General features: G+C 37.5%; 1 protein-coding gene and 1 long non-coding RNA gene across 15 annotated transcripts; one reads left to right on the top strand and one right to left on the bottom strand.

Annotated features, from left to right (window-relative positions):
• The first annotated feature begins 23185 nt into the window (after nucleotides 1–23185).
• LOC113334769 lies at nucleotides 23186–27404 on the top strand. The gene is made up of 7 exons (XM_026580972.1): nucleotides 23186–23393; nucleotides 23869–25261; nucleotides 25377–26060; nucleotides 26145–26237; nucleotides 26336–26411; nucleotides 26523–26839; nucleotides 26958–27404. Exons 2-7 carry the CDS (start codon nucleotides 23918–23920, stop codon nucleotides 27123–27125), a joined length of 2682 nt encoding a protein of 893 aa, XP_026436757.1. The 5' UTR covers nucleotides 23186–23393; nucleotides 23869–23917; the 3' UTR covers nucleotides 27126–27404.
• Nucleotides 27405–44585: 17181 nt separating this feature from the next.
• LOC113334844 lies at nucleotides 44586–49905 on the bottom strand. 14 transcript variants are annotated; one of them, XR_003353000.1, is made up of 11 exons: nucleotides 49743–49905; nucleotides 48982–49123; nucleotides 48483–48681; nucleotides 48195–48283; nucleotides 47292–47357; nucleotides 46936–47048; nucleotides 46780–46844; nucleotides 46555–46650; nucleotides 45765–45946; nucleotides 45164–45335; nucleotides 44586–45084 (listed from the first exon to the last, which is right to left on the bottom strand). It is a non-coding gene; the product is annotated as an uncharacterized LOC113334844 (long non-coding RNA). The 14 variants fall into 14 exon arrangements; XR_003352998.1 differs by having other exon boundaries at nucleotides 45765–45993; XR_003352996.1 differs by having other exon boundaries at nucleotides 45765–46045.
• Between the last annotated feature and the right edge of the window lie 22184 nt (nucleotides 49906–72089).

Below are 72089 nucleotides of genomic sequence, written 5' to 3' on the forward strand. Positions count from 1 at the left end.
CCAACAACACACAACATCACCATCTTTACTTCACTGATCTTCTTAAACCGAACCCTCAATGGTTGAGACAGTTTAACTAACTCTTCATACTTCGAACTACTTAGGTCGTTGCTGCTTGGGAAAAGACTGGATTTAGACATCGTCGTCTCCTTTTCGTCGTCTCATTGTCCATCATCCACCAGGGCAGTAAACCCGGCTCCACCCACAACGCCAGTCGCAACAATCTCATCCACCAACTTCATTGACTGTAATTCCATTCTCCATCTTCGCTGTTGCTGCTAACAATTTGTTCTCATGCCTTCTACTCCGGCTACAGCACCTTCCTGCACCATCGCTCTCTGTCAACTTCCAGTCGATAACCACCAAAATCATTTCAGTTACGAGAGCAAAAATCTTCTGACCATACAGATCTCGACCACCAACTCCCTCGAACTCAACCACGGCAACCATGGTAGCAGCCATATCGTCACAGCATCCAACAAACACCACAATTACCATTGAATTCTTCCAAACTCTGTTGGAAAAAATTGGGTTTCACAAAGGATGAATGAATCAGAGAAGAAAGTGTTGCACTCCAAAACTTTCAAGGCTTGTATAAATTTCTTTTAGACAAATATTTCTACCCTCCCAATAACAATTGGCGATTACAACAGGTATGCGAAATATTGCCTTCAGGATACAATGAAAGCCCTGCAACGAAAACTGAATTCAAGGTTTGTACCCCTTGATTCAATCAAGAACACACAAAGAGATTTCTGATTTCTGATGATGCTTTTTGAAACAGAGAAAATAGATTGATTTTTCTTATATGTTTAAACGAAACTGGGAGAAGCTATTTATAAAGGGTTTTGCACCTGTTGGGAATAGGTTTTTATTCGCCAACAGGTTTCTATTCACGAAACGTCGGGTTCCTTCATCAACAGACATCAATGGTGTCTTTTGGATTCGAAATTTTCGAACAGGCTTTTATCGGCCAAATAAAACCGTCAGTTCAAAAAATTCTTCCGGGGGCGTTGCCCCCTTGAAACCCCCACCAGGGGCGGTCTCCCCTGGACCCCCACGACCTGACCTGTCAGGTCGACCACAGCCTGGGGGACGATGCCCCCCAGGACCCCCCTTTGGTAAGCGGTGTTGAAAATATTCCAACAAACTCATGTCACAGTTTCGTCAACCACAAGATAATTCCACCACACCAAGAACTCAAGTGACTGCCATAGCTTGCGTCCATCTTCACAAAGAAAATGCTCCACCCAATAGAAGATGACGTTCTTTAATAATATACCACTAACGAATATGTGGTATTTGACTAGCCACGTCTGTTGTTGTTCACTTGGCCAACCAGTGGGATTGACGTGCTTGAAATATGCACAAGCAACTCCCTTGCTTCTCTGTCTCTAGCCTTATGATGCATTTAGTGGTGCTGATATATAGTAAATACCAAGCCAGCCACATTTTCTCATTTTTATCGCAAATGTTTTTGATTAACCTGTTTATTCACCAATGATCGAATTCACTCGTACTTTCCATAAAAGCATTAAAATAGTATTATTAGTCTGAATATCGAGTCCTAACTAATATAAATATGAGTATATAATATGGCACCTACGTGCTTATCATGACGTATTGGAGAATTACGCCCGGCGCGCCTGGGCATGCAGGCCATAACTCCCACAATGCGCCATGGTAAAGCTACTTACCAGGACTTCAAGCTAGGCAAATGGACGTTCATTTTCCTTTGCAAGCATGCTCTGTAAGCATGACGCAGCTAACTTATCTTCCACACCATTCCAAACTTACCCTTTTCCACAAAAGGGTCTAAGGCTATAAGGTCAAGGCCAATGCATATTGCATGCATCGCTGGCTTTGGCTCAACATGGGAAATTCATCTCTGAATCTCCTATCTACTTAAGTAATCATCATAACGCCGAGTCTTATCCAGGCACAAAGCATACGCATTGGACTTAGGCATATGCCGTTTAAAGACTTTTTCCATTCCTTACCTTATCTCGCCTACCAACTATTTATAACTTGATAGGAAGTATGAGCATCCACTTGCTGGCATGCAACTAATCCCCATCAAGATTGGCCACAATCATCTCTTCCATCGAGCTACCAAGCTTAGATGATATGAGGGGCCAACGTGCTGGACCGGTAATGCTGCAACTCATTGGGGATGCCTACATACCCTTCATACTCCAAAGAGATCAAGCACATACCGTACTTCATCGCTGAAGGGACAAGTAATTTAAGCCAACTCGTTTCCAAGTTTGTGGCCTAGAAATAATGGTAATGGCCTAGTCCATATAGACCGTTCGTCAAAATGCATAAAGGATATGCATCATCGAGACCGTGGCATGGCATAATAATGTCCATGCTTAACATGCTCCACAGGAAAGGCCAGACAGTTATAAATGAGGCCTGAGCATCATTTACACCGTTCCGGCTAAGCTATGAACCTTACTTGGTGCATGGTCATCATATGCACCTTCAATCAACTATACCTCCCTATATACGTTAACTTGTAATTGCTACAGCTTTGGAAAGGGGAACAAAATGACCTCATCAAGTCCCAAGGCCGTGATGGCTACATATGACTCCTCTGGTCAAATGCAATGTACGGTCGTGAAGGCTGTACATTCTGTTCTGGCTCACAGGACAGTTCCAATGTCCGTCCATGATGGCCGAACATTTCTTGAGCCATGTCCAGTAAAGGGCCAAAATGGTTGTATTTCCGTCTTCGGTCCATAGGCCACTCCAATATACAGCCGTGATGGTTGTACATTGCCAAGGCCAGTCTGGTCTGTCCTGTTGCGATATTGTCCATAAGCAAATGACTTGCGTAATGCGCCATTGTGGTACTACTTTTCCTAGGCCAGCCACCCAACTGGCTTGAAGCACCTTTGGTGCGATATTGGCTTTAGGCCAATGTTAATCTTAACACAAAATGGAGCTTGAGATGAAGCTTCATCTCAGTCCATGGCGCATCTTTTAGCATGCATCATGCTAAAAACACAAGATATTACAATATTCACCCCTTTAAAGAATATCGTCCCCAAAATTCAAAACAAAAACTATTGTAGACAATCCTTGCGGTTTGTATTCCAGAGTCCAAGGTTTCTTCAGTTTGTCGTGGAACAACAATCAAGACCTTCTGAGCAAACGTCCCATACCTCATACTTAGGAATCCAAAAAGATTCAACAACATTAACAAGAATCTCATTTGGCCAGTTTCCAAAAGGATATCTCAACAAGGTATCCTGAATGCGCATCCTATACTATACACTCAGGAGTTCCTAAGGTTCAAAATGTCATCGAAATAACAAGATTTTAGCGTAGTACTGTGTGAAACAGAATCCAGTTGCCCACCGACCCAGACGATCATCCAGGTTGCCACTCGTAAGTGGGATGCTAGCCGGACCTGACAATGCACAACATTGGCCAGTTTCCTACATGTGGGGATGATCAGTCCCATTGTTAACCCACCGTCTCAGACGGTCTTCCGGATTTCCACTCGTAAGGTCAGGAAAACTCACATTAATTGAACAAGCTCAACTCGATTAGCAAAATAACTGGCCTAGGAGTTACTAACTATTTTCGCGCAAAAGTTGTCCTACTCTCCAATTTTAAGTTTCCATTAAGGAAAGTACTCACTTGACGAGTACATTACTCACAGTTCCTAGAGTTTTCTCGGAACTTGCTCAGATACCAACTTTGATGGACCGGAGAATTACACCCGGCGCGCCTGGGCGCGCATGCCATAAATCCCCCGATGCGCCATGGTGAAGCTACTTACCGGGCCTTCAAGTTAGGCAAATGTAAGTTCATTTTCCCTTGAAAGCATGCTCCGTAAGCATGTCGCAGCTAACTTAGCTTTCACACCGTTTCAAACTTACCCTTGTTCATAAAAGGGTGTAAGGCTATAAGGAAAGACCAATGCATATTGCATGCATCACTGACTTTGCCTCAAAGTAGGAAATTCATCTCTGAATTTCCTATCTCATTGAGTAACCGTCGTAACACCGGGTCTTGTCCAGGCATAAGGCATATTCCTTGGACTTAGGCATAGGCTGTTCTAATCTTTTTGCCATTCCCTACCATACCTCGCTTACCAACTCTTTATAACTTGAAGGAAGTATGAACATCCATTTGCTGGCATGCAACTAAGCCCCATCAAGCTTGGACACAATCATCTCTTGCGTCGAGCTACCGAGCTTAGATGATATGAGGGGCCAACGTGTTGTACCGGCAATGCTGCAACTCATTGAGGCTGCCTACGTACCCTTCCCTACTCCAAAGGGATCAAGCACAGACCGTATTTCATCGTTGAAAGGACAAGTAACTTAAGCCAACTCGTTTTCAAGGACGTGGCCTAGCAATAATGGTAATGGCCTAGTCCATATAGGTCATTCCGTCAAAATGCATAAAGGATATGCATCATCGATCCCGTGGCATGGTATAACAATGTCCATGCTTAACATGCTCCATTGGCAAGGCCACACAACTATAAATGAGGCCTAAGCATCATTCACACCGTTCCGGCTAAGCTATGAATCTTACTTGGTACATGTTCCGCATATGCACCTTCAACCAACTATCCCTCCCTACCAAATACAGTGTACGGTCGTGATGTATGTTAATTCAATTCTGGCTCACGGGACAGATCCAATGTCCGACCATGATGGTCGAGCATTTCTCGAGCCAGGTCCAGGAAAGGGTCGTGATGGTTGTATTTCCGGCCTTGGCCCATAGGCCACTCCAATTTACAGCCGTGATGGTTGTACATTTCCAAGGCCATCCTGCTCTGACCTATTACGATATTGGCCATATGCCAATGACTTGCGTAATGCGCCATTGTGGCGTTAGTTTTCCTAGGCCATCTACCCAACTGGATGAAGCACCTTTGGTGCGATATTGGCTTTAGGCCAATGTTCATATTAACACGCAATCGAGCTTGAGATGAAGCTTCATCTAAGTCCATGGCGCATCTTTTAGCATGCATCATGCTAAAAAGCACATGGTGTTACAATATTCACCCCTTTAAAGAATTTTGTCCCCAAAATTCAAAAAAAAAACTATTGTGGATAATCCTTGCGGTTTGGATTCCTGAGTCTCATACTAGATGCTCAGAAATCACGAGGTTTCTTCTGTTTGTCGTGGAACAATAATCAGGACCTTCCGAGAAAACGTCCCGTACCTCATACTTAGGAATCCAAAAAGAGTCCAAAATATTAACAAGAATCTCATTTGACCAGTTTCCAAAAGGATATCTCAACAAGGTATTCTGAATGCACATCTTATACCATACACCCAGGAGTCCCTAAGGTTCACAATGTCATCAAAATAACAAGATTTTAGCGCAGTTGTGTGTGAAACAGAATCCAGTTTCCCACCGTCTCAGACGATCATCCAGGTTGCTACTCATAAGTGGGATGCTAGCCGGGCCTGACAATGCACACCATTGGCCAGTTGCCAACGTGTGGGGATGATCAGTTCCATTGTCTACCCGGATTTCCACTCGTAAGTGGGGTGCCACTTAGGTTAGGAAAATTCATAGTACTTGAACAAGCTCAACTCGATTAGCAAAGTAACTGGCCTAGCAATTACTAACTCTTTCCGCGCAAAATTTGGCCTACTCTCCAATTTTAAGTTTCCATTAAGGAAAGTACTCACTTGACGAGTCCATTACTCACGATGCCTAGAGTTTTCTCGGAACTTGCTCAGATACCAACTGTGACGGACCGGGAAATTACATCTGGAGCGCCTGGGCGCGCATGACATAACTCCCCCGATACGCCATGGTGAAGATACTTACCGGGCATTCAAGCTAGGAAAATGCACGTTCATTTTTCCTTGCAAGCATGCTCCATAAGCATGTCGCAGCTAACTTAGCTTCCACACAGTTCCAAACTTACCCTTGTCCACAAAAAGGTGTAAGGATATAAGGCCAAGTCCAATGCATATTGCATGCATCATAGGATTTGCCTCAAAGTAGGAAATTCATCTTTGAATTTCCAATCTCATTAAGTAACCGTTATAATGTCGGGTCTTTTCAAGGCATAAGGGATATGCCTTGGACTTAGGCATAGGCTATTCTAAGCCTTTTTCAATTCCCTACCTTACCTCGCCTACCAACTCTTTATAAATTGACAGGAAGTATGAGCATCCACTTGCTGACATGCAACTAAGCCCCATCAAGCTTGGACACAATCATCTCTTGCATCGAGCTACCGAGCTTAGATGATATGAAGGGCCAACGTGCTGGACCGGCACTGCTGCAACTCATTGTAACTGCCTACGTACCCTTCCCTACTCCAAAGGGATCAAGAACAGACGTAGTTTATCGTTGAAGGAACAAGTAACTTAAGCCAACTCGTTTCCAAGGCCGTTTCATAACAATAATGGTAATGGCCTAGTCCATATAGGTCATTCCATCCAAATGCATAAAGGATATGCATCATCGAGCTCGTGGCATGGTACAGTATAACTTCTTTAAAGTAATACTCAATAATATAATATTCTCGTTAAAATAATAAAATTTCCTGGTCCCAATTCGGGCCCTTAGTGCTAAAATAATAAATTCGATAAAATCATAATCTATAATACAAAATAGAAAGAGTTTTTATCCTTTGACGGCTAGATAACATTTGAGAGACAAACAAATGATCCAACCATCCCAATCTCGTCCTAGCAATAGACATCTGACGGTCGTCGTATTTGTAACCTCTTGCATTATGAACTTAATAATTTGTGGGTTTATAACCTCTTTCATTATAACTTTAATTTAATAATTATAATTAGTGGATCATCTCAATAACTGAAGATATTAAAAGGGATATTGAATGCTAAACCAAATAAAAAATATGTGTGTTGTATCTATTACGGTTACAAACACGATAATAAGATCTTTTAGGATCATAATAAACCCGGTAATAAAATATGCGTACTCCAGTTTTGAGGAAGTGCACAGATTTGCATTCTCAATACATGGTATATGTAGCGACACTACAATTTTGTTAATTATAAAAATCATAATCTACGGATGCAACTCAAATTATAAAAATTCCAAATATATTATATTTGTGTACAAGTGAATATGATGGGAAGCGAATCAGATTAGCTAAGGAATTTGGTTGTTAATTTATTATTGATATATATGGGTTGATTTTATGTGTATAAGGATAAGCTTCTCTTATATATAGCACACGCTTTTATTAACTATAACCCATATAAAATAAGTCATTAATCAAACCAAACGGATTCTTATCATTATTCAACATTACCCATAAAATTCCATACAATTTTTATATATAGCCTAATATAATTGATTAGATTATCGAATCCCTAAATCAATAAAATAAAATAAAGTTAGTAATATAATTTTCATAATTAATTTTACGTAATATCTATGACATAATTGATGATTTTTAAGAATACTAAATTTAATGTAATCATGATTGAGAAAAAAGGAGATCATCTTAGAATTTTTTTTTTGTAGAATAATAGTGCTTATGGAGTTTTAAAAATTGATTTTAGGAAAAGAATCAAAACCTTATTTAAAATTTTCGATTGATGTTGTTGTGGAGAATTTTTAAGGGAATAATGAGAATATATAACCCCAATCGACATTACTTTAATCATGATTTAGGAAAAATAACATCATTTAGAGAAAAGGTGATCTGGGTTTAGTGTTTTGGGGAAAAGGTAGAAATTAAGGTTTATGATAGGGCAAGTTATAAAAGTTGTGAGAGAACTATTAGAAATAAACTGAAGTATACCTTAGTTTAGACAAAAATAAAGAAGAAGTTAGGATTTATAATTTGATTTTGAGGAAGAAATATGATTGTTAGTAAAAATAAAATATGTTTGGTAACTTTGATTTTTCGTTTTAACTTAAAACTTTTGGAGCTATAATTAATAAAAACATGGGCCATATTTAAGAGAAAATATATTTGCTCGATACAAATTTATAAATTTTTTATGAATTTGAGTGATTGGAAAGAAAAAGAAATCGACAATTACAATATCAAATCGTGTCAGTGCCGTTACGGCACGGGTTATTTCTAATATAATACATTTCAAAAGTTTCCCTTAATGTTTATTAGGTCCCAAATAATATATAAAATAATAATGCTACTAGAAAAATAAAAAATTAATTTCATACATATTAAACTTTCCAAAAATATGATTTAATATTGGTTTCTTTTTCTTTAAAACTCAAATCAAGTTGTAGTTTATCCCTAATAATTCAGAATGCAATTAAAGTATCCGGGGCAACGTTGTTATACTGCAACAAGAAGTAATTTTGAAGTGTCACTTACTTGGAGTGCACGTATTTGTATTGCAATTAGTCAATAATATAATGCTTTTACAAAATTAGTCGATATTTTACTTAGCATAATATTATTCAACCTCCAAGCAAAGAATTACTTTTCTAAATAATTACGTATTATTTAATTATAAAATAATAATTTATTATATTATCGATAATAAAAATTTCTTTAAAATAATAAATTTTCTTGGTCCCAAGCCTATTATTTTATAGAAGTTATACTGTATAACAATATCCATGCTTAACATGCTCCATTGGCAAGGCCACACAGCTATAATGAGGCCTAAGCATCATTTACACCGTTCCAGCTAAGCTATGAAGCTTACTTGGTACATGGTCCACATATGCACAACCAACTATCCCTCCCTATATATATTAACTTTCAATTTCTAAAACTTTGGTGGGGTGGGGTGGGGGGGGAATGATCTCACCAAGTCCCAAGGCTGTGATGGCTATATATGACTCCCCTGGACAAATGCAGTGTACGGTCGTGATGGATGTACATTCCGTTCTGTCTCACAGACCAGTTCCAATGTCCGACCATGATGGCCGAACATTTATTGATCCAGGTCCAGTAAAGGGTCGTGATGGCTGTATTTCCGGCTTTGTCCCATAGGCCACTCCAATGTCCAGCCGTGATGGTTGTACGTTGCCAAGGCCAGCCTGCTTTGGCCTGTTGCGATATTGGTAATGTGATTGTAGATAGTGGTAAGAAGTTTGTCGTTCACTCGAACTTGTGTAGACTCGATTCCAGACTTAAATTCTAATTCTAATAAATATATACAACAGGATGGTAATAAGATTAAGAGTGACTAGGACTTCAGATTCCACCATTAATCACATTTAATTGGTTCATATAATGACTCACGACAATTCTAGCTTTTTTTATGGACTCTATTTCTTTGCCAAGGTAGAAATATAAAATATTAGATGTAAATCACAAGCATGGTATATCTAAAGCTCTTACGTCTAAGCATACACCATCAAACGAAATCACAACTAATCAATGAAAATCATAAATCAATTGAATCAAGTGCAAAAATTCATAAAGAATCAAATATAGTTACCAAACATTTGTGAAATAAGGCTTCCTCCATTGTCCCAGTGTTGGGGTTTAGCTCCTCATAGTAAAAACATGATCAAAATAATAAATCATGGCTCAAAAGATGTTTTTATTGAAGAAATTATATAACTCAGCGAATCTGCAACGTTGTATTGGCGTTACAGAGTTCACTGTTACAAAGAAATAGTTGCTGAAAGAATGAACTTTAGTCACTGGCTGTCTTTTGCAAATAATAATGAAGAGCGACAACTAACTTCTGCAGTTGAATATACGCCTGCTTCTGCGACACCCTTCTTCTGTCCTATGTTCTTCAGCTGGCCTTCTTTGCAACAGCAAAGAAACTTCTTCTTCTTGGCTCTGCAACCTCTACTACTTCCCCCAACTCTCGACAATCGCCTGTTAGACTCCAACCAACCTATATATACACTCAACAGGTCAATAAAACCCGGTGAAATCTTCCAAAAACCCTCCTTGCCTTTCACCGGAAGTCACGGAATAATTTCTTTTCTTTTTGCTTCACACGGCTTTATGTTATTATCCGATACTTTACTAATTGGAAGAAATCTACTCCTCATTTTGTGTAACTTCCAAACAAGCCAAAGATCCCGAGAATATTTATTTCTATCGCACGTACTTTCCAAAAACAAATCACCCGAGTGATAAGCGTCTAAATAATAACATAATTCTAGTATCGATTTCGTACACTTTTACTAGCTTTTCCTCTTGTTTTTGTATATTACGCTGGGTTTTTGTATTTTTAGGTGCAATGGCTTGGATTTACACAAAGAGAAAGAAAAGCGTCGAAATGGGTATTTTCGGCGAATAAGCTTAAAGCTCATGACAACTGGTTGGTTAATCTTGGCACTAGCTCTCAGTAACTAGTCAGGATAGTTCCTCTCAATAAATCCTGAAGCTGAAGACAAGAAAATGAGAGTGGCTCGATTTCAACTATGGACTGTGGGAATAATGAAACCTTTTTTGAGGCATACTGAATTTTTTTGAGGCATACTTAATTATTATCTCATCTAGGGTGGTTTTATAAGGGGTGTCTAAAGATAGTGCAATTACCTATATATCATTAAACAATCTAATTACTATAGTGCCCTTATCCTCAAAAACCTAAAATCAAAAATCAAAATAACCTTTAAACTTAAACATCGTGGACTCCATTCAATCAAGCAATCAATCAATAAAAGGAAACACGAATCGAAGTAAGCGATGTTGGAGTGCGAAATCCAAATCTCAATTTCTCTTAGATGTATTTTAGAATGCATTTGTAACAAACCCATTTTGTTTTTGATTGATTTTATTTTGTTTGATCTATAAAATATGGTTTGAAAGATGAAATTAGGGTTTTCAGAAGATCAGTTCGGCTGATCTTGGAATATCAATTTTGAGCCGAACCTAGTATATGATTTAGAGAAACACTATGTTTGGCTAATGCGATTTTGCTAGATTTTCTTCGAATCAACCTAAATTCGTCAGTTATAGAGTGAAGTTCGGCTGATAACTTGTCAGCCGAACCTCTGTTTTATGAAAATACACCTAGGTTCGGCTAACAACGATTTTGTTCGAATCAGCCGAACCTAAATTTGTGAGTTACATAGGGAAGTTCGGCTGATAACTTGTCATCCGAACCTCTGTGTTTCGAAAATATACCTAGGTTCGGCTGACAACTTGTCAGCCGAACTGTTCATTTGGTCAGTAGATCTGGGTTTTAAAAATTCAACTTTTTGATAGATTCAACTTATAAGAAGGACATTAAACCTCTTATAGAAGTCTACCTCTGATTTGAGTCACACATTTTGGTCACTTCTAATCACTAAAATCTCGCAACCCAAGTTTATTTTCACTTCTTCTTCTTCCTCTCAAAAATTCCAACTCTCTCACATAAATTTGATTTCTCTACTAATTTAACACTAACAATTTAATTTTTAATCAATCCTTAAAATTCCTAATTAATCAAATATAATCATAATCATTAACACTAGTTATGTAAGGGTAGTTATGCCATTATCAAAAAGGATGGATAGGGGGTGATGTTGTTTTTTATTTAGTGACCCTATTTTAGCATTATTTAGTATGCCTCAAAACAGGTTTCGGAATAATCAGGCACTGACTATCAGAGGTTGATGTTAATGGGCCTAGTTAGCTATGTAGCTCGTTGGAGACAAGAACAACTTGTTGATGGGTTTCACGTCAAGATACTGCACATGTGCGGGTGTAGAAGGGGAAGGACAAAGAAATGAAATTTAGGTTTCTTTTGAAACTAACAATTCCCAAGAAGAAAACAAGACCCAAAGATGCAGTTGGTTCCAGTAGCCGTCGACCAAGTTTACTGGATGGTTCGCCGGTGTTTAAGCCATGGTTTATGTGGCTGTGCAACCGAGAAGAACAAGGAGAGAGTCTGTGGTCGAAGTGTGAGAATTTGGTGGAATTTCGTGACCGGGAATCAGTTGAAGGGAAAGGGGATCTGAGGCTGTAAAACGAATGGGTTTAGGTGGTTGTGTTCGAAGAATCAGGAGCTCGAGATGGAGAATGAAGTTGAGTTAGCACCATTGAAGAACTTTGAGTTGTAGTTGATTCAAGAGAGCCCAGCGAGAACAACTTTGGTTCTTCTCTGTCCGTACAGTAAAGGGATGATGTTGCTGCTGTGGGTTAGAGTGAAGATTGACTGAATTGTGTTGAATATGAATGACTAAGTGGTTTATTGATCCTGGTTTTGTGTCAAATGTGTGAATGCTTGCAGGAATGAAGATTAAATGGTCGTAGGAATCACCAATAATCTCATGTCTGAATCACCAGCAGAAACGCACACGATGTGCTTGCAGAATTGCCTGAATCGAGAAGATGAAGAATATCATGGGTTTTGATCAAATGAAGACTGAAGAGGTATCGACACAGAGCTTGGCAGATATGGTAATGGTTGCTGCCATTCAGTGATGACGATGAACTGCAGTCGAAAGAAGTGTTGCTGCTGTCTATTGTGTGAAGAGATGTGACTTGTGATTGTTTACAATGGGGTTTGGTGATGATTCAATTGAGAAGTAAATGGTTGGAAGTGCTGGCTGTACAGGCAGATAAGAGGGTTATTGTGAGACAGGGAAGATGGTGATGTTTCAGCTGTAAAGCTCAGTAGCCATGAGTCCTGGCGTTTGTTACTGAGAGATCGGCAGAGTTTTGCAAGCCAAGAAAAGTGAAAGAAGGTCAATCTGTAGCAGGTTTGCCATGAGTCTTGAGGGCTTTGTTCAAATGGGATTGTGTCGCTAAGACAAGGCAAACAAGGTGATGGATCTGTGGGTCGTTATAGAGATTTGTATAATGTGTTTGAGTAGCCATAAAGGGTGACCAGGCAACTGCAATTTTCCATGGTTCTGTCCAGTTCTTAGCCGTAGTTGGAGGTTGAGTACAAAGGGTGTCTGGCAGCAGTTTGCACCTGATTAGAAGTCTACAGGAACGGAAGACCTGAGTACCAAGTTGTCTCAGTTTGGGAAAGAATATCTTGCCGAGAAAGCAGCTAAGAAAAGTGTTGTTTTTGCCGTTAATTCTATGATGAAGGGCTGAGATTTAGAAGCTGCAGTATTTGTGAATGACTAGGATTGTTGGAGTCTGTTTTAGGTCAAGACTTTCGGGAGACAGAAAAGCTATAAAAGGAGGCGCAACAAAACATAAAAAGACGACCTCTTTTATCACCAGTTTCGTGCTTGCAGCTGCTTGAAGAAATTCCTGAGAGAAGAAGCTACACAACAACAATCCCTGAACCTGTTTTCGCAAGCTGCTGAGTACCTCCGCAGTGGTTTGCTTTCGAGTTTTCCGCAGTGGTCCGCAATGAAACTTATTTACTTTGAATATATCTTTGTGCTAAAACCAAAACCATGAGTAGCTAATCTCAATATTGATTGGGGAGGATTTCAAAACTCCGAACATGTTTTATTGATCAATCTTATGCAAGTTATTCTTCCGATAAATATCTTTTGTTGATTGTCTTTTACCGTTGATATGACCATGGGAAGTATGCTTGGTATTTAAGTGCGCAATTAGGTAACTCGTTTGCAACTCCAATGCTAGTATAGAGAACTTTAATCCGTAATTGCTGGAGTAATCTTTACAAAAATAGCGGTGCACTATATGTCGCAAAGGGATTTTGTATGCAATAGTGTGTAAAAGATAACCCTAGGTTAACGTGTCGGACTTACGAGCATGTGACTAGGAACAACTTGATCCATAAATCTTAATGCAATTGTTTGAATTACACCTAGAGAGCATATTTTGGGTGGTTCACTTGATTATAATCCGCTAGAGAACTTATTCTATGTGGTGATTTTTGGAGTCTAAAGATTAGTTGAACTTATAACTTGTCTAAAAGTTGTGAACAATCAAAATTAATTGGAAGTAGACTTGTATGATTAGTAATATCTTGTTTGGTAGTGGCGAATGAATCTCTAGTCAATTCCATCTCATAATTTGAATTACAATCTTTGCAATCTTAGAATTTGTCAACAACATCAATTTGTCTTACATAATAACTTAAAACTCAACCCTCCCTGCGGATACGAACTCGACTTGCCTCACTACTTCTTTGTAGAATTGTGTTAGCATATAAGAATTATTATTGATAGGTTGACAACCTCATCACCGAGTATCTTTCCCTATTTTATTTCTTCTTTACGCGGTGCTGGATTACACCAAACTTCTCCCAAACTTGATATCCTTAATCCTAGCCGTCAATATACTCTTAATACTTCACGTAACTCCCCCCACGTCAATTAACAAAACTCGAGAATATTTCCCATTCTCTGTTTTACATAACAGGGGGTTAGTCAATTGAGATTCGTGGAGATATTGAAAGAAATTCTGAGACTTTTAAAATCTTCAAATCTCAAACAATCTCTGTTATTGGATCGTGACTTTCTAAAAGTCTTCAAAATTCTCTGTTATTGGATTTGGAATTTGAAATCAATGACTTATGGTTTTGAGAGACTGGTACAAACTTTTATTACAAAACATACCGTAAATGGCTAAAAAAAAAGTCTCTCCTAAGTAGGTGATATTTTAAGAGACGTTGTTCTTTCTCTTTTCTTTAAGGATTAAATATCAAAATATTAAAAACAATAACCAAAGAAGCTACAATCAATAAATTCATAAAAAATGAAAAAGAAATTGTTTTTTTTCCAAAACCCAATAAGTTTACTAGAGATTCAAATCCCTTCTGTTCGTCTCGTTTTAATTTTATTGGAAAAATGGTTACAATTTCTGTTAGCCATGCATGGACTAATACATTTTCATTGAAATATTCATATATTGATTTTATAAAATAAATAAATATATTGTTAGTCTCATGTGTGTAAGCTGAAATTCATATATGTTTTATTGTCTTAATGAATCACCATAATTCCTTGAAAATCATTCAGAGAGTCTCTAAAAATCTCTAAACTCACAAAGAGTCATCCTAAATCTCTTACATAAAAAGTTTCTGAATGTATCTACTAATCCCAATTGACTAACCCCATGTAAATCTTCTCTTTTTCCTAATATGAGACATGTACCTTCCTTGTTTCGATACACTGGATCATTCCCAGTCCATATCCAATAGAAAGTCCACCAAATTCTCGTCCAAATCTTTCCCAGAAGCTCACGTATTTTCAACAACATTCCTCTCCCCTGTTTTTCTCAAAACACGGTGATCCAACCAAATTTATTTTGATCCAACGAATATACATGCCTTGTCTGGTCAGTTGAAGTCCATCCCAATCGAATCTGGCAGTTGAATCTCCATAAAACTTGTCTAACTTTGATCCTGAAAAGTTCACAGTTTTAGACAAATAGTTCATTGCAGGTTTGAACATGAAGAAGAAAGGTGCCCTTATCAGCATGCCAGGTGCCTTTATCAGCTGGGTACCCTGGGGTGCCTTTAGTAAATCATGGGGTGGCAATAGTAATTTTTGAATGCCCTTTAACAATGCTTCTTAGGTGCCAATAACACTTCTCCTGGGTGCCTCCAGTACTTTATCCCGAGGATGCAAACATCACTTTTCGAGCCAATTTTTCCGCAAACGTTCATGTCTCCAAAAACACCTACAAAGACATAAAATACCAAAATAAGTATAAAAATGGGTACTAACAATATATAAAATCGAGATCAAAATAGACACATAAATGCGTCTATCAATTGTCCATGGGCCAATGACTTGCGTAATGTGCCATTGTGGCGCTACTTTTCCTAGGCCAGCCACCCAACTCGCTTGAAGCACCTTTGGTGCTATATTGGCTCTAGGCCAATGTTCCACTTAACACGCATTAGAGCTTGATATGAAGCTTCATCTTAGGCCATGCTCCATGCTAAAAAACACGGGGTGTTACAATATTCATCCCTTAAAACAATAACTATTGTGGACAAGCCTTACAGTTTGGATTCCTGAGAAAAAGTCTCATACCAGATGCTCAGAAATCACAAGGTTTCTTCAGTTTGTCGTGGAAAAACAATCAGGACCTTCTGAGCAAACGTCCCATACCGCATACTCAGGAATCCAAAAAAAATCCACAACATTAAAAAGAATCTCATTTGGCCAGTTGCCAAAAGGATATCTCAACAAGGTATCCTGAATGCGCATCCCATAATACACACTCAAGAGTCCCTAAGGTTCACAAGGTTGGGCGTGTTATCGAAATGACTAGATTTTAGCGCAGTACTGTATGGAACAGAATCCAGTTGCCCATCGTCCCAGACGGCCATACAGGTTGCCGCTCGTAAGTGGGATGCTAGCCGGGCCTGAAATGAACACCATTGGCCAGTTTCCAACGTGTGGGGATGATCGGTCCCATTATCTACCCACCATCCCAGACGGTCTTCCTGATTTACACTCGTAAGTGGGGTGCCATATTATAAGATATGTTGTGTTTACGTCCTTGAAATATGATTATCTCATATGATCAAAAGTTAAGTCTATTATATCATTATGCAAATATTGATAAAAGATAGAATGAACTTTTGAAAATCCCATATTATTGATCTTTCCCTGATCCCCTTTTATATGAAAGTATTGTATGGCTCCGTAAGATTTCTTATGTTGAGCATTTCCGATTAAATTAATCAATAAGGTCTTCTTGTGGTTAAATTAATCGAGTTTACTGGATATAAATTCTTGTGATTTGTTAATGTCCAAAGAAATTCTTCTTTTCTTGTAAAAGTAAGGTCGCTCCTGTTGTTCTTTCAGGAATGACATTTTATAGGGGAGAGTTCTTATTTGAACTTGTGCTTAATTGCCAAATCTTTGTGGGCAGTGCGGCTGTGGAATGTTGTAGGGGTTATCTTGTATGTTTATTAACTCCTTGATGAATGCAAATAGTTTCGATTATGTGATTTCATTTTAAGAAAGTTAATATGTTCTTTTTTAGTCATGAATTGTCTCTTTGAAAATTTCATTATGATCCAGTAGTTTTCGTGCCTTTACCAATTTATATTAACAAAAAGGGGGAGAATTATTTGGTAGTTCACACTACATACATATGGTTTACGGATCATTATGTAAGGGGGAGTGGTTTTTATTGTGCGATGAAGTATTCACTAAGGGGAAGTGATAAATACCACCGTAGTATTATTGTCAAAGTTGTGATGCAATTGGACTTTGATGTTGTGTAATAATACTATGGCATTATATAACAACGATTGAGAACATCTGTTTTCTTATTGTTATAGCTACGGATCTTCAACAACAATGATGCTGAGTTGAACACGTTCAGAATCGCTGGAATACTTGGAGTAGCGAAGAACTCAAGGAATGTTGAAGAGCCAAGGAAATCAAGCATGATGGATGAGAAGCTACAAAGTTTATTTATTTTGTAATCCATATATATTGATAGTTTTGTTACTAAAATTAACAAAGGGGGAGATTGTTAGAGCACTGCTTGGTCGAACTCGCAAGCGTTGCTATCTCAAGCTTGTTTGCCAATTTTATTTGATCAAAAATATAGTCTTGATTTCTAGTTTACTTATAGCAATTTCTCGTATTATGATAGAATGTCTAGTTGAGCTTTAGACTTCCCGACTTTCATAGATTGAAGACAAAGGTCTACTGATGAGAGCTTGAAGGAACTTCATCAACAAAAGGTATGTGGAGACTAAAACTTATCTATCACTTAAAAGTCTATTCTGTTCTATCTTCTAATGAGACTAAGTCGTATAGCTATATAGACTTTTACATTATACACATTTGATATTTCGAGCTGAGCTTATCTCGTTTATCTATTTCTAGAAATAGTTTTTTTGCTTTAACTATGTTCATCATTATTCTTGACGAGTTTAGTTGGAAACAATTTATTTGTTGGAAATGAAATATTAAGTCAAAAGATGATCATGTGAAAATTATCTTGATTTGTGTGAGACAATCACTGGATGTCGACTTGGAAAGTTTCGTATTGATCATTCGATCACTTTAAAATTACTTGAAGCTAATAGTTTGTGTGAGACAACTATTGTCTTCTTTTAAGGATGTTTCAATGATTGAAATGGGAGTTTAGAACAATTAACCTTGTCTGGATACAACACTAGATGCATACTTAGTATGCGAACTGTATTGTTATGATTCAGTTCCGGGAACCTTGTTTGCGTACATAGTATGCGAACCGTTTTACCTGTAAAGGTCCGAGAACCTTGTTTGTGTACCTAGTATGCGAAGGGTTCTACCTGATTTGGTCTGGAATGTTGTTCGCGTACCTAGTTTGCGATCGGCTGGACAAGAACAAAGTTCGGAACTGTTGTTCGCGTACCTAGTTTCCGAACTCAGTGGTTATGTTCTATAATCGGTCATGTATGTTCTTCATACTCGTGAAATAAACATTTATGAATTAAGGAATGCAATCTTTGCAAACCGTGGCTTAATGTTCATGAATTGATTCTTGTATAAGTACTTTGTACGATTACGAATCAAACCGATTTCGATTCAATTGGTTCATATATATTTCTATGAAATGGTGAATAATTGAACAACTCCATTTGAGACACAATAAGATTCCTTTGATTATCTTTCATGATTGATTGATCATCATATTTGATTTAGAAGTGTTAGATGAATATGGTTAAGATAAAAGTGATCATGTGGCTAACTTCGGTTAATTGTTATTGAGCCAACTCAATATACTCGTTTAGGTACAGTTACCCACATCTAAATGAAAGTATATTTCATTTTTGTGTAACAAGCTAAGACCATCTAACGATGGAGATTTATTGCTTTATTTTAAAGCAGACTTAGCTTGAATTTTAAACCAGGTTTTCATCTAACACTGAATAATGAATGCTTTGTTACTAAGCTATCTTAGCTTTGACTATAAGCAAAACCTGATTTGAAAAACTATATAAGGGAGAACTATAGCAACTGGAAACCTAATCCAGGCACTTTCCTGTGTCCTAGTTGCAAACTAGAGTCGATTCTCCTTTAACCTAGATTTTTTCAAAACCCTATTAGGTTATCGACTTGAAGACTTCGTTTGGGATTCGTGAAGCCAGACCCAACTATTTTCTCCATAGTTGCGTGTTCTGATCTTATTTGTTGTATCGTGTTGAGTACTATCTTCTCTAATATTTTATCGAGATTTATCTCCGATAGGTAAGATATAAAAAGTAGTCACAAAGTTCTTCGTCTCAGACTTTGTGATTCCGTAGTAACTTCTTCTACCGCCATATAGTTAAGTTATTATGAGGTGATTGATATTTCTAGACTGCTCTTCGGGAGTATAATACCGGATTATCAATTGGTTCAAGTTCACCTTGATTTATCATAAGACGGAATAAAACTTTATAGGTACTTCTGTGACAGACAAATTTATCTATCAGAATAGACATATTTGTGTGAGACAGGTTTGTTTATAAGTCTTCTACTTTGGATCGTAACAACTCTTAGTTGTGGGTGAGATCAGCTAAGGGAATCAAGTGCGCATAATCCGACGTGGTTCTAGAGGATTAAGGAATGCGACTGTACCTTAATCAGTGTGAGACTTGGTTAGGTCTCAACTTTCCAGTCCGAAGTTAACTTGTAGTATGCTAGTGTCTGTAGTGGGTTAATATAGTATGGTGTTCAAAGCTGGACTAGGTCCCGGGGTTTTTCTGCATTTGCGGTTTCCTCGTTAACAAAATTTCTGGTATCGGTGTAATTTCTTATCCATATTATATTTGTTTATATAATTGAAATATCACAGGTTGTGCGTAGTTCAATCAATTGGTAAATCCGACCTTGGTTGTTGGATAGGAATTGATTGGCACTTGAGCATTGGTCTTTGGTACCGTCCAAGTTATTTCTCATATCAATCAGGCTCATATATTTATATCTGTTCGATTGCGGATTGTATTGAGAAATTGAGATTAAGCTCTTTGATATATCTCTTCATTGAGCTCGCTTTTAAGTTGGTGCTCTCGGAATTGTATTGGAATTTGTCCATACAGAATTCCGAACGGATTGTTGGGTGTGGTTGTTATACCCCCGCTTTTTCAAACCCTGAATCGAAAAAGTTGGATCCAAATCATAAAACTGGAGCAAAAACATGACCTTATTACCTGATTATCAGATCGATGCTTCCAAATCTCACAGATGGCATAAAAACTCAGATCGATGCTTACAACTACAATATAAATTCCAAAAGAAATCCATTAGCAAACATATTCTAAAACAAAGAACAAAGAACAAACAATTATAATCTAAACCTATTACCTGGTTGGATTTCTTCAAAGAAGAAATTCTTCTTCATAGCAGATCGAGAAGAGATGAAAGAGAGTGAATAAACTTCTGTTCTGTGGATGAGAAAATCAGATGGAAAAATCGAGAAGGATAGATAAGCTTGACTCACTGAAGGGTAAAAAAAACAACTAGAAGCGTTGAGCAAACTTTGACTTGGGCGTAAAAACAAGTTAATGTACTTCCGACCACACGCGCACTTCGCATGCATGAACACCTAGCGGTTTCTATTCGCAACTGGAATTTTGTTGTTGCGAAATTAGCAACAACCATCTGCTTTGCAAAAAATTAGCAACATAAATTTTGCAACGACGCTAGTTTTGTTGCTACTCTGGGTTGCTAAATCCTAAAAATGGTGTAGTGCCAGGACGGTTTTCCCATATTTCACCGAGCCTCGGCTTAACATGAACCAAGCCTCGGTGCAACTAGAGACGACCGTCTCTATTTCGAGGATAACATATATATTTCTAAGCATTAATCCAACCGTTATATGCCGATTTTTTATTTTCACAAAAAATCATCAAAATTTTTCATCGACATATTCCTTGTTTTAAGTCGTTTCAATCAAAATTCTTTTCAATTTTTGTATCGTAATTTGGAAAATGAGGAATTGCAGACAGTTGGAAATGTTCCTTGCAAATTTCACCGTTAATAGCAATAACTAAAGATGAGGTATTTTATGTCGGACGGAATTTATTCAGCGTGACCAACTTAAATTCATCATTTCAGTAAGTTACTCGAAGCCGAGGAGCACCATGATAAAAGTCATTTTAATGGGAAGCATTTGGCATATAGGAAGGATGTTGGACGAGCATTTGGAATTTTGAAGAGGAAATTTCATGATTTGTGTACCATATCGTTTGTTTAAACCAATAGAAATGAGCAGGGTTATGTTTACCTGCATCATTTTACATAATAGGGTAATTGGGGAGACCCGACGGGATACCAGTTGGACAAGTTATCCAGATAAAAATCTGAGGAAATAAGTTCAACTCCTTAATGGTGTTCCCGACGGGATACCAGTTGGATGATCCCACTGCGCACAATTGGGATGAATTTGTAAGAAGAAATTCTCACATGATTTAGTCTATTTATGATTTGTGTAATCTGATTTGTGTAGTTTGGATTAAACAAACATTGAAATTGGAATAAGGTTACAATGAATTTAAACTAAAAACTAACAATTGCATCCAGAATTTAAAACTCAAACTAAACAAGTGAAATGGAAATACTTTCATTTTCATCTAAGTCATCTTCATCAAGATAAATGTTAACTGTTACTCGTCATTGTCGTTCCTTATGTGCTTTAACTTGAATAATTTCATCCTTCCATAAGCGTTGTTGTGCATCATTCATTCTGTACATGTCCAATCGCATGATTTCTCTCATGCACGCATTGAAAAAATTTTGATCGACCAACTTACGACCTTTCCTCATTTCTGAAACCATTTTTTGACGTCTACTACTATTTTAACAATATCCATTTTTTTTCTTCAAAAAATTCTTGAAGGTTGTTGATAAGACCACGTTTTATGGTTCAAGTCAACGGTGTTGATCCGTTAGGTCATTCAAGCATATTTGGCGCCTATAATCCTTTATATGGATAAAGTCTCTCAAAATTATGGAAATCACACTGGCTAGCAAGTGTCATACGCGGGAAGCACACAAGTCCAACGGAGGCACGAGGCATTGGATAAATGTCAATTACAAATAATATTTGTTTAGGTGTTTTATTATTTTTGAAATATTTATTTTATTAGGATTAGTATTGCTTTCTTATTTTCCAAGTAATAAGCCTTCTCCATTCAATAATAATAACAAGAAAAATATTAAACAAATTGCTACCCTTTGGTTTATTGATTTCTTTGAATTTGCTGGCCGTTGATCAAGAAACAAATTGTTTCTTATCAAATGTATTCCGAAGTTGATGATTGTTCGGCATCTTGAACTTCCTTTATGTTTTTTTCCCTCTTTTGACACCTATTTCATCAGGTCTATTTGCATTTCCATTAACATTAAGACTAGAATTACCACGTGGGAAACCTCCAATATTGGGACTAGGATTTGAGCTTATTTCCGGTGAATAATAAGGAGACCCATGTTGCTGAGAAATATTTGCAGTCTCGTAAGATGATTCTTTTGGTACTTGAAATCCATTTAAATGATCATGATTATATCGGTTCAGCTTTCTAAGGATGTGGAAACATGCTTTGTGCTTGAAACTCGAAGAGTATTTTTTTGGCATTCCTCCCAAGATTTTACTTGTTGCAGTTTGAATATTTTTAACTTAGTTATTAATTCCAATAAACATAACACGTTTTCAATATCAATCAAACCATTTGAAACACGAATTACTAAATTGACTTCAGTTTCACCGCTCCCTATTTAACGAACCATTTGCATCATTAAAGCAACCCAACTGTTCATGTCTTTGTTGATTACATTAAAACGACTTGGCAATCCCGAAACTTCAAGTTTTTGAATATTCCAGTTTCTTGACAAACAAAAATTATGAATTTTCCCCTAAAGAATATTATGATGTTGTTGGCCACCATTGATAGAATCAAGCGTAAATGTTACATAATCTAGCATTATCTTCACTGCAAGTTTTTGCTGATGACATGTTTTCTGTTGAAGTATTTTGGGTTTGTGATGAATTGACCATCTTTTTGCAAAACTTTTTTTTATTTTGATATAGATATTAAGAGGTTGAGAGTGAAAGTTTAAGTTGAAAGTGATAATATAAAAAAAAAATTGGGTGTAGAAGTTATGATTTTAGAGTCGAAAATAACTGAACTTATCGAAAATTACATCAAAACCAATAGATGAACCTAGCTGTTATCCACTCAAAGACGACCAAATGTCTCGGTATGAGACGAGCCACGTCTCGGTCGAGGCTCAGCCTCACTTAAGATGATTATCCTAGCACGATGCGATCGACAACTTGAGACGGGATGGGCTAACCTCTAACATCCAAATTTGAGCATTTGTCCATCCAATTTATGTGTGTTTCTGGTCCCACTAATGGGATTTGCCCTTAACAAACATGAGAATCCACTCAAAAATGACTTCACAACCGGGCTGTATAAAATTGGGCCCCCACGATAAAACACTGGCCTACCTCGTCCTTCGTATTATACCCGTCTCTCTCCTCTGAGTCGAGCCAGTTACGACTCGCAACAAATTAGGTTTTCGAAAAACAGGAAAAAAAGGGAAAGGACGAACAGATCGGAGCAGATGCAGATCGTCGCAGCAAACTAGGCCGATCCCTGTAACTGTAAGTTTTTTCCTTTTTTTTTCACTAATTTTCATTTTCCAGATAAAACCTTCCCTAATTTTCAGAGAAGAAGAGAATCTTCAAGAACTCCATTTGTATTCTATGATTCTAAATAGCGCTCCACCTCATAATTAAGCTGTTTTCCTAATTATTAGGTTTTCTTTCCAAATAATTAGTGTTTTCTCCTTAGTTCTCGATTTTTAAGAATTATTAGGGGTTTATTTAGGGTTCAGTTCTAGAAATCATTCAATTCACAGTTCCAATGGTTTGTGTTGTCTCTTCGATGAGGGAGTTGCACGTTCCACGGTGCAGCTCCTCATCCAAGGGATGCAAGCACGCTGATGGTCATACTGGACCTATAAGGCTGCTGGAAGCTTCTCTGCAGGGAACCTCTTGCTACGCATCACCATGGTATGCGTAGTTGTTGTTACACTAAATGCTGTGTAACTGTTTTTGTTTGTTTGTTTGAATGTAGAAGGTGAACTAGGAGAGTGTAAAAGCTGGTCTGTCAAGAGTTTTAAGAGATGCCTCCACATAGATCGGGAGGAACGGTTGACCCTGGATGGGAGCATGGATGTGCTCAAGATAACAATAAGAAGAAAGTCAAGTGTAATTATTGTGGGAAAGTAGTAAGTGGTGGGATATTTAGGTTCAAGCAACATTTAGCTAGGATTTCAGGTCAAGTTACATACTGCAACAATGCGCCAGAAGAAGTTTGTTTGAAAATGAAAGAAATTTTGGAAGGATGTCAATCTATTAAGAAGCAAAGGCAGATATCAGAAGAGGAAGAGCAGGCGACATTGCCTTGGCATTCTAATGAGGATTACGAGATAGAAGAAAGTCCGGTTGTTAGTAAACAGAAGCTGAGGCAAGTCATTGCGAATGATAAGAGCACGGTTATGCACAAGACTCCTCTACGGTCACTTGGATATACTGATCCTGGTTGGGAACACGGTGTTGCACAAGAAGAAGGGAAAAAGAAGGTGAAATGCAACTATTGTCAAAAAGTTGTTAGTGGTGGTATAAACAGGTTCAAACAGCATCTAGCTAGGATACCTGGAGAAGTCGCTCCGTGCAAAAATGCTCCAGAGCAAGTATATCTTGATATGAAAGAGAACATGAAGTGGCATCGTACTGGCAGGAAAAATCTAAGACCCGATACTAAGGAAACAGCAAGTTTCTACATGCACTCAGATAATGATTATGTACCGGAGGAAGAACAAGACGAAGATCTTGTAGATTATGGTAGTCCAACAAAGTTATTAGCTTATGAAAAAAGCTTGGAGAGGGACACAAACAGGAGAGTTAGGCGTAGACCTGCTGATAATGAAGCACAACCAAAACGATCAAAATTGGATACTATCAGTCATAAGATGCTGACAAACAATACACCAGTATCACAGCCATCGGCCAATGTGATAAAAGTAAAGCTAGGATCTTCTATAAGAAATAGCAAGGAAGTTACATCGGCGATTTGCAAATTTTTCTATCATGCTGGAATTCCTACAAATGCAGCCAGTTCTCCATACTTCCAGAAGATGCTGGACTCGGTTGGTCAATATGGTCAAGGCTTGAAAATCCCTTCTAGTGAACATATAGCTGGTCAGTTTCTCGAGGATGAAATTGCTGAGATTAAGAAGTACTCTGTGGATATTAAGGGTCATTTTACAAGTTTTGGCTGTACTATTATGGCTGATAGCTGGAAAGATTCACAAGGGCGAACACTAATCAACTTCTTTGTATCTTGTCCACGTGGCAGATACTTTGTTTCTTCTGTTGATTCGACCGATATCGTAGAAGATGCTGAAAATTTGTTCAAGTTGTTGGACGGAGTAGTAGAAGAGATCGGCGAGGAACATGTCGTGCAGGTAACTAAATTTCCTTACTGTTTGCTCTTTGAGGGCTTCCCTTTCTTTGAGTACATTGAATTTCATTGTGGTTTATTGATTAACAGCCTTATGTGTTCACTGATCGAAAATGTAGGTTATAACCGATAATACTGCAACTTATAAACTTGCTGGGAAAATGCTCGAGGAGAAGAGGAAGAGTTTGTTCTGGACACCATGTGCTGCCTCTTGTATTGATCAGATGCTAGAAGATTTTGTGAAGATTAAGTGGGTAGGGGAGTGCATGAACAATGGCCAAAAGGTTACAAAGTTCATCTATAACCGACCATGGCTGCTAAATCTAATGAAGAAGGAATTTACAAGGGGTAGGGAACTTCTTAGTTCCGCTCATACGAGGATTACGTCTGGTTTTGCTAATTTGCAAAGATTATTGGAACATAGGAATGACATTAAAAGAATGTTTCAATCAGATAAATGGGTTTCATCCCGCTTTTCTAAACTGGATGAAGGCAAGGGAGTTGAGAATATTGTCTTAAATCCTACGTTTTGGAAGAAGATGCAATTTGTAAAAAAATCTGTAGAGCCTATCTTGCAAGTGCTTCAGAAGTTGGATACTGAAGAACGACTGCCCATGGCATCTCTTTACAATGACCTTTACAAGGCTAAGCACACGATCAAGTCTATCCATGGTGATGATATCCAGAAATACGGACCATACTGGGGAGTGATTGAAAACCATTGGAACCCATTCCATCATCCTCTGTATATGGCAGCTTACTTCCTTAATCCATCGTGCCGTTATCGTCCCGATTTCGACAATGTAAGAGAATCTACTTTGATAACAATTTTTGCAAGTTATGGTTTTAATTGCGATTAAATCTTATACTACCCTACAAAATTGTAGCATCCCGAGCAGTCCGAGATCATTCGTGGACTAAATGAATGTATTTTTCGACTAGAGCCAGATCCTTCAAGGAGAGTTTCTGCATCTAAGCAGGTACCAGTGTTCTCAGTTTAATTGGTTTCTTGTTATTTCAGTCATTTTCAACTTTCAGTTAGAAGCATTTCATCGAACAGTGAGTATCCTTGTTTCAGATTATTGAATTTACTGCTGCGAAAGCTGATTTTGGGATGGAGTTGGCTGTAAGCTTAAGAACAGAACAGGATCCAGGTGACATTTTCATTTGTATAACTGCTCAATTTTTCATAAAATTACTTCACCTCTCTATTTATAATCTTTAATTGGTACTTTCCGTTTTCATCATGGTTTTCTTTTTGACAGCTACATGGTGGGAACACCATGGAATTAGTTGCCTAGATCTTCGACGGATAGCCATGCGCATATTAGGCCAGACGTGCTCAGCCTTTGGCTGTGAACATCACTGGAGTATATATGACCGGATTCGTTCAAAGACACACAACCTTGTTGCAAACAAAAGATTGAATGACTTAATATATGTTCATTACAACTTGCGTCTTAAGGAACGCCATACAAAAAGAACAGTCAACAACTCTACCTCACTTGACACTATGCTGCTAGAGAACCTATTGGGTGACTGGACTGTGGAGTCTGAGAGACCAACCTTGCAGGAAAACAAGGTATTTGTTAATGGTCAATTCTGTTAGCAGTTCTTCTTTTAGATTTCTTATGTCCGGGTAATTGCAGTTTCTTCTGCGACAAACGTAATGGAAACACTTTTAACTTTTTTGGTTACAGGAGATTCTCCTTGATGAGACAGAACAGGGAGAAACTGATGAAAACGAAGCTAATCTTGATGTTCACTCGGGTTCCATGATCGAGTCTTTGGAGGTTCAACCAGTTGTCGAAGTCACCGCGAAAGTCGAAGATGAAGATCTTAATTTACTCGATGATTTGACTGATTAATTGGTAAATGAGTGAATCTCACATAGAACAAGGATAGTTTAACGTAGGATACATATTGAAATAAACTTTGTAACATAAGAATATTGGCTTGTGAACTGAATTTGATTTAGAGAGAGGGAGATACTGAATGTAGTTTGTTGTATGATTGTATGTTCTTATCCGATTCTATGTTGGTTCATATCATTCAGCACGGGCCCTCAGTTACAAAACGTAGAAGCCTCCTAATCTAATTTATGCTGATATTTGCTTATACTAAAGCTACTAAGAAGATATTTTCAACTTTTGTGCCGAGCTAGATTTTCTGTGTTCATCAAAGATGCTCGACTGCTTGAATGGAGAAAGAAGAATATTACGACGAGAATGACTAATATGTAATAGCATAATAGCGTCAGTAGTGTGAGAACTGTGTTTCTATGACAATGAGAGTGCAGTATGTGAGAGTCGCACGTGTAAGAGTGTTTGAGAATTGAGTCCAGTATATAATCATGTCTCAGTCCCGTAAACAATCAATCTTTCTCTTATCAATTCAATTGATTAAATCGTCTCAATACAATGTGGACATTCATTCATTGAATGTTAACATGGTATCAGACTCGGAAATCATGAATTTCTGAGGGTATCGATCCAACTTTTCCACTGATTCACCTGAATCTCCATCTCCTGCTGATGTTCATCAACAACATCTTACAACTCTGATTGTTCTTCATCAAAAATCCACAGATTGTTCTTCATCCTACAAAGAATTACATCTCAGATCTAGATTACTTACAACAACATCTTCCAATTTCATCCTCAACCAAAGATTTCCATCGTAATTAGCTTGTTTTTGCAGCTAATTTCTTCATCAAGATCTGCTGCTCTTGATTCCTGATGCCGAGATAGTCTGAGCGTGTTCTAGTCCGCTACATTACGGTCTAGTTAGGGCGAAAACTTAAAGTCGTTCCACCGATTGGATTCAGCAGAAGATTGAGAAGTTGTTGGTATCATATCTTACTTCAAGGCAGTCCTCACATATGTGTTGAAGAATCTTGCGTTTTACATGATGTTTCTGAGTTTGATTTTCGTATTGGAGTTGGATTGTACGGATCAACAGGTTTGAGTTCTTCTAATTTTCATTAATTCTGTTCATAGAGTTTGTTTTCATGGAACTAGTATGCAGTTGTGATTATTGATAGTTAATTAGTGTGAGGTTGTATTTGATCCTGATGCTACCAAAACAAGTTTCGGTTCTACCTCCATGTGAGTACTGTGCATAGTCAAACTAGTTACCAAAACTCGGTTGACTAGGTACTAGGATCGGTGGTGTGGTTTTAAAAGAACCTACAACTTAGACCTGCAAGTATACAGGGTCAGTTGTAGTGAGTGAGGTAAGAAGGGGTTTGTCCTCAGGGACTTGGTGTGTGTAGTTGAATCTAGGCTTTTGCTTAATTGATTTCAGAGTATTTTGGGCAGTGATTGAAAGCAAAAAGCACAGCAGTGCAAAGCAGTGTGTAAAGGAGCAAAGATAAGACAGTGGAAGCAATGTGCAATGTTTAATAAACAAGAGCATGAATGAACTAAGGGTGTAAACAGTGAGAATGAGGGAACTAAGGTTGTCGAATCCACCATTAACTCATACTATGTATTCAACTGATCATATGACTCTTGTCCTTGTAACAGATAAGGTAGAGGTGTCAAGTCTATTACTTACCTAAGGTGTTTCACCAATGGATGATTCAATCACAACTAAAATATCAATCTTAAGCACTAACTGTCTAACTAAAGCACAACTAGTCAGAGGATTCATAACAGTCTCTAAGGCATGAGTTGCAGTTCAATCAACACAATGTTATCCTAACTACAATGGATGCTTGACATACATTGTGAGAGCAGAGTATTGATGCACTGAGATTAAATCTATCATACAACATTTTAAGCATTCAAGAATCACACAAACAGCATAAATAACATAGTACAAAGCTATGGTTTCATCTCAACCTTAGCTTAGTGAACTAAAACATGATCAAATTATACTACTGGATGAAACAGATGAAATAGTAAAATTACAGAACACTAAGAGCTTGGTGCTCCGGCTAGCCCGGGCATATCCAATCTCACACCCAAGACGTCAATTTATACATATAACAACTTTCCCCCAAAAACCCCTAAAACAGTGAAATTAGGGTTTACCAAAAATTGAAATTAAGTTTTACCTAATCACTGAAAACACTTGAGAGCTTTGACCCATGCTTCCTCCTCGTCTTCTCCTGCTTTTCCCATGCTGTGATTACAACTCTATTCCGACCTAATTTATCAATTTCACCTCTAGGGTTCCTGACATGGGTGAGGCGTGAAATTGAGAGATTAGGAGGCCATAAAGTTGGTGAAAGTGGTAATAATGATGGGGGTAGTGATGTGTTAGTGATTTGAGAGATCGAGTGGTGGTGGTTGAGGCGGCAGGAAGTTGGTGGCGGAGCAGGTGGTGGTTCTGCTGTGAAGAGAAGGAAAGGGGGAAGAAGAAAAAGTTGGGGTCGATGGGATTAGGGTTAGGATGTGTTTGGTTTGGGGTATAGGTATTCTAGGTTATGGTGTTGAGCGGACTCATCAAATTTTGATGTCAGCGAAGGAAAGATGTTGGATGAAAAGATGAGGAAATGATCCAACGGCGCGGTGGAGATGGATGTGGAGCGACCGTAGGATGATGGAATACATCAAAACTGACGGTCCAAGATGGAGTTAGGTGCTAAAGTGTTAGACAGGAACATCAAAGCTCGATGTAATCTGATGAAGCGACCGTAGGATGATGGAATGGATCCAATCTGACGGCTGAAGGGAAAAACGGGTTTGGGTTTGGGATTAGATAGTCTTGAGCCCACTTCTTCTTTAAGAACAATTTCTTCCTTTTTAAGCCCATTTTCATCTTTGATTCTTCTATACCACATTCTTCACTTCTTTCCGGCTAGAGTTTCCGCCGGATTTTTCCCGTGTCTTTGCTCTTTTCGCTCCGCAACTCATCTAGTCTTTATTTGGTACCTAAAAATTCAAAATTAAACTATATTAAGTATTTATCCTTGAGGAGAGTAAAATACAAAATTCATTACAAAAGGGGGAATTATGGTATGCAAAAAGGGATAAGTGCCAATAAAATGATACAGAAATAATGCAATATTTGGCACCTATCAAATACCCCTAAACCTGAATTTTACTTGTCCTCAAGTAAAACAGAAACTAAGGAAATCCTAACTATACCACTGTCGCTGGTTTCTCGATTGCATTTAGCGAATGCAATAAGCCTTTTGAACCACTAAGTGTCCCGAGTGGACGAGTGAAGTCTCGTGAGGGTTTGCTTAGAACATACCCACAAAGTTCTAGGCCAAAATATAAGCTCAGATTCCATCAAATGTGACATGTGCAAGACAGTATAAGCTCACAGCAAAATGGAGATGTCAATCTAGCTATCAAAGGCACAATCCTAGCACTGATAACAAATAAAGACATGTGATAAGAGTGTAAAGTGTATCTACACATGTGTAAAGAAAGATCGGATGTTATGACTACTAATCACCAAGAGATAGTTTCTCATGCTAAGAACCGAGGTCGAAATCTAGCTAGCTGTCCGGACTTTACGAGAATTGTGAATGAGTTGGAGGTATTTCACAATTACTCGCGTTGTACATCAATGGCATACACCCTTCCTTCCTTATAACACAAAAACACAAAAGATGACTCTTATTTACATTGACTACTCTCTTTTATTTTTGGAACAAGAGAGGATGGAATTGATAAATACTTGATTTTTTTTTTTTTGATATTTTTCTGAATACATACATCTTTTTTTTTTTTTAAACATGGTAACACTTTTGATACATATACAAAAGGAAACAAAAAATTACATGACTCTTAGCAAGAGGTATCCCTTTTTGATGCACCCAGTTAAATTTGATGGTTGTCTTTCTTAATGTAACCTCCACCTTCAATCCCAACCAACCAAAGAACAAGCTAGTCAAGTTTCGTTCAGTATTCTAAAGTGATTGGAAATCGTGACTTCCAATAGAACACCTCAAGGATGAGGCTATACATGTATTGGTAGATCGTGCGCGTGCAAGTTTCTTATCACTATGTGAATTGTGCTAGAATCAGGGTGCCTAAATATCTAGACTAAGAATCCTTATGTTTACATACATGCACAAGAGTCAACATTTCAAGGTAAATGAGCTCCATTTTTATGTTTTTTTTCAAATTTTTTAATTTTTTTTTTCATTTTTCATTTTTTTTTTTCAAAAAGAAAGAGTTCTATTTTTCGATTATAGCATGTTATCAAAGTATCTACTTTTCACCCCCAAAACTAAACTAAACATTGTACTCAATGTTTCAAAAGATAAACATGATTATAACACATACCATGAGAACGATGCTAAGTGTAGAAAAAGGAAAGAGATTACCGGATATTGGCGAAAGCAAGTTTTGAACTCCATTATTCAAGGCAAAACCCAACAGTAACTCAACTGAATTCACATTGGGTTAGCACAATATATACAAGAAACATATGATTCCATTAAACATTACCTACCAGATTATATACAAAAAATTCACTATATACATAAAGTCTAAAGAGTTGAGGATCAACCCAAAAGACAGAGTGTTGAAACATAGACAGTTTCAAAACACTAGAATTGGACTGAAATGAGAGTGAGAGTGAAAAACCAAATGAATCACCCCTAAACCTGTATTTTTCAACAGATTTATTTTTAAGCACAAAATCTAGCAATTTTGGGGGTTCAGGATTCACAAGGTCTAACTCAAAATGGACTTTTTGCGGGATGGTCAGAGAAATTAATTCCAACTGTGGTTCTTTAAAAATGTTGTATTTTGATGCAAAATAGTCCAAAAGGACTTGGGAGGCACACAGTTCCAATCCTAGGTTGGGAATTTTCAGAAAAGTTGGTTTAAAAGTTTTGTTACAAACCAAATCTAGGTTGGGTGGAATAATCTCAATATGCGATTTAGATAAGAAAGTTGGTACTTCTAAGTTATTTTCATGGATAAGATCAATAGTACTAACACATACTTCCCCTAAATCAGAAATTGGTAAATCATGCTCACATTCATCGAACAAAACATCAAGACCTAAATCGGTATCATGATTGTCCGTAGTACTCAAATCAACATCGGAAGAAATAACATTTTGTGACTTAGGCAAGGAATCAGACACATCAAATTTGTTTTCATGCATATTAACAATAGTGTCTACAGAAGATTCAACTATTCCTATGTCATGCTCATCTTCGAAGAACAATTGTACAAGTACCATATCAATATCAAAATCATATGATTTGCTATGAGTATTAGAAGAAACAACATTCATGAAGGTCGAGGGCGAGAAGCCATATGTTATTGAACCAAAAGGTTCCACAATATTTTCATGTTCTTCTAACATAACATCATTATCATCATAATCTTCATAATCATCATCATGGTAACATGCATATTGGTCCTCATTAACAGTGGTGGTGTCATTAGTCGATTCATGTTCCTCTAAATTAGGTTCATATTCAACATCATTTACATGAATGGGACTAGACACTTCATTAGGGACAACATACATTTCCTCATGAATTTCCTCCTTTTGTAGGTGAAGCAAAATCTGATCTAAATATGCCTGAATTCGTGATGTAGATCTAGCAAAGTTTTGCTCACTGAGTCTGAAAGCTTCTGTGGTGGAGTCTAAATTCATGGGAGTACAAAATTCTTCATGTTCAAATTGTGGTGAATGGTACATGTGTGCATGGTCATTAAGGTTTATAAAAGATTGATCGCAACCCTCAAAGGATTGATTATGGTCCCAATGACTACCAGCCTCACAATTTGTGGGCATTTTATAATTTGGATTTTCTCTAGATTGCCTAAAATTATGCAAAATATGAAAATTCTCAACAGGGTGGTCTAAACTACCACATGCGGGACATGCATAGATTTCAGGTTTCCTAAGAAAATTAGATGTGACAGATTCCTCATGTGATTGCATTTCTAAAGCTGCGATTCGAGCTTCTAATTGATCCACAAGAGATGATTGTGTGAGTGAGGCATTGGCAAAATGTTCATTTTCACGTTGTGGTGAATGATGCATGTGTGAATAGTCATTAGGTTCATGTATTGAGGCTCAGGACTTTGAAAATGTCCATAACAATTCCTATGATTATTGACATCATGGTCTATGGGAGGTTCATAACGTGAAGTATGTCCATACGCAAGTTCTCTAAGGGATTTGTTCGAATCCCCAGTTGCAGACCAAAAGCCTGACATGATCTAAGTAGAAATATTATAAAGCCCACTCTTTAGTTTTAATGGGTTTGGATTTTTGGGAAAAATTTGGTTTTGGTGGGAAACATTTGGTTTTATTAGGTTTGAAAAAGAAATTTGGTTTTTAATGGGTTTTGAAAACAAACCTTTTGGTTTTAAAATGGGAGCAAAATTTTTGGTTTAATTGGGAGCAAACTTTGGTTTTTATGGAAAAAGAAATTTGTTTTTTTTTTGATGGGCTTGAAAAACTTTGGTTTCTTAATGGGAGAAAGAAAAATTTTTGGTTTATTGGGTTTTGAAAACCTTTGTTTTTGATGGGAAGAAAAACTTTGGTTTCTTTGGGTTTTGGAATAACTTTGGTGAAACAAAGCCCAACTAGTGAGTTGGAATTCTGAAAACACAACCCATTTGTTGTTCTTACAGCCTAGAATTTGCAGGTATACGGCCCAACTAACGAGTTCAGTTAGCCGAGCCCAGAAATGAACGAGGCCCAGCTGGGTTCAGCTGGGTTTCTGGGCCTGCTGATTTTGTAACCAGGCGAGGCCCACTTGGGCTTGAAGACGTTTTCAAATTTTGGTATGGGTCTAAGCCCAGAGTTTAGAAACAAGCACAGAGTTCAGTTGGGTCTTGGGCTGTCAGTTTTAGCCAAAAGATAAGGCCCAACTGGGCTTTGAAAACGTTTTACAACTTTTGTTGGGTCAGGCCCACAGTTCAGTTTCAATGTTTGCTTGGGCTTACAGAAATTTTTGAAAAGAAAGCTTGGGCACAAGCCCAGAAAGTTAAGTGGCAGAAGAATACCACACTAGTCCAGTGAACTGGGTTGTACTTGAGCTTTGCAGCATCAAGGCTAAGTTGTTTCTCCACTTGGGCTTTACAGCAGCACCAACAGCTTAAGCAGCTCCAGCAACTTTTTAGCAGCACCGCAACAGTAGCTGGACATGGGAAATGTTGCAGGCTTGGCAGCAGCAGCTCTATTTGGGCTTCACTGCAGCACAACAGAATGAAACAACTCAAAAGGAAAGCTAAGTCACACAGCAGGCTACATATCTACACTAAGATGCAAGAAAACAGATGATGCAGGATGAATATGCAAATGCAAGATGAATATGCTCCTAAGTTATGCAAAGATGAAAGTGCAATAATAGCTAAGAGAACAGTCAAACTACACAGCACCAAGTCCCCGGCAGCGACGCCAAAAACTTGGTGTGGTTTTAAAAGAACCTACAACTTAGACCTGCAAGTATACAGGGTCAGTTGTAGTGAGTGAGGTAAGAAGGGGTTTGTCCTCGGGGACTTGGTGTGTGTAGTTGAATCTAGGCTTTTGCTTAACTGATTTCAGAGAATTTTGGGCAGTGATTGAAAGCAAAAAGCACAGCAGTGCAAAGCAGTGTGTAAAGGAGCAAAGATAAGACAGTGGAAGCAATGTGCAATGTTTAATAAACAAGAGCATGAATGAACTAAGGGTGTAAACAGTGAGAATGAGGGAACTAAGGTTGTCGAATCCACCATTAACTCATACTATGTATTCAACTGATCATATGACTCTTGTCCTTGTAACAGATAAGGTAGAGGTGTCAAGTCTATTACTTACCTAAGGTGTTTCACCAATGGATGATTCAATCACAACTAAAATATCAATCCTAAGCACTAACTGTCTAACTAAAGCACAACTAGTCAGAGGATTCATAACAGTCTCTAAGGCATGAGTTGCAGTTCAATCAACACAATGTTATCCTAACTACAATGGATGCTTGACATACATTGTGAGAGAAGAGTATTGATGCACTGAGATTAAATCTATCATACAACATTTTAAGCATTCAAGAATCACACAAATAGCATAAATAACATAGTACAAAGCTATGGTTTCATCTCAACCTTAGCTTAGTGAACTAAAACATGATCAAATTATACTACTGGATGAAACAGATGAAATAGTAAAATTACAGAACACTAAGAGCTTGGTGCTTCGGCTAGCCCGGGCATATCCAATCTCACATCCAAGAAGTCAATTTATACATATAACAACTTTCCCCCCAAAACCCCTAAAACAGTGAAATTAGGGTTTACCAAAAATTGAAATTAAGTTTTACCCAATCACTGAAAACACTTGAGAGCTTTGACCCATGCTTCCTCCTCGTCTTCTCCTGTTTTCCCATGCTGTGATTACAACTCTATTCCGACCTAATTTATCAATTTCACCTCTAGGGTTCCTGACATGGGTGAGGCGTGAAATTGAGAGATTAGGAGGCCATAGAGTTGGTGAAAGTGGTAATAATTATGGGGGTAGTGATGGGTTAGTGATTTGAGAGCTCGAGTGGTGGTGGTTGAGGCGGCAAGAAGTTGGTGGCGGAGCAGGTGGCGGTTCTGCTGTGAAGAGAAGGAAAGGGGGAAGAAAAAGAAGTTGGGGTCGATGGGATTAGGGTTAGGATGTGTTTGGTTTGGGGTATTCTAGGTTATGGTGTTGAGCAGACTCATCAAATTTTGATGTCAGCGAAGGAAAGATGTTGGATGAAAAGATGAGGAAATGATCCAACGGCGCGGTGGAGATGGATGTGGAGCGACCGTAGGATGATGGAATACATCAAAACTGACGGTCCAAGATGGAGTTAGGTGCTAAAGTGTTAGACAGGAACATCAAAGCTCGATGTACTCTGATGAAACGACCGTAGGATGATGGAATGGATCCAATCTGACGGCTGAAGGGAAAAACGGGTTTGGGTTTGGATTTTGGGTTTAGGAAATGGGTTTGGGATTAGATAGTATTGAGCCCACTTCTTCTTTAAGAACAATTTCTTCCTTTTTAAGCCCATTTTCATCTTTGATTCTTCCATACCACATTCTTCACTTCTTTTCCGCTAGAGTTTCCGCCGGCTTTTTCCCGTGTCTTTGCTATTTTCGCTCCGCAACTCATCTAGTCTTTATTTGGTACCTAAAATGCAAAATTAAACAATAGTAAGTATTTATCCTTGAGGAGAGTAAAATACAAAATTGATTACAAAAGGGGGAATTATGGTATGCAAAAAGGGATAAGTGCCAATAAAATGATACAGAAATAATGCAATATTTGGCACCTATCAATCTGTTCCCCACATACTTATGGTAACTATCTGTAATTTGGTGCACATGTCCATAGGATCGGTTCCCCCATATTCTAAGAACTTGTTGCACATGTTCATGGTATCGGTTCCCCTATCTACTAAAAACTTGTTGTACCTCTTACAAGGATCAATTCCTTCTTTCAAATCTGTTGCACCTCTTATTAGGATCGGTTCCCCCATCACTAAATAAAAGTTGCTATTTACAAGGAATCGATCATACCATCTTAAATGATTACTTAAGATCGGTTTTACTAATAAACGTTATACCAATACATAAGTCAGGCCTTGTGAATAGTTTTATCAAGAACATAAACAAGTTTATGAGCGGTTATACTAAACACACATATTGGTAATTCAAAATAGATTTGCAATGAAAAACAATACCAATAAGCCTAGCGATTTCCATTTCGATCCACAAACGAGTTTGTGAACTTACTTCCTTTAAACGAATGTAAACATTGTTTCCTAGGATGAAATCTTCACTCATACCCATACATAATCACAATAACATTCATACGATTATGTCGGTGTCTTATATACAAAGTTTAATGGTTAAGCAATAAACCTCGTATTGTATTCCTTAATACTATGTCTAACTAGAGTATCATACACAGCTTCGCAGTTTCATTTTCAATAAGCACGACTTGCAAGATACGTAAGGGAATGAAACAATTCAAGTCAAATATTACTAACCTCAAGAGAAGGGATGATGTTGTCGTTGTAGTTCCATACTTCTTTGCAATCTTCAAGTCTTCATGTAATACTTGTAAGTCTCATATCCTAATAATTTCAAGCTAACCTATGCGAAGTTGACTCTAGCATATAATCAAGCGACTCTTTAAATGGGTTTTGATTCACTAAAATATGAAAACCAAACTTGACATACCAACGCTTGGTGGGTTCAACCGAGCAATGCTCTAACAAATTATAGTCTAGTTATACATAATATTAAGGAATTATAATACGAAGTATAACGCTTATCTTTTGAACTTCGTATATAAGGCATTTATTGTGATTATGTATGGGTAAAGGTGAAGATTTCATCATAGGAAACAATGTTTACATTTTTTAAAGGAAGTACATTCATAAACTTGTTTTGTGAATCGAAAGGAAATCGCTAGGATTATTGGTATTGTTATTCATTGCAATTTTTTGGATTACCAAAATGTGTGGTTGAGTAGAACCGATCATAACTTGTTATGTATCTTGGTAAAACTAATCAATGTCTGGCTTATGTATTGGTATGACTTTTATTAGTGCAACCGATCTTAAGTAATCACCTGAGATAGTATGATCGATATTTGTAATTGGTGTGACCGATCCTAGTCATTGGGTAACCGATCCTAGTAGTTGGTGTGAACGATCACGAAAGGAATTGTAATTGATCCTTTTAAGAGGTGTAACAAGTTCTAGTAGTTGGTGTAACCGAACCTATTACTAATTCCAACAAAAATTCATTTAGACCAAAAACATCATATGCGTCAAGTAACAACGCACCTATATAGGGTCGGTTAGAAGGATATGTATTACTTGTCAAGTTTACTTCATCTCACCGATAAGTTGTGCATCGGGAGCATGATTTACTAGTCCTTCACATGTTTCGTCTGGTCACTTCCATTACAATGAACCTAAGCATCAATAACTTTTATTTATTTGATGTTTTATTATTTTTGGTTATCGAACCCAACACAAATAACTTTAAATTTGATCCACTAAATCCGATCGAAATTAAAAATTTGAAAAATCGATATAAAGAGTCAATTGAAATTTGAGAAATTTATTTTTTTTCAGTTTCTTCTTCGACAATCATTTCAGAAAGTCGTAACGAGAGCTGAGTAAATGATGATTTTAATTTATATTTAACAGAATTAGAAGAAAGAAAGAAATTAAAAACGTCACGACTGGGGATTGCACTTTTTTTCCTCACATAGCATGCATTTCATTTAATCACATGGGATAAATATTTTCGGTTGTTCAGTAATATACAAAAACAAGAAACCGAAACACAAGATCAATATTCCATGAAAATATCTTATTTATTTATTATCTAGATTATGAGCAAGAAAAATATTACAATTTCTCTCTTCGTAAGCTTACGATCTTCTTAAAAACAAAGAATGTTAATTTATTTGAAAGATTTTATCTCAATGGTACTAGTATTAGTTTCCCCCAAACCTTCCTATGTTCAGTTATCCGCTAAACATCCATGTTTATATCCTTGGCGAATTAGGTCGGACAAGTAATAACATTTTGGTTTGGTTTCTTAAACATCCTAAGAAATATAATAGGTAACTGAACTATGCTCCAGATTTGATGTCTAGGCTACGCATACTGGGTATGCGTACCTACCATACGTCCAGATTTCTGTAGTTCTAGAAAACTCTTTTTCATAGTTAAGAACATTCCTAATCGCCATAGATATGAAATATCATTACTTGGGAAATTTCCTAAATGATTAATTTGAAACAATATAGTTCTTGAAAAAAAAATGTTCTTAACTAAAATTGCTAAGGATCTATGAACAACATTTCTTGAATAATATTTTGAGATGTTTAACAAAACAAGCTTGACTTGAAACTTCTTTTTTGCAGTATGAAATCTATGAAAAATCATATGCCATAGTCCCATAAAGATATATTAGAAAATTCTATTGATGAAGTTCCTTTAAATGTCTTCATTTGGTCTTCAATATTCGAGGGTTACTCAATGATGTTTGATACTCAACTACCATTTTTTAATCCTAGTATAAGACTTCTTCGGTAGACTAGAAATCAAGATATAGTTTTGTATATCTAACATTGAAAACAAGCTTGAGATATCAAAACTTGATAGTGAAACCAAACAAGCTTGAGATAGCAAAACTTGTGAGTTAAACCAAGTAGTGATGCAACAAACTCTTTCTTTCTAGAATATTACAAGACTTATTCTTATTGGAATTATGTTCATATAACAATTCGAGTACATACTAGGTTATCACTTGTATACTAATTTTAGATCGTTAAAGTAAAACTTGTTTATATATCAGGTATCAGGTCTTTTCTGTTGATCTGTGCTAATAATGATTGTGACAAGTTTGTATACACATGTTTCTAAAAAAAAATTTAGCGGTGTACTAGGTATCCTTTCCTTTTCAATTGTATTACAGATGGCATGGAAACACCGAAAATACCTAAAAAAATCTGTGTTCATAGCGATTTGAAGTCAATGGACAATACTTATATCTCTGTCAGCGCATTACCAGCCTTAATGGCACAAATTACGGTGGTGCAAAATAGTTATGTGTACCTTCTTACAAGCTCGTGATTTCAGTACGTGGGTGAAGGTTGTCAAAGGATACACTTTTCCGACAATTGATGTAAACGGTGTAACCTCTGCTAAAAAATATTGGTGAGTATGACACGAATGAAATCCTTGATTTAAAGAAAAATTCTTATGGGTTAAATGTGATTATTCATGTTAGAACCCCATATCTTCAGCATCATGTGTCTATATGTGAAACAGGGAACCTTGTGTATGGGATATCTTAGAAAAAATATTCGAAGGAATTTCTCAGAGAAAGAAACACGGCTTCAAAACCTAACTTCTGGCTGTGGAAACCTTCATATGCTAATGAAGGTCCGCTTGAGGAATTTAATCACAAACTTTTGGAAATAGTGAATGCCTCCATGCGTTGGAAAAAGAATTTCAGAAAAAGATATTTTGTTGAATATTCTGGGATTTTTACCAGCTTGATACAAATCTAAGAAATATGCCATCACATAAGGAAACCATCTTTCAATTATTACAAGAAGTGATTTGTTAGAAAATTGAATATCTTTGATCTTGAACAGACTCAGTCATAAAGAAACATCAGATGCATAAAGAAACAATTCATTGGAGCTTGATCAATTCCATTAAAAATGCATTTAGACCATAAACATCAGATGCGTCAAGTAACAAAGTACCTATATAGGTTTTAGGAGGAAATATATTAGTTGTCAATATTTTTGCATCTCGCCGATAAGTTGTGCGTCGGGAGCATGATTTACTAGTTCGTCACACGTTTCGTCAGATCACTTCCATTACAATAAAGCTAAGTATCAATAACTTTTATTTTATTTGATGTTTTCTCATTTTTGGTTACCGCACCCAACACAAATAACTTTAAATTTAATCCACTGAATCTGATGGAAACTAAAATTAGAAAAATCGATATAAAAAGTCAATTGAAATTTGAGAAATTTATTGTTTTCTAGTTTCTTCTTCGACAATCATTTGAGAAAGTTGTAAGGAGAGTAGGGTAAATGATGAATTTTAACTTAGATTTAACATAATTAGAAAAAATAAAGAATTAAAGAAAGAAATTAAAAACGTCATGGTTGGGGATTGCACTTTTTTTCCTCACATACCATGCACTTTTTTAATCACATATGATAACTCTTTTCGGTTGTTCAATAATATATAAAAACAAGAAAACGAAACATACGATAAGTATTCCAAGAAAATATCTTACCTTGATTATGAGCAAGAAAAATATTACAATTTGTCTATTCGTTAGCTTACGATCTTCTTGAAAATAAAAAACATTAATTTATCTGAAAGCTTGTATCTCAATGGTGCCATTATTAGTTTCCCCCAAGCCTTCCTATCTTCAGTTATCCGCTAACCATCCATGTTTATAGCCTTCGAGAATTAGGTCGGCCAAATTAGAGCTGTCAATTTATAACCCGGCTTGCGGGTTGACCCTAACCCGGCTTGTTTCAACCCAACCCGGCTTGGCTTGTTGTCTATACGGGCCGGGTTAGGGTTGGCATATACAACCCTACTAGAAAACAAGCCGGGCTAGGGCCAACCCGCGGGTTACCTGTCAACCCGTCAAAATTAATAAATATATCCCTCAATCCCACCAACTCTTTAAAATCCATGATTTGCAAACATATATTAGAATTAGTTAATTTTAAATCAATAAATAAAGCTAATTTTGGATCTACCCAAACAAATATAACAATTTTTAGATTTTAAATAATCAATCAATAAATTAAATTACAACTTAGATTCATCAATCACATATTTATTCGGGATGTCCTAAATTGATAAAAGGACTAGCATAATTTAAACAGTGAGTTAGTCTTACTCACATTAATTTAAACTTATAAAATGATAAAAGAAAAGTAAAATGCTTAGTTGATGTTAGGGTTCTCTCCCTAAGAAAACTAAAGCGCCGTAACCGGCTATATCGTTGATTAAGTGGCAATAAAAACGTCCACTTTACAACTCAGTGGTGGGGCTTCTAGTTAAACACCAAATTGACCTAGCTTCGACCTTTACTAAATGAATAATCCTAAACAATCTTAAATTTTAAATTTAATTTTTAAATTGATAACATTAACAAGTCAACCCGCCAACCCGTCAGGGTTGACCCGTCTAGGGCTAGGGTTGGGGTTTTGAGCTTGTTCGTGAATAGTACTAGGGCTAGGGTTGACCCTAACCCTAATACGGGTTGGCAAGATAGGGCCTGGTTGACCCTAGCTTGCCCATTTGACAGCTCTAGGCCAAATAATAACAATTTGGTTCGGTTTCTTAAACATCCCATGAAACATAATAGGTAACCGAATATTACCATTTGCAAAAAAAATAAAAATAAAATAAAAACCGAATATCACTGAAAATGAAATAATAATTAAAAAGAAAAACGAATATCAATTCCATTAGAAATCCATTTAAACTATGAACATCAGATGCGTCAAGTAACAACTCACCAACATAGGATTTTTGGAGGAAATATATTACTTGTCAAGTTTGTTGCATTTCACCGATAAGTTGCGCTTCGGTCCATCACACATTTCATTACAAAGAAGCTAAGTATCGACAACTTTTATTTTTCTAGATTATGAGCAATAAAATATTACAATTTCTCTCTTCGTTAGCTTACGATCTTCTTGAAAACAAATAACGTAAATTTATCTGAAAGCTTGTATCTCAAAAGTACCAGTATTAGTTGCCCTCAAGCCTTCCTATCTTCAGTTATCCGCTAAACACCATGTTTATAGCCTTGGCGAATTAGGTCGTCCAAGTAATAACATTTTGGTTCGGTTTCTTAAACTTCCCATAAAACATAATAGGTAACCGAATATTACCATTTGCAAAAAATAATAATAATAATAATAATAATAATAATAATAATAATAAAAACCGAATATAACTGAAAATGAAATAATAATTAAAAATAAAAACGAATATCAATTCCATTAGAAATGCATTTAAACCATAAACATCATATGCATCAAGTAACAACTCACCTACATAGGATTTTTGGTGGAAATATATTACTCGTCAAGTTTATTGCATTTCACCGATAAGTTGCGCTTCAGTCCATCACATATTTCATCAAATCACTTTCATTAATTACAAATGAGCTAAGTATCAACAAATTTTATTTATACGATGTTTTCACATTTTTTATTATTGCACTCAACGCAGATAACTTTAAATTTGATCCACTAAATCCTACGGAAACTAACATTAGAAAAATCGAAATCAATTGAAATTTGTGAGTTTTTTTAATTCTGTGACAGTCATTTGAGAAAATCTGAAAGGGAATTGAGTAAATTATAGTGAATTTATAAGACACCTAGAAGATTTGAAGCTAAATATGATACGTTTTAACTTATATTTAACGGAATTAAAAGAAAGAAAGAAAGAAATGGAATAAAGTCGTAGGAAATACCAATTGGTCCTACAAATAATATATTAGAGAGAGTTTGGTCCAATTGACCTAGCCAATTGTCTATTTGCTAATATAAATTATCATTTGGTCCTAAAAATTATCATTTAGGCCTAGGGTGATGTCATGGATGATGTAAATGTCATCTTGTAGTGATAGAAATACCCTTTTGGGACCATATATATAGAAGGAAACCCTAAAAAATATCTTATTTTCAGATTTCCTTTCTCTCTCCTCATATTTTCAGATCTAGTTTCTCTCTCCCTATTTTTTCTTTTTTTCTGTTGCTGCTCATGAAGACGATGTAGAACGACGAAATTTTTTGGTTTATTCGTCACTATTTGTTACTGCTGCTGTTGAATATGATGATGAAGACGATGGAGATGATGAAGACGACGGAGATTTTTGTGTTTCTTCGTCACTATTTGTTGCTGCTGCTGTTGAAGAAGATGAAGATGATGAAGACGATGGAGTTTTTGAAGATTTTTCTACTGTTGTGTATGACGAAGAAGAAGAAAAAGATGAAGAAAACGATGAAGAAAACTAATATAACCTTCAATCTTCATCTTGGTTCTTGATTTTTTTGGTGTTGTTAATGAAGATTTGATGTTGTTGCTACTGGTGAAGTCGATGAAGATGATGAAGAAGATGAAGATTTATGCGTTTTGTTGTTGTTGTTGTTGCTGCTGCTTAAGATGAACTTCATTCCTGGAATGAACTTCATTACTGAAATGAGCTTCATTTTGGAATGAACTCTGTTTTCATATGGAGTTCATTTCCGGAATGAACTCTGTTTTTTTTAGGTTTTTATATGGAGTTCATTTCTGGAATAGACTCTGTTTTTCTTTAGCTTTTTATATAGAGTTCATTTCTGAAATGAACTCTGTTTTTTTAACTTTTTTATATGGAGTTCATTTCTGGAATGAACTCTGTTTTATGATTTCTGAAAAAATAAGTAAAAATTAATAGGAGTTCATTTTGACAAATGAACTGCTACAAAAAAATAAATAGAAATTAATAGGAAGGATATTTTTGTCTGTTTAATATTTTTAAATAATTATGGACCAAACAATAAAGGCGTTTTCCAAATGACTAAACAGATATGGGCCCACCTAAAAAAGACCCAAGGATTATTTTCCCACTAAAGTCACGGTCGTGGATAGCATTTTTCCCTCTCACATATTAAGCATTTTTTTAATCACGTAGGAGGACTGTTTTCGGTTGTCCAATAACCCATGATCCTACTGAATACGGTAACTTTGTCCTTAAAGAAAATAGCTCGCTAGCTACATGAGGGTAAATTTGGAATGCTAATGTTAATTTAGACGGAATAGACATTTTTTCCCCCAATTAGTTGGGTTTGGGAAGAAACTCGAATTGCAAATCAAAACACAAGAAAAAGTAGCGATTTCATTTCACATCTGCAGAAATGACTCGAACAAATGCTGGTAATCTCTTCCTACTCTTGTCTTCTTCTTCTTGTCTTCTAATCCATGGATTTGTCATTTCAGACAGAAAAGCTAGAAGGAGCGTGAATCATAAAATCGAGGCGAAGGTAATTTCCTATGCCAAGAATCTTTGGCAAACTGGCAGTAAAGGCTGTTGCCTCTACACCAACCAATTCACGAGATATAATGATTTTAACAACTGTTTAATGACACACATTACTACGTAATTTATTTGATTTCAATCTACTTCACAATTTTTAATGCTAGGGTTTTTTTTCTTTCCGATTCATCATAGAATCTGATTCTCTGAAACACTGGGTGCTAATGTGCTATGCTGTAGCCATTTGCTGAAGTTCCACTTGCATCACTATTTTACCATTATTCAGGAAGAGTGAAATCAAATTCTGCTCTTGAATTTTATTATCAACCTGCCATTGTACATTTATTAGTACACTGAAAAACATGGAACATGTTCATATGGACTAAAACGCTATATGGTGCCATTACCTTGTTAATAAATTTCCAGGAATCCATCTTTGTTCCTGAGTATATTTAGGGCAGTGAAATTGTCGGATTGGTACTCTAGATTGTACTAGAAAACCATAGTCTAGCCTTTGTTTCGTCCAAACATCTTTCCTGCCTTGTCCTTCTCATTAAGCTGCAGCTTTGAAAATTTTATCTGATATCAGCACACAATATAGTTATTTCTCTTATGTTGTATTTCAGGAATGACTACAATGATATTATAAACAGGCTGGATTTATCTGATCTTAGTCAGGCGGAGCTGGCTTTGATCAACAGATTGAGTTCTTATATTTCTGTCTATTTTCATTCATAGATTGAGTCATCATAGGTTTAGAACCAATAGTTAAGTTAAATCCATACTTCATCCAATAAGGAGAGAGCATATGAAAACACAAAAGGCATTAAGCATATTAAGAGTCAAGTTCTACTTCCTAAAAGTTCAAATACTCAGATCCATAGCGACCGATAAAACAATGCAACGACAGACAGTTACCATGCATATCAGCAACAATATAATTACTTTTCTTATGTTGGCAATTTCAGGAAAAAATACTACAAAATGATGCGCAGAGGCTAGATTTACCTGATCTGGATCAGGCGGATTGATCCATAAGGTAAGTTATCATACTCTTTGCCATTCAAAAGCCCCTCTCAGTTACAGTCCCAAGTCGGTCTATCATATCGTATCGTAATCATGAAATTGCTTCAAGTTCATGCTTCAAGTTCTATCATATCCTAGTCATGAAATTGCTGGGAGCTTCACTTCTATGATTTAGTTTCCCAGAAAAAGCATATTACTTCGTCAATGTAGGCTGAAGTCACGATTTTAATTAACAAAAATGGGATACAGGCTGGAACATAAACCTAAAACAATACAGACCAACGATAATGATCACATCTGGAAAACCATACACGGTCTTATACAACTCATCATTGGAATATTGGTTATATCATGGTTGACTCCGAGAGCGCAAGTACTGTACATCACATGCAAACTCCCCAAGATACTAGTCGGTTACTAATCTTTCTTTTTTTTCCGTGTCTTTCAGAGTTTGGAGAAGGCATAACGGATGGGTTTCTCGTATGATGATTCTCAAAGGCTAATGGAGTAGTTGCATTGTCAATATTCTTCATGACACTTATGTCTTCTCAGATATTGCTCCCCTTAACCTAAATCAGTAGTTGAAACGGTTGTTTCTAGTCTAATTGATAGATCGGTAAACCTAATTTTCAGGTGCTTAATAAATCCTACGTTAACATCTTACTAGCTTTAGTGGTTGTATGGTTTTTCTGTTCTGCATTATTTATCGGGTTCAATTTCTGAATTTAAGATATCATTCCGAGCAAGGAAAAGTAAGAAGCAGTTGACTTACACATAGGATAGAGAATGCAATAGCTCCTGCAAGTCTTTGGCTGAACACCTGATCGTGTCTCACAGAACATGATAATAAGGGGGGCCTTGTTGTTCTCTGAAATTTTGAGAAAAGAACACACCCAAATCAGAAGCCATAAAGATCCAGGAATGTTGAGAATAGTGATGAACCACAAGGAGCTTTGACAACACAAACATGAATAAATTATAAGTGCAACAAACTTACTATCATTCCAGCATGTGCACACAAGTAGAGATCATGATGAAATATCTGTCTGTTGATAATTATACCTGCAAAAGTGCAGCGAAATATGTTACAGACTTGCAGCATTTGTAGTAGAACGAAAGAATGACCTTAAAGTGATCTATAGATTATCCTAACCTGGTGGAACATTATCAGGAGATCCTTTCTAATAGAGCTCCGTGTGATGATTTTCCTGTGCAATAATCACTGTAAACTTTGGCTTCAACTTTAAAATCAAGTTCCTTGCAGACCTAGAGCAACAAACGGAACTTAATGCTTATAATTTGGCCTACCAAACAACTACCCAGACAATATCAACAATCAAAAGATGAAACTGGGACTCACTGACCCATCCCTGAAACCAAACATGACATGAATGATAACTAGAGCAGAGAAGATAGAGCAAAATGCTTCTTTATAAGTGGAAACATAGAAAAACAATGTAATTATGCATAGTTATATCAGTGTAAAGCCTTAGAAAAACATCGTCGTACCTGAAAATCATTATTTGTTCAGGCTTCTGTCCACCTGAATTGTTATAAAAATCCAGAAGGAGCTCCCTGGCAATGTAATAAAACACGAAAACAATTCAGCTCGGGAGGAGAGAAACTGACCATTGTTTCCGTGAGAAGATCAACTCAAACATAAAACAAGTCTCCCAAACGCGCAATCATTGTGTACAATGATTACATACAATTATAGCAAGTGAAATAGAAAAATGGCCAAGTAATCTGGACCCGTGTGAGACATCCATCCCAAGGATAATGGTGGGAGTTCTGCCCACAATGCTAGTAGGAGAGTGTTCAACAGCTACATAGGAGTTCATTCCACAACGAAAAGATCAAATAAATGTAGAACATATATGGTTTGCTTGTATCTAGACTACATCTAATTAAAAAGAAATTCTACAAGTCCGTGGAAAAAAAGACAAGCTTCATAATTAGGGTCACATAATAGTGCATGCTAAAACAATCTTAAATGTAAGATTGATTTCAATCCCAAAAATCGTTATAGTAAACAAAATGAGTTGGTCTTCAGAATGGTTCACATAATCAACTACTTCCTCTAATGTAATTATAGCGGATGCCTTTAAAAGTAAAGCAGTCTTGCAAATTAGTGCTCAATAAATTCTAGATGGGTACTTTTTTCAATAGCCAAGGACCAAATAACAATTATGGCATTACTCATCAATATGCGGACCTGCTTTCCACTAGCGCAACAAGTATTTTCGATGATAATGGACAATTAAAGGATCAAAAGGAATGACTTGTGGCTCTTGTATCGTTATTAACATTTATGAAAGGACGAAACTCTAAAAGCAGTCTACTATTTTTAATACAATTCGAAAAAAATATAAATAAACATCCAACATAGAGCTGGAGCTACCAGAAACTTACCCTGGAGATGATCTTCCAGACTGACAAGATCATGGTGACGTGGAAGGCTGAGCATGAAGACCCTCCCTCCTTATCCAATAGTTTTACAGCTACAACGAGATCCGATTGCACACAAGTAAGAGGAGATCGAAAACTACACAACACAAAAAGTACTAACCATACTAACATGATTATCAACTTACAGCAGTTTGAAAGACGCGGAGCAGCAAGTGTTTCAATGATAGAGCGACTCAAATTGCTAATAAAGCACATCCAACATATAAATGAAATATAGAAATAAATGTCTACCTGACCAGTGCTTTCTGGAAATCCCCTGTAAACATTTTTTGAATCCACCTTCTCCTAAAACAGATTCTAGTCTATAATTCTTAGTTGCAGCTGCAACCCCTGGGAACATAAATGTCTGAGCAGCAGCAATATGATCACAGTGTCCTTTTTCGGACCAAATGTTCCCTTCTTAATCCCCAGAGTGCTTTTCGATGTCAATCTACAAACAAACCAGATCCAAATGAACAACAATTCATCTGCCGATATTAACTTAACACCAAATATCATCATCATTCAAACATTATCTCAATTAGACAAACCCTAACTATCCATAAATCTAACAAGATCCCTGTTGCCAGATTCAGGAAAGACCAAACGAACAGAAAAAATAAGAACAGAAAAGCACAAAACTTTATGGCCTCTATAACACTATATTCTAGGTAATAGCCAATCTCTCAACATGATCGTTACACATACCAATATAAGGACAATAAAAGATTTCTCAGGAGAAGCAACATACAATAGTAGACACTAGCAAAGACGCATGTGCAATGCATCTGCCGACTTGCCATTACGTTACAAAACCTATACCTATGCACCAAAGACGACGAATTAACCTCCATCAATGTATCTTTGTGTCCACACTCCAGATGTACCTTAATCTGCAAAATCAATATTTGCAATCAGTCCAGCACTTAAATTCCATTGTCGCATATACAATCAACTGGTAAAACATTCTGTTGATTTGGTATAAACTGTAGATATCAATTTCCAAAGATAATGGAATTTATGGAAAGGAACTCAGGAAGATTTTATCTTGAACGGTTGAGCAATTGAAGAAAAGCATATGTATGCCAAATAAAACCTTATATAGAAATCACTTCTTTTTTTCTGACCAAATAAAACCTTATATAGAAATCATAAAGATAATTAACACAGAACAGCAATCAACATACAAGAGATTCCTCAGGAGAGTGTTGATTTCTAAGGGGGGAAATAAGGAATGAATGGACAATAAGAACCCATCCCTTTTTTTAATCACCGTGTTGATTTCTGAAGAGAAAAGGAATGAATCATCATAAAAACCTTTACCAATCACAGTGTTGATTTCAAATGAAAATATGATGAATCAACCTAAACATCTATAAAAATCTAAACTTGGGTTGATCTACAAATAGAAACAATAATAAAAATCAAAACTTGTTTATCTATACAGGAAACTAGATTCACAAACATAGATCTGGTGTCCGTGAAAAAGGAAAAAAAAAAAAAAAGTCAAACCTTGGGTATGTTCACAATTCTGATAACAATCAAGAAGATGTGTCTGATGATCACCCCAGAAACTTTTCTGTTTGATTTTTAGATCTAAAGATGCTGTTTTTCTGAAACTCATCTTCTCTGTCTCTCTCCAGAGAAGTCAAGTAGTTAAACCTACGACAAAGTAGTTCCTGTTTTTTTTTGTTTTTTGTCGTCCTCTGTGTCTCAAAACATATCTAGACCGTCCGTAAAACTTCTTTAACAGATTTCTGGGCCCACACCCTATCTCTTTAAGACTTATTACTGGTCCCACTAGCAGTGAAGGGTGTCTAGCCTAGCCCACCCTATACTAGGCGGTTATTGTTAGGCAAGCGGCTAGGTGTACATACTACATACCCTAGTCGAAAAAGAATTCCAACACCAATCGATTTGGCATGGTTTATAAAAGGATACCAGTTCTACTAAGTGATGATGATACTGTTTTATATAAGATAAAAAAGTTCCACCGATTTTTATCGTTGGACCGATGAAATGGTATCAGCGCTTAGTAGGACTGGTATTTCCTTTATAAATCGTGGATTTCAGTTTTGAGGTTGTCCGTACTGTTTATATATAAGTCCATGATGATAAATTAATCTATCATCAAGTCGGCTACAAACGATTTCTTTTACTCTTTTTATTATCTGGTTAGCTCTCATGGATGTAGACAAGGAGTTGGCAGTAGCATCATCATCCGACGAGAGAAGTAATCGACAACGTCCACCGAGTGCTACGGCAGCACTTTGGCTTGTTTTTCCTAATGGAAAAGGTAAGAAATATCAAAATTTCTATAATCCTTGTGAACCAGATATCAAAAATTGTAGGAAGTCCATACCAGAGATGCAAAGCAGATCATATTACCACAAACCTTCGGATCAAGGATGGCTTGTCTTGTTGGTGATCTGGAAGAGAATGCTCAGTATTCTTTGACTAACTCAAATTTTGATGATTGTTTCCTATGGAACCCTGCAACTTTGGAAACTATTCGATTACCTAATCTCGATCCTCGGTCTTTTACCCGCAAATCACAAATTTACATTTTGTTCGACTTTGTGTTATCCTCACCACCAGGTACTTGTAATCCTGATGACCACGATGGTGGGTGCATGGTATTCCTCCTTTTTAAGCACAAGGACCATAAATCCACAGATATTGGTGTGGACGCGTACATACTAGTCTTTTGTCGACCTGGAGACAAACAATGGAGAAAAAAGGGGTTGCCTGTTGCAGATTCTGACCACAATATAGATCTTAGAGCATCCACAGTCATGGAGTCGACCAAATGCCAAATAGCAGACCAAAAGCTAAAAAAAATTGGCATTTTACACTGAGCAACCACAGTCGTGGAAGACTATTTTTAGTCAGGCGGAAGTATAACAAACGCCCCAGTTCAGGCGCACTTTTAATGACCGTCCCAGTTCAGGCGCGCTTTTAATGACCGTCTCATTCAGGCGCATTTTTAATGTCCGCCTCATTCAGGCGCACTTTTAATGACCGTCTGATATCAGGCGCATTTTTAATGTGCGCCTGATTCAGGCGCACTTTTAATGTCCGTCTAATTCAGGCGCACTTTTAATGATCGCCTGATTTCAGGCGCACTTTCAATGACCGCCTGATTCAGGCGCACTTTTAATGACCGCCTGATTAGTGAATTTACATAAATATTAGCCACTAATCTTCTTCTAATAACGTATTAGCCCACTAATCTTCTTCTAATAACGTATTAGCCCACTAAACGAGTGAATATACCAACGTCCCATTGGGGCGTACATTAAAGCAACGTCCCATTGGGACGTAAAATATACCAACGTCCCATTGGGGCGTACAATATAACTACGTCTGTGTTGGGGCGTATGTATTACATGCGTTTGGTTAGGCGGAGTTTATAGATGCGCCTGATTCATACGTTAATTATACTTCCGTCTGATTTCATACGGTCACTAAAATCTCGTCTGCTTTCATACGCTATTAATACTTCCGTCCCACTATATTTCGTTTAGTCTGGGTTAACGACCACATTTGGTCTCAAACCCTAATTTTGGCGATCAAATTTGGGTTTGGTCCCTTCCGTTGCGGCATATTTTGAGACCAAATTTGAGTTTAGTCCCCAAATTTGGCCGTGACTGTGGTTGCTCTTAATGCTGGTAGACGACTATTCATGGAGTCCCTGGTTTGTTTTAAAGGTAGGCTATAGCCTATATGCTTTCTGTGCTGATAGCTGGGTCATTGAGTTTGATATACAAAAACTTCGGCAGAATGTTGTTGTAGATAATCAAACGCAATATAGGATTAGAACATTCAAAGTAAGGGAGGCTGATTTCCCAGTAATAGGAACGGGTGAAGAGTATGAAAATTTCACGGATCAATGGGTTGAATCTGGTAATGAAATCTTCAGAGTCCATTTAACTGGCGCTGCAAGAAGTTTTAGACAGGTCATCTCGATACATATACTCAAGCTTGATTTCCCATTCATGTCTTGGGTACTGCTGAAGTCTATGGAAGATCATGTTCTCTTTCTGTGCATAAACATGGACATGGACATACTCGGTGACAAACAATGTTTTTCCACAGCCTCGTGCTGGGCTGCCGATATGGGCCTAGAAAGGGGTTGTTTGTTTTATACACTACCCAAAGATCAAACCTTGTACAAATTTGAGGTAGAAGATGGTGGTACTACGCTTATCTCGCCGTGCACGAATCTTCCAAATCCATGGTTTCTGCCTACTTGGATAATGATGCCTTCAACAGTTAACAGGTATGTACATGTATCATAAATGTTGCCACCACTATATTGCGTTTGACTTTGTTGCAAACTTCCATTCGTTGAGTTTTTTGATTATAAATATGAATTTTTGGCAGGCATGTCACCGGAAGAAGGAGAAGCCTAGAAGATTTTTTATTTAGCAAAGATGCAACAGAAACCGGCATAATGGATGACCAGGGGAAGTTTAGTATGAGCACGATAGACAATAGTGGAAGAGGAGAATCAGAAGTGTCAATAGATCGTATGTTTCTAAACGAATACGATAGTATAGAGGCAATAGCTAGAATTCTCCACCCAGTGGATTACAATCATTTGCGTTTGGTTTGTAAGCAAAATTCAATGGCACTCCCAGCATTTCACCGAAGATCAGCTTCAGCAAGGACCATAGCAACTAAATGTTTATCTCCGTGGCTGGTTTCAATCCTTGAGGATGATGAGGAGACCATCTGCAATTTCGTAGACCCGATGCATAATAACGAGAAGTACCTCGTGAAAGTGCCTGATCAGGTGCTTGCAGGTGCTAGGATACGTTTTTCGAAAGACGGATGGCTTCTACTGTCAGTCGGCAAAAACAATGTATTCTTCTTCAATCCCTTCACGAAAGAAACCATCCGTCTTCAAGATTTACCTGATGAGTGCGTACCTGGTGGAATGTCATTATCGTCCGTACCAACTTCTCCCGATTGTGTAGTAATTGTCATCTCCAACTTTATCCCACTGATAATTTATGCTGAAATTTCTTTCTTCGTCATTGAACCGAAAAAGAGTGCATCGGGATGGACTACTCATGCATTTACTTATGAATTTGATGAATTTGAGTTCACCGACTTGTTGGATCACTTTGTGCCATGTATCAACAATCCAGTTTTCTACAGTGGGGCATTCTACTGCTTAGATTACAATGGAATTTTAGGAGTTCTCCAGATGAAAGATGGTTTCAGTTGGGAAGTACTTCCGAAGTCCTTGCAACAATTTAATGGTATTTGTCCAAGTTTTTTGGTGGAATGCACGAACAGCTTTTACTAGTGCATTTTGAACAAAGTGGAAAATCGATTGAGATTTATAGATTGGATGATTCCGAGATGGTTTGAATTAAACATAACAGTTTGGGGACGCAGGCGTTGTTCATCAGCTATACATCCAGTTTCTCAGCAGTCGCTCCACTTCGTTGCATGGAGAACAAAATCTACTTCTCCAGATTATATGGAGAAAAAGTTTTATATCATTCTCTTGACACAGGTGGGTATCATTCGGTTGGGAGTAGTCAACATTCTTCACTAGATTTCTATAACACGAAGAAAATATCAAATTGTAGTTGGATCGAACTTAACTGGTCTCAGACAAGTCCTGGTCAATAATCTTAAACTACTGTATATCCTTTACTAATTGCCCATGTTTGCCTGGTTGTTTATTCTTTGAAGCTGTTAACCTATGGTTAGATTAAATATTTCTTTAATGTAATGTATGAATGGTGCAAGATGTCTGTAAAAAAAAAATTGCTTTGATATTGATCGGTACAAGACTTGAGAGATCAGTGTAACGTGGATTCCCTCCAACTGTCAATCAATTGCTTTCAAAGTGGTAATATCATCAGTTGTTCTCGGAGCACAAATTAAGTCGCGACCAGTTTTGAACTAAGGACATTAATATCATCATCCAATAATTTAATCATTCTAAAACAATGATATTTGCGCTCAGTGGGTTTCATATTATAGGACCGTGTCCACATTCACGTGGATTTCCTAATCTTGTACTGATCTCACAATCGTTGTTAGTTTTCTAACGGGAGATTAATATTTGGTGGTCAAGTTTGTGTTTTCTATATATAGGACTAAAATTGTATATTTGTAGACATCCAACCTAAAATAATGGTAAAATCTTGTTTATTATATGATGATAATGTTTATTATATGGGTGCACTACAAAATAGAAGACCTCTTGGGACGGTCAAAAAACGTCCCAAGAAGACAAAAAACCGTCCCAAGAGGTATTAGGGACGGTTTATGTACCGTCCCCTGTTCCACCGTCACTAATACTATTTGGCCATGTTTTCTTTTTGGGACGGACATATTTTAGCCTTGATTTAAATATTTTATGACTATTAGGGACGGTCAGGCCATCACCGTCCCAAATATCCTTCTTTTAGGGACGGTTTTTTCAAAACAGCCGTCCCTAGAAGCTACTTGTTTTGTAGTGGTGATTGAATCTAAAATTGAACGATGATTTATTATATGGGTGGAGAAATATGTTTTGATGACAATGTTTCAACTGGTGTTTACACAAGGATGGATTTGTGATGCATGTGATTTACCAATCAGAGGTTCAACTTTGTAGAGGTGTACGTTCTTCGTTTTGTATTTTGATGTAGTATAAGATGCAGAATAAGACCAAATGAGGTGGAATACATATATACTTCTGGAAGGGTGTTAGTAACCAATACACTATAAAGGAATGGGTTACAAAGTTTGTAAAAAGGATGAGGTCGCGAGGTCTCTCGTAGAAGAAAGTTCAGCAATGCTTTGAATTAATCCACGAGATGTTATAGAATTATGCTCTTAAGTTTATGCTAAAGTATTTTTGATAGCTTGCACGTAGTATCAAGAATGTAGCCAATCTCGAAAACATGTATCACGATAATACGAGCATTCACACAGTATATATTCAGAGTGAGTATGTTGGGTCTGATGATGGTAAAAAGTATGTCAGATTGGTGATGTGTGACATTCCGTTTCTTTTCTCGGGTGTAAGTGAACCAAATTTGTCATAGTCTAAATTTTTACTCGGGTTTAACCGAACCCGCTGGGCTAAATTCTGCACTTAGTGCATCACTGGTGCCAATTATTTTTCCTTGGAGACATTATTTTTATTTTTACCTTGGTTTAGGGTATCTACTAGCTAGTAGCTTGACATAATTTTTTATAATGAAATGATAATTTATTTTATGGCACCTTGGTTCCCACGTGTTAAATATGCATGATCAAGTAAGACATGTTACGGATTCTCATTTTCTTTTCTTTGAAGGACATCTTCGGTATGAACGAAGGGAGGGAGGGGGCCCGGTTTCTTCTTTTGCTTTTCTCCCCTTTCCCATTCTCTATTCTACTGAAAAATTCAAGGATCTTGGTTGAAGATTATGCATGCATGGACATGATATAGATGAGAATAGGTGAAGTTGTTGATTATGTTAATGTTGGTTGATTTCACAAGTAGAATTTGGGCTTTCTTCTCCCTGTTTTCAGTATGGGAGATATATACTGCATGATATATGTGAAATAAGATTAATGTTCATATGGGTATGGAAATCAATTAACGGTTAAGGAAGTGGAACTACAAAGAGTAAATTTTGGTGGTGGAGCAAATGGGTGATTGAAGAGCAGTTGTGGTTTACGAATTCCATGTATATTCCCAGCAATTTGGACAAACTAAGATAAACCCCATTACTTTATGAGTCCAATTCTTGAATGCTAGGAAATTGTTTATTTGGCATTTGGTTTTGATACTGTCCATAAAATGAGTTGGCATATGAGTCGAGTATAATGGTAATCATGAATCATTCTAATTATGACAAGTTCTAATTGCTTGTGTTGGTGTCTTGTGTTTAATTTTGTACTCCTAGATTAGTGCAATGATGGTTAATTAAATGGAAGAATTGTCTTACTGACTTTTTTAAGTGCCCATGTTGTGTTTGCTAAAATGTTTATGGAAGAATTGTCTTACCATTAGACCGCTGACTCGTTAAACGGAAATTTGTACTAGCTTGGGAATTAATATTGAAGAGCTCTAGATGACTATTTTCATAATAGTGACAGCTAATACGTTTTGGTTCACTTGCTTGATCTACCTGAATTTAGTTATGCTAGCATTAAGGTGTTTTTCTCAATGGCGGAATGCGTTCTGGACTAGTTTGACACTATATGATAGCATAAATGTTTATTGGTTGGATTTTATACACGTTGCTGGTTAGTTTTGGTTGACAAATAAATTAAGTACTTGGGATGCCATCTTATGTATCTGCTCTAGTTTTAGACTGATATAATCGTGGTTTAACTTACGATAAATAAGATATCTAGATGAGGCGAACTAGTATGTTGTTAACTAGCTGAAAATGCCAGTGCTAGCTAGTTCGAGAAACTCACAATTGCAACTGTATGCGGTTTGGTGATAATGGTAAAGTAGAAAATTGTGGTTGTTGATTTGATTTCTTATTCTCCATTTATTGAAATATTGTAGGGTCCTGTTTTGATTACTAAGAGTTGGGCGCTGATGCTGTTAGTGAATTACTTATTAATTCTAGTCGTGTTGATAATGATTCTGAAATTCACACGGTTTAATTTAGTTGCATTTCGAAGAGTTAATGATTGTCGCTTATCCAGGGTATGTTCTTGTCAATTTAATTTCTGAAGTTTCTTTGTAAAAAGGGACATGTCATTGATGACGATTTATAGAAAATCAATGAGTTTCTAGACTAGAATAGCTTCGTTTGACATACAATGTTTCCACGAAATCGTCATCCTAGTTATGATCATTTCTGTTCCTCTTATACATATGTAAATAATACTCTTGTCAATGTCGTCGTCCGGTAGTCTGTGATGATAGCTTGTGGCATTTTGTGCGCTTGAGTATAGGTAGTATCCATATATATATCGTGGTTTAGAGTCTCTTGAATATCATTGGAGGCGGTGTTTGATTTTTCGAAATGTATATTCAGTTGAGTTTGATTTAGTACAAGGAAATAGAACTACTGACCCCCCATGTTAATTTGATCTACCCATTTTCTGACCATGCACGGACATTAATAAGGCTTAGATGTGAGATGATATGTGTTAGTTTATATACTTGTAAATGTAAAGATACATCAGGTGGTAGTGCAGTTAATTAAATGGTAGCTATATATCTCACGGATTTGTTTGATCCACTTATGGACTCATGGTTCAAATTTAGTCCACTGAGTATGACTTACGGTTTTTGTAAATGTAAACGTATATGTGCCGGTGGATACCTATGAATTCCACCAAGTCCACTTTAGTCCATGATAATAGTAAATGTATAACGTAGAGTTAGCTTGAGTGTGTATGCATCCAATGCTTTCCAAATTGGGTAAACTTAGTATTAAGAATTTAAGCTCTATGTATGAACATGATACACGTACCTATTTTTGTTGTGGTTGAGGTAGACTATGTATTAGCTTTCCTTGTTTTGTTATCGAGTACTAACATATATATTTGACCCTATTTGGTGAAAATGAACTCAATTAGATCAGCCGGGTTGGACTTATGGATAGAAAAGTGTATTAAGCTTGTAGAAAATCGCAGCACTCTAGACATTTTCTGCACAAATGATTTTAGATCGCACTCTTCATTTGATACTATTTTATCAGTGTAGTGGGTTGCGTCTAGACTCTTATTTTATATCATTATATTGTTATGGTAATTGGGACATCCTTGTTTTAATCCGAGGATTTCTTTTGCCACTCTAAATGAAATTATCAATGTGTACCATTTGTGCCGTATGGGCTGTCCCTATCGCATGTTTTTGTGTGTTTATTAGTGCTCCATTTGGTGGTGGCGGCATTTCTACTTTATGCCCATGAAATATTCATTCTGAACTGAGAATCCTGAGTTCCAGGTGAACACCTTGTACTAGAGAAACAGAGAATGGTAGTAGGGTTGAATTATGTTAGAAATGTATTTTGTGTTCAGAGATGCATACGTTGCGAACTAATTGGTGAGATTAAGATTAACATTATTCATACGTCTAGTATATAACTAATCGTATGTTTGTGAATGATGAAATATTGTTATTATTGATATAATAATGGCTTGTCGTAAGAGAGAGCTTATATTTTTCTGTGCTTATATCGCCACTCTTTCAATTGTAATTCTTTGAAGTTTTCCGTCGTCTTTCAAACACGGTTAATATCAAGATAGATGGTGTAAGTCTTTCAAACACGGTTAATATCAAGATAGATGGTGTAAGTGAACGGTGTTGCCTGCATCATTAGTGTTAGTCCTGGAAGTTGTTGAGAGCGTTTTAAAATGTTTGGTAGTGGATGGGTGTAGTAAAATCTAAAGAGAGAATTTCTCTTATGAGAAATCTTGAGGTGGCCGAGTGATTAGAGGTTAGGTAACAACTTTTTATTTTTGAAGTCTATATGGTTTGGTAGCTTGTTAAATTTTATGTTTGACATAACCGTGTTCATATTTTGTTTTCTGTTTCTGTTGTGTATCCAAGTGTAACGAGTATCTCTGGATCACTAAGAGTAGTGGTCTACTCGTAATTCATTTTGTGAACTGCAACTGGAATAAGTTTACTTGATATTTTATAAGAGATAATTGCTATTGTTTAGGGTAGTTCATATTATTTAAATGAATAAATGACTAACTACGGTTGTGCTTGATCCCTTCGAGCAACGGAAAGGGTACGTAAACAGCCGCGGTGCGGTTCAGCACAACTATGCGAGGTTGTTCATATCGTCGAAAAAGAGTTGGTTACTGCTTGAAAGTTCATACCATCTATTCGGAGATGATTGCAACCCTAGTGAGAGATGATTTTTGCCATCTCAGGTGAATCATGCCATCTGATAACTGTACAGCCAGTGAGACAAGAGATGGTTATTACTATTCGAGGTAATTCATATCATCTGTATCGGCTCGTGAGTTCAGCAATGGTTATTATCGTATGAGGTAACTCATACCATCCAGCGAGGGATGGTTACTACATCGTAGTTCATACCATCTACTAGGCCATAATTGGCACCCCCATTACAGGTGGAAGAACCATCTGGAACGGTACGATTGTTAAGCCTAAGTGGCGACCCTTGTCAGGCCCACTGGGGCACCCCACTTCGGTGGCTACCCGGAAGACCATTGGCACTGGCCGATGGTGGATGGTATCCAGAACTACCCTGACATTGGCACTGGCCATCCTTCATCCGTATGGTACGGTGTGTGCTGTCAGGCCCACTGGGGCACTCCACCACCTCGGTGGCTACCCGGAAGACCATTGGCACTGGCTGGTGGTGGTTGGTATCCAGAACTACCCTGACAATTCTGAAAAATTACATGAACCTTAAACAAGGTTTCTGTTCAGCAGAATCTCAGTGTCTGAACCTTGGTATTCGCTTGGAGATGATCATCAATTGTCACTTGCACAAGGTAATTCATAACATTTTCTTGGTAAAATCGAATTGGTCTGAAAAGTTTGAAAGTCCAGTTTCTCGAGTGGCGTATCAGAGAGTTGTAGCTTGCCAAGCGGGTCGTAACCCGACCCGTTCGAAACAGAAATTCTATGGTCTGCCACATGCTGGGTTTAGGAATTGCTCAAAGGTTTAAGCCTGCTAATCACAGTGGAGATATCTGGGGTTTGTTCAGATACATGACAATCATGACATATGATGGAGTAATATATTGAAGTTAATTCTACCTTTATGGTTAGAGTTCAATATGTGGGTAGTTTATTACATATATGGAGCTAATGGTGATTCTTCTTGATGGTTCTGTTATTGATCAATGTTGGAGTCTGTGCACAGATTCGCTGATGATGATTAAAGATTTTCGTGGTGTTTATGAAACGTGGCATATTTCACAAGTGTTCTTCTGAAGAAGATGGTTTAAAGATTTTTATCAACGTCATGGTGTTTGATTTTTGATTCGATGAAATAGGTTTATTTATCTGATTCTTGGCTTGATGAAGAATATTGAAAGTGTCTGTTGTCTATTGTGGAAGTGATGATAAAAGAAAATCGAATAATGGAAATGAAATCGCAGTTGAATTTTTTTTATCGTATCAAATAAAGTAAGAAAATCAACCTCGGATAGGCATGTTTTGAGGCGATCCGGATCCGACCCTTATACCCAGATCATTATCTTCTTCACCCATTTATCTGTTAGGCATGTTTTGAGGCGATCCGGATCCGACCCTTATACCCAGATCATTATCTTCTTCACCCATTTATTTGTTATTGTAGTTTGTTTAGAGTCCGATTCAATTGATCAATGTAATGGTTTTTATAAGTAAGTTTCAAACTGGAAATTTATTTATATCCTAATATATGAATGATTTATTGATCAATTTTTTTAATTGTATTATTTGAATCTTTATTTTCATGAAACTGTGAACTTTTTTTTCTGCACAATGTTTGCGACAGACAAATGCATTTTAACGAATTAAATCTGCGCTACTGTAGTGATGGTGATGGTGTTTACTAAAATTAATGGCGCAGCTGCTCGTGGTGGTGGAGGTGGAGGCGTTGCTGGTGGTGGAGGAGCTATCAGTAAAGATGGTGGTAGATCTATGGGTGATTGTGGATGTGTTGTTGGTTTTTCGGAGGTGGTGGTTGTGGAGGTGTTGTCAGATGTGAGGGTTGTGGGTGAAGAAATGTGATTACGGAGGTGGTGGTGGTGCTATATCCGTGGAGGTAGTGGCGATGTGTTGTTTGGGGGTGGCAGTGGTGTTGTTTCCGCTTGTGTAGGTGACAGTGGTGGTTTGGTGGTGGAGGTGTTATCGTTTAAGGTGGCAGCGGAGCTGCCAGTAATTATGGAGGTGTTGTTTTCGTCAAAGGTGGTGGTGGAGCAACGGTTGATTGTGAAGGTCTTGTTGTCGTTAGAGGTGGTGGTTGCGGCGGCGATGTCAGAGGTGGAGTGACGGTAGAGGTGGCTGTTGTGGTGGCTCTGGTAATGGTGGTTGTAGGTGAAGAAATGAGGTAGTAATGGTGCTGGTAATGGTGCTGGTGGTATGTGAAGAAATGAGGTAGTGGCGGAGCTACTGCTGGTTGTGGAGGTGGTGATGGTGGTGGTACATGTTGCTATCGTTAGTGGTGGTGGCGGAGCTGGCAGTGATTATAGAGGTAATTCCGTTGGCGGTGTTGGCGAAGGTGGTTTGGAGGTGATGGAGAAGGTGAAATAGATTACATATACGTAATAATAAATTAGTGCATAAGTCCATTTTTCCCCTTGAGTTGCAATTATTTATGTCTATTTAAGGAAAGAACAAAATCAAGGAGGGGTACTGTCGTCCTTTTATCGTTGAATCAAATCTAATCTTTTTGTGTCAAATTGGAAAAAAAAATGATGCTTCACAGTGACACAAAGTCACCATATAGGTCCTCCCTCACTTCGCTCGGTCGGCCCAATAATCAACCCAAAATTTCAAAAAACTCTCATATAAAAATGTTTTAGTCTTTCTGAAAAACCAGAGGTCTAACAACCACACTCAATATTTCGTTTAGGAAATCTGTATGGATTAACTACAATATATTTCCAAGAGAATCAATTAGACAGTCAAACTCAATCAAGGAAAACACATCCAAGAGTTATATCTCAGTTTCTCAAATCAATCTGCAATCAAACAAATAGAAATCCGTGAGCCACATTAATGTGAGAAAAAACTTGAACAGTACCAAAGACCAATGTTCAAGTGTCAATCAATTTATATCAACAACCAAAGGTTGGATTATCTAATTGATTTAACTACGCACAACCTGTGATATTTCAATTATATAGAAAATATAATGCGGAAAAAAAATAACACAAACACCAGAAATTTTGTTAACAAGGAAACTGCAAATGCAGAAAAACCTCGGGACCTAGTCCAGATTTGAACACCACATTGTATTAAGCCGCTACAGACTTTATCCTACGACCAATTAACTTCGGACTGGAATATAGTTGAACCCTAACCAATCTCATACCGATTAAGGTACAGTCGCGTTCCTAACGCCTCTATAACCAAGTCGAATTATACACACTTGATTCCCTTAGATGATCTCACCCACAACTAAGAGTTTCTACGACCCAAAGTCGAAAACTTGATAAATAAATCTGTCTTACTCAGAAAAGTCTATTGGAATAGATAAATATGTCTCCCACAGAAAAACCTACTAGTTTTTGTTCCATCTTTTGATAAATCAAGGTGAACAGGAACCAATTGATACACCGGACTTATGTTCCCGAAGAAAAACCTAATAATATCAATCACCTCACAATAACCTAACGATATGGTTGTCGAACAAGTTATTGTGGAATCACAAAGAATGAGGCAAAGAGCTTTGTGATTACTTTTTATATCTTACCTATAAGAGATAAATCACGATCAAATCTTAGAGAAGATAGTACTCAATACGATAAAACAAAGTAAGATCAGAATACGCAATTACAAAGAAAATAGTTGGATCTGGTTTCAGAGTCCCAATGAAGTCTTTAAATCGTTAGCCTATAATGGTTTTAGAAAAACCTAAGCTAAAGGAGAATCGGCTCTAGTCGCAACTAGTTACACACAGGAGGTGTAGGGATTATGTTTCCCAGTTGTTAGAGTTCTCCTTTATATAGTCTTCAAATCAGGATTTGCAATCAATGTTACCTTGGTAACAAAGCATTCAATATTCACCGTTATATGAAAACCTGATTAGATTCAAGCTAATATCTTTAAATCGTTGGATTGTCTTAGCTTGTTACACACATGTGAAATGTACCTTCATTTAGATAAAGGTAACAGTAGCTAAACGTGTAAATTTGGTTGGCTCAACAATAGTTAACCGAAGTTAGCCATATGAACAGTTTCATATCAACCTTGTTCATCTTAATCACAACTAGTTCAAATGACTCAAATGAAACTAGTTATGTAGTTTTTCAATTGTTTATATTATCATAGAAGTATAAAAGACAAAATTGAAGCAAAACCGGTTTTGATTCACTTGAATCTGTTCATGAACATTATAGCCACGGTTTGCAAATATTGCATTCCTTATTATATAAATGTATTTGTTCATGAGTATGTAATCATACTTAACCGATTTTAGAACTTAACCCACTCAGCTATGCAAAAGGGTACGCGTACCTAAGTTCCCGAACTTGATCTTGTTCGCCAGTATGCAAACGAGTACACATACTGTTGTTCATGACCGAACTCAGTTGAAATCGTATTCATACGGGTATCCATAGTATAGTTCCCGGACTTCAACTGTTGAATCAGTACGCATACGGGTATGCGTACTCAATTCCCGAACTTAGAGTATATTTGCAATAGTTCGCATACTGGTACGCATACTATGCTATATCCAATCAAAGTTTAATTGTTTTAAACTCCATTTTAATCATTGAAACGGTATTGGAAGATGAGAATGGATGTCTCACACAAATTATTAGCTTCAAATAAATTTTCAAGTGATCAATCGATCAATACGAAACATTCAAAATCTACATTAAATGACTGTCTCACACAAATCATATAAGATGTTACCAGGAGATTTTCACATGATCATCTTTTGAGTTTCATCAAGAATAAAAGATGAACTTGGTTAAATCAAAAGCTTACCAATACATATTTCGAGAAAGATATAAACGAGTTAAACTTAGCTCGAAATATCAGATGTGTATAAAATAAAGTCTATATACACTACAATAAAACATGTCATTAGCGATGAAATACCTAGCGACACGTGGAATTTGGTCGCTATATATTAGAAAGAGCGACCATTAAGTTTGTCGTCGCAAAATGAAATTTTCAGCTACAAGTTGAAAAATTTGTCACTAAATTATATAAACAACGACGGGATTTATTGTTGTAGCTAAATCCTACATACCGCGACCAAAATCTATACCATCGCGGAAATATAATTTTGGCGATAATATCACTGGTCGTTAAATGATGAATTTAGGGACGTGCTTCAATTAGGTCGCCTAAGAGCAACTGCAGTGGTGCGATCAAAACCAAAGACCAAAAAAAACGACCAAATTTGAGTTTAGTCTGTGGTGTTACACTAGGATGGAAGAGTAAATTTGGTCAGGATCACATATAATGTTCGCCCCATCACAAGGACCACATATAATGTCCGCCCCATCACAAGGATCACATATAATGTCCGCCCCATTTGATCAGGATCACATATAATGTCCGCCCCATCACAAGGATCACATATAATGTCCGCCCCATCACAAGGATCACTTTATACGTTCTCCCCATCACAGGATCACTTTATACGTTCTCCCCATCACATGATCATTTCATACGTTCGCTCGACTATATTTGGGTTTGGTCTTGGTCCCAGACCAAATATAGTCTGTAATTTGGTTTTGGTCCATCTTTTACTCGATAGTCTGTCCCGCTGTGTCTCGTTTCTTGACCAAATATATAGGTTTGATCATCCATTGTGGATGCTCTAAGAGCATCCACAATGGGCGAGTAAACCTATTTATTTGGTAAAAAAGTAAGACACAGTGGGACGGACTATCGACTAAAACTCAGACTATAACCAAATCCCAGACTATATTTGGTCTGGGACCAAGACTAAACCCAAATATAGTCGAGCGGTCGTATAGTGCACGCCCCACATCAGGCGTACATAAATTCCACGCCCCACACCAGGCGTGTTTTATACCTCCGCCCCATATTTTTGTTTTTGTTTTTTTTTCTTTAGTGTGGGGCGTGGTTTATACCTTCTCCCCATTCCTTTTTTTTTCCTTTTTATAGTGGGGCGGGCTTTATACCTCCTCCCTTTTTTCAGTTTCCTAAATTTCTCAATATGGTTGACCTTAGGAATGGTTCAGAAACCCTCAATCCCAATTTTACTTCTCCCAGCACTGACAATACTTCACATGTTATTCATGAATCCGTTCTTTCATTCAAAGCCATTGTCGAGGCTACGGAGTCTCAATATTTAACAACTATTCATGATTTGATGAAAATCCTGAATGATATTGTCAGGAATCAAGCTACTATTGTCAAGACGCAGGACAGAGTATTTGCGCTCTTGAAAGTCCTCACGGATCAACTATCAAAGGAACCAACATGCATTCATTCCGAAGGAAACGCCACCAACAATCCATTTTGGATCAATACTGATGGTAGTATTCCTTCTTCCAAGATTCATAATCGTATTCCTGGTGAGGAAGATGAAGCCTATGATCGTGTTGAATGGAAAAGTAGCCACCAACCTGACTTGTCTGCTCATGAAGATCGAGAGATGCTTCCTCAAACTCAGAAAGAAGACTCGTGGGATTTAGCACGTTCTTATCAGAGTCCTTGCAATGAAAAGGTGATTTCATTATGTGTGTCCTTCCTGGAAAGTATCAATTCTCATATTGCATCAGAAGCTGCTAAGAGATCGCTGCTGCTTTACTCAGTCGACCCGAACTTTCCCAGAATGAAGAAACTCGTAAAGATGTTCAGGAAAGCAGGTGTCCTTCAAATAAAAGACCCAACCTCCAATTAATTACTAGTGAGGGTGTAAAGAGAAAGCATCCAGGGAACAACTATCAACAATCTAAGCGTTCGAATCCCATTTCACATAGGTCAAATGAGACTCCACCATTCCCAGATTTTCCCCTTCCAATGGAAGAGGTGATTGAACTCTTGGAGGTCTGGATACAAGATGACGTCATCAAGCTACCTCAAGTCAAACTTCCTCCAACTAAAAAAGAATGGAAGAACCTAAGCACTGCCGCTTCCATAGGTTTGTCAACCATCCTACAAGTGACTGCAACAAATTGAAGCACATCTTACAGGAGAAGATTGACTCAGGGGAACTTCAACTAGGCACTGAAGGAGTATACAAATACCATCCTCCTATTAGAAGATGTTGCATGCTTTCTGGGTACTGCGGCTACAAAACTGCACAGTCAACGATGGAACATGTGTGTGAAATTATCTCTTTCTCCAAGGCACAACGTCAAGACATATGCCGCTCTAAATTGTGTTGTATAGGGAAAGCGACTACCTTCGATCGATGGAGCTTCCCCCACGCCTAAATCTCTTCTAGAAGACATGATTGGTATAAGCGGCTGGGGACTCTTAACCACTGCTTATCTTAGAGATGTCGAGTTGGGAAAAGCGTTGATTAACGCAGGGATTATGAAGGTAAGTCCAGAAGCGCCGTATCGTATATCCAGAGGCTCAATCGCACGAGTAAGTCTTCTCGAACAGCCTCTTTTACAGTCTGTTAATCCTCACCTCATCAAGAACTGGGAACTTGATCCGATCGTCAACCCAACTGCGACTAGGCAATGTGAAGAGGAAGCTGGTCCCTATCAATATTATATCAAATGTTTTAGAAGAAGTCTCGGTCGAGAATAAGAGGTCCAGAGGTAAAGTAGCAGGAGCCTTACCTAGTTTCTGAAATTAAACAAGGTGACTATTGCAAACTCCTTGGTGCTGACAACTAGGAGGAGTAGCAATACACACTAGATAGCTCCCGTCAGTTCCTGAAAAATTGTATTGCCATTTCCCTAGTATTTCCCTTGTTTTCATACAATACTTACAATTCATCCAAAATGTTTGCACCAATTTTCATTCATAGTTAAGATTTCAGTGAAACACCATTTCTTTCACAAAACAAAAACCTCTATTCTTCAAGAGCAGCCGCCTACATGTTCAAAACCAAATCAAACCACAAAGGAACATCTTTTCTTTCCAAAACACCTAAAGGGAAAAGTCATGGGAAGGAAATAAAGGCATTCAAGGGAAATCATTCAACAACATTTAATCTTTTTTAGAGAAAACACTTTTTATACCCCGAAGAGTAGCCTGCTTCAACTTCAACTCCTGAGAGAGTTTCTCAATTTCTGATTTATGATTAATGAGATTCATGGAAGGAATCCTATCCATTTCAGTTCGCAAATTTCGGATTTTTGAAATCCCTTCACATAACCATGAAACATTAAATTCGAATTCTACACACATGTCTTGAGGATACTTCCAATATTCGATCAATCATTCAGAAGCAACAAGCCTGATCATACTACACATTTGGTTATGGAAATACTTCTTCAATATTCGGGCGTACAATTCAGCATTCTCCGCTAACACGTTGAATCCCAAAATTAACACGTGATTTACATGAGGAGCATCAAATTGAGGGTCGAGGGCTCAGTCACGTCCTCAAAATCGTCGGTTGCTTCCATTACCTCTCGGTTCTTCCTGCAACGTCATCCCGGATACATGTAAATCCAGCAATGACGTTCACCTTCTCAAAGCATTAAAACTACGAAAGAAGTTGAGCAAGATTAGTTCAAAGCTATCCAGATAATTCAGCCAGTCAAACAGAGCAAAACATGTACGTACACGTACATCAAAAGAATTGGAGATCACTGTAGCTGCTCGAGCGCCACCTGCAATCCTCTCTGACATGACCTATTTCACCTGGGGACTGCCTCCACCTTGCCATCAAGCAAAATGGAGTTCGGAAAATTTTGAAATTTACTGGAGGGCCTGGAGACAGAAATTACACATTCCATAAAAGATCAATGGTACAACTTCTACACCCTCTGGTCCAGGAAGAAGAATCATCACGTGATTAAGATTGCTTTGTGGAAGTTGATACTCTCTCTACCGCGGATAACCAAGAAAGTTAATCACATCGAATTAAACGTGGATATTGCACTCACATTAAGAATACGAAGAAGAGATGGACTTACCTTGTTGTTGTTTGGTGTACATGAAGATGGGTGGGTCTTGATGTTCGTGCAACACAGGAAAGAGCATAAGCTCCCTTTACACCCGACGAAATTTTAAAGCTGGAAAGGGTTTCTTTATCTCGCTCATACGAACGGGATTCAGAGAATCTAGTTGAGCTCCAAAGACTTGACCGGACATGCCGCTTTCTTTTTCCTACCATTGATGAGCAAGAGTGGTAATTTGTTGGTAGCCCCGGATTGAAAGCTGCTTCACCAGTACGACTGCAAAGGAAGTTCAACCCAAGCGATATACATCTGGTAACATCTATCTACTTCATCTTATTGGTTTTGTTTTTCGTCTGTCACCATCTAGTGCTTACCCAACAACAATGTCACTAATACGTGCTAAGCAGGGGACTTAATGTTGATGGTGGTTTAAGGAGAAAATTGTAAAAGTCTATCTACTTGACCCGACATCAGAAGTAATAGATCTTGATATGTCTATATTCTGCAAGGAATTTGAAGAATATATCAAAATCTGATGAGTGCCTATGCCGCTCTTCATATTGTATTAAAACTCAAGCTCCTAGATGAATTGTTCACTAGTATAGAGCCTAACGAGTATTTAAGCTCCTAGTTGCATTATTTACTAATGAAATGGAGTTGTTTAAAAGTGTTGAGTACCTAAGCCTCTTCGATCATATATGTATTGAGCAATTCAATATATTTATGTATATAAAGTTTACTCAGAATGGTGCATGTAGCAACAATCCCAAATATCCTATAAATTTTATCTTGCACCAACATTATTCACTAATGCATAGCCTGCCTAGTTTTTTCTTATGCTATATTCCCCATCCGAACTCTCAATATTAGCATGACATGACGATTATTGTTCACTCGCAACATAGTAGCATGAATCTCCCGAAGTGTCAGTAATGAGACCTGCATGAAAACACGCATATAGGCTACACCACCCTCTGACAAAGAGATCAGCGCGTTCGCATACCTTTTAATTAAAAGTTGGCGATATCGAACGCGTTTAAATTCCTTAAGGAAAATCTAGACTGTTCACAACAGTCTCAAAAAATAATCACGGCCACATGATTTGTCCTCGCGATTTAACGAACTTAGACTACTCCTAGCAGAACTAGGCAATCACTATAGTGACCACCGGCGGGTCCGCTAATGCCCTAGTCGATCGAGCCTTATGTAGCTCATTCACAAGTGCTTCTAACGCCGACCCAAACATGGGCTTTCACGCTGCATAAAAATAGCTCAAACGAGCTGAGAGTGACAAAAGGGGTCTCAATAACGTATCACGTTCGTTCAACTTACCCGGCCTAGTTGGGCGGCTCGGATCGGATCTCGAACGATCAAGGAGGTGCCAACGTGTTCACCATTGGCCCAACTCCTCCTTTGGTCGATCGACCTGTCTAAAGAAAAACCAGAACATATCAAATCGTTGGCCCGAAGTAGCGTGAACGCTCTGTTTTAGGAAACCCTAAAATTACTTTGCGGCAACGCATTACTTCTGCAAATTGATCACTACCACCCATCTTCGCCAGCCGAATTGAGTGGTTAGATTTAATTCTAGGCGATCCAGGGGATTTTCAGCATGCTCGCCGGCAATCCACCTTTGTACATGGTCGATCGACATACTCAAACCCGCACGCAGCGCCTCGAATCGCTCGCTCAAAAGGGAGTTGACTGATCGGCCTCTAAACCCTAAGATTGCGCTTGCGGCAACGCCCTACTGTCGCAAATCAATCGCGACCATCCATCTTCGCCGGTATAGTTGAGCGGCTTAGATTCAATCTCAGGCGACCCCGAAGATGTCAGTGTGATCACCGTTGACCCACCTATACGCATGGCCGACCGGACTATTCGAACTGGGGCTCGATGTCCCAGAACGCTCGCCCAAAGAGGGATTGGCCGTGGAGCTTTAAACCCTAAAAAATAATCAGCGGCAGCGTTCAACTGCCGCAAATCATCTTGACCGACCAACTTTGCTAGCTTGGTCGGACGGTTTATATCAGATTTTAGATGGTCAGGAGGTTGACGCCATGATCACTGGCCACCCCTCCTCCACGAGCAGTGATCGACCAAGTGATGGCGTGTCCCTAGAGCCACCAAATGATCACCCGAAGGTGGTCGATCACGTTACCTCCTTTAAAGCGCTTAATCCGCGACTTATTCAATCAAGCTCTAAAACAATGATGCTACACATCGATTAATTTGAGCTGCTTTACATGCATCGAATACATACGATATTTTATGTCGGCCTCATAAACAACTTAGTTGTTTCATCTAATAGAACCGTATGATATTATCTGCGGCAAGTCCCACGACTTGACCCACTCACTCGAGACATCGAACAGTCACAAACTGGGGGATACTTACTGGGTATTGGTCTGGCGGTTTACAGCGTGCGCCGTGTAACACGCTCATTACAAGAACGTGTCAGGAAAAGATGAACGGTTAACAACGATGATCGAAGTGGGTGAAGGAGTGTCCACATGATCATTACCATCTCCTACACAACCCCACTACTCCATCACTTAACCTTATCCACTTCCTACGAGATCAAGGTGCGCTCAAATGACTTGTATAAATAGGTCTTCAACCTATTTCGACAACAACAAGAACACAAGTGTTGTCAACACAGTATCCATAAAAACACCCAGAACTGATAGCTCACATTATGCAAGCCAGTTCGACATTATGATACAAGTCATGAACAGCCAACACCTTCATAATCTCAAACACCTTCTTCGCTTCCCTCTCAAAGATCAACCCATCCTCCTTCACTTTGTGACCGAATTGAATCTGGAACGGTCATTTCTTGGCTTAGGCCAGAGTCTTACAGATTGATCTCTCGAATCTAAAAGTACTCCCGTGCAGTGCATTGTTTAGGGTTTGAATTCGTTTCTCATCAACACACCCAAATTTACCAAAAACAGCAGAACCAATTTTTACCCTCAAACACCTAGGTTGTTGAAGTTTCATATGGGTTGGATCGAGGAGTTATTCAAAGGTTTGGAGGAAAGGAGAGCAGGCCGATAGTTGGTTTTACCCGGTGAGATTACAAGCTTGAAGGAGGAGATTAAAACAGAAACACAGAAGCTGAAAGAGCAGCAGAAAAAGCCGATCCGGATAACTGTCGAAGCATCCAAAATTATTTTTGAGGTTCCAACAACTTCGACGAAGCTGAAATTGAAGCAGGAAGAGTTGGCTTACAAGGAAGCTGAGTTAGCTAGTTTTGACTGAGGTATGAATTCTGCTTGATGCATTTGTATTGTTGGATTTGGGTTTCAAAACTGCTTGTTCTGGATGTGTTGGTTTGTTGTTGTTGTTGTTGTTGTTATTTTGGAATATTTCATGGGATTTTTTTGCTAATTTCTAATTCATGTTTATCTCGATTATTGTGCGAGACTATCAAATGAGCAGATGTTGATTATTTGGTACACTAGTTTGCATTAATTTTGCTCTTAACAGGTTTGGAGATGTCAGTTCGCATCCGGATGGCTTTGAAGGCATCAATGCTTACTCGGTTGATTACTGTATTAGAATTAGCTATTGAACACTTCAGGCTTGTCTTAGCCAAAGATCAAGAGTGGATTGTGGGTGCGGAAAAATCCATGACAAAAGCATGGTAAAGTAAATCTTTGGCATACTCGGAGGTTGATAGGCTTCGCCTTGTCCGTAAGGTGAAACGGATTCGATCTTCTTTTCTTATTCGGGATATTGAGGTTGCTCTGCAACGTTCAAGATTGGTTTATTTCAGGTTCACAGTGAACTGGCTAGACATGCCTAATTCTTGTACATAGCGTTCGTACGTTGTTTGGCTTGGAAATTTATGGTTGCAAGATCTCAAGGCCTATCAGAAGCTCTATAAGTTATGTTTCAGTTTGTGATAAGCTTTCTTCGGGGTTTTTTTATAACTTAACTCCCGATGTATGTCTTGGATTCAGAGTTTTATTAATATAAATCTTAATTCCGAAATTAACATTCTTTTGATTTCGAGGATATGGTTAGGTCGATGTTGGATCCAACATCCCATCAAATGGGGTTTCGCTCTTCAGATTTTGTGAAATAGATTTTTTTTGTAATTGTTGGGCTTAGACCTTCTTTACTTTGATACGTAGCCTCAAGGCTTAAGGTTTATTGAGTCATGTCTGA

The sequence above is a fragment of the Papaver somniferum genome, unplaced genomic scaffold, assembly GCF_003573695.1.
Source record: "Papaver somniferum cultivar HN1 unplaced genomic scaffold, ASM357369v1 unplaced-scaffold_137, whole genome shotgun sequence".
NCBI classification, from domain to species: Eukaryota; Viridiplantae; Streptophyta; class Magnoliopsida; order Ranunculales; family Papaveraceae; genus Papaver; species Papaver somniferum.

What these genes read in the sequence shown, in the direction of transcription:
- LOC113334769 (XM_026580972.1), top strand. Translation starts at nt 23,918, where the DNA reads ATGCCTCCACATAGATCGGGAGGAACGGTTGACCCTGGATGGGAGCAT. An exon ending in ATCGTCCCGATTTCGACAAT is followed by an intron (nt 26,061 to 26,144) that starts GTAAGAGAATCT and finishes ACAAAATTGTAG; the next exon opens with CATCCCGAGCAGTCCGAGAT. An exon ending in GAGTTTCTGCATCTAAGCAG is followed by an intron (nt 26,238 to 26,335) that starts GTACCAGTGTTC and finishes TCCTTGTTTCAG; the next exon opens with ATTATTGAATTTACTGCTGC.